We start from the raw sequence: 71,866 nt of genomic DNA, 5'->3' as shown, positions 1-71,866 counted from the left end.
GGGGCAGCTCTGGGTAACAAATTATCCAAAGCTGAGAGGGACATATATATTGGAGTTAGGGATGTTCTCCTTTCACAGTGGAAGACTTTTACTAAGGAAAGTTGGAAGTCATTTTTTTCATTGGCTGTTTACGGAGTTCCCAGACATTTCTGTGTATTCTGTTCATTTTATAGCATTCTGGGACTGAGTTAGGGAAAGTCTCTATTTTTAGAAAACTCAGGGAGTGATAAGAGTCGCAACATTTTACCCAATTTTTCATATGATTTATGGAGTTTTCTCAAGGCTTCAAAGTTCTTATATTCAATCCAGTCTTTGCATTCCACCCCCCCTCATTCCTGAACCATCTGACACCAATAAGGATGAGAGACGGAAACTGCTGTAAAGCACAGACAAGCCACCTGCTGTCTGACATCTCCCCTCCTTCTTTACCCCCTGCCCAGGTCACACCGGCCTGGATTCTACCCTAACCCATTCTCCAGTACCTCTCCTCACTGGATCCCCCTCAGATAGCTCACAAAATGGAGTCCCTCCTCTGGAAGGGGTTGTCAATATCAAACTCCCTCCCACCCCCAGCTCTCTCACCAAATCCTCCCCCTGTGTTGGATCCCACCCCTGCGTCAGGTACCACCCCTGCATTGGGATATCCAGCGCGTCCTTGCCTAATCCCGCTGCCCTATCCCCTCCAACTCAGCCCCTTGCGGATCCCACACTGTCGGAGCCGGAAGTGTGAGGGGCGGTAACCGGAAAGCCGCCATCTTGGCTACCAAAGGCCCACAACACTGGGCCTGGCCAGTCACCCCAAGGCCCCGCTCCTCTGCCAGAGACCAAGTTCCCTCTTCTGGAGAGGAGAGGGAAGGTTCATCCCACCTTCAGCATGAGCCTGAGGATTCTTGGACAAGAATGTGGAAGCTGGTGGCTGAAGAGGGGGACTGGGAATTGGTAGCTAAAATACAAGCAGCACCGGTGCAGTACCAGAGGGGGGCTAACACCTGATGGGAAGCTGTAGCACACGGGGAGATGAAAGATCTTTGTAAAGCAGCGAAAGACCATGGGAGGTGCTCACCGTACTTTAATAATTTGTTAAATGCCATCTTCACTGCACATGTTATGGTGCCTCACAATCTGCTCCATTTTATGCACATCCTACTTTCTCCCACTGAAATTCTTCGGTTGGAAAAAATGGGGAAAATCTAGTAAAACAATTAATAGACTATACTAGGGAAGACAGGTGGGCACACATAACATTATTCCATCTAGCCAGTAAGGAAGATTTCACTTAGACTCATTCAATAGACCTTCTCTGAGCTCTGTTAGAAGAGATAAAAGTGCTGCAAAGACAGCTCTCATGCAGACACCCAATGGAGAAACACCTACTCTAGATTTCACAGACACTCTGCAGGGACCTGGGCAATACTTTCTAAAATTTATTGACCACCTTACACAAGCAATAGAGAAACAAGTTGAAAATCCAAAAGCCAGGAAGGTACTCCTTACTAAACTTGCTGAAAGAAATGCTAATAAAACCTGTAAAGACATTTTACCTTCTCTACCACTCAACCCAAAGCCTACCATTGCACAAATGGTCGAGGCATGCACACTTAGGGCATCCCTACACTGTCACACCAGCCAAACTAAGGCTACCAGTCAGGGTGTAGTAGAGGTGCTAGTAGCCTCCCAAGTTATTCCCTGACATATACATAAAAAAAGGACCTGGCTTTAAGAGAAGGGAGATGGGGCATTTTCAACAGAATTGTAAAAATAAAGCCTATTACCGGGGACCTTCTAGCCGTCACAGGCACTGTCCTCACTGTCCCCCCTCGTCCACATGCTTTCCAACACCAGCAAAACCGCTGGCCTGCGGGAAACCCCACACAGACACAGAAAGGCCCCGCGGGATGACACCAAACGCGAGGCCGTTCCGCCCCACTCTCCCCAACACTGTGGAGAACCAGCACAGCGACCTTCTCAGATCCAGCGGGACAGCTCGATCACTGCAGAAAACTTGACAGGAGACAGCTCTGCCCTGGAACCCAAAGGCAGCTGGTAAGCGCCTTTTCAATTCCAATCCACAATATTTATGTTCACCATATTCCAACAGGAAAATACAGGCCTGAAGAACAGGCCAGAGACATTTTGATTTAAAGCAACACCAGGGAAGGGATGGAGACACTCACTATACTACCTGACGTACTCGCCTTGACGTCTTTGCAGGAGATAACTCTCCAGGCTCTATGCTTAGACTTTCCCCTTTTTATTGCAAAAGGAACAGTTATAGCCAGAGCCAACCTCCTACGGGACATGATCAACACACCAGTTGATCCAATGGTGATGTGGGCACATAAAACATGCAGAAATAGACCCGTTCTAAAGTGTGCTTGGTCATTTAAAGCGAGAAAGAGATGTCTTTCAGGATTATTAGATACAGGAGTTGACATCACCATAATTTCCTGCTCTGATTCCCTAAAAGAATGGCCCCTGGTCCTAGCTGCTGGGGTAAATATTAGCTAGCAGGGGAGCCACTACCAGCTTCTGGAGTCAAGGTACACTCTGCATGGAAGGTCCTGAGGGCACAGTTGCTACAGTAAGATCATTCGTCACCCAGGCACCAATAACACTTTGGGAAAGAGACCTCTTGTCCCAATGAGGGACAAGGCTAGAGATCCTATCAACTCCTCAGGATTTCTAGATGGGGCCACTGAGCACCGCGCCACCCTTCAGTCAACCTGGAAGATCAATGACCCCATATGGGTGGATCAGTGGCCCCTCCCCGGCAGAAAGTTAAAGGCCCTGAAGTCCCTCGTTCAGGAGCAGCTGTCTGTGGGCCACATCTACCATCTACTAGCCCCTGCAATCCGCCTGTCCCTGACATACAAAAGCCTGGCAAAGAAAAGAGGCAGCTACTGCAGGACCTCAGGAAAATCAACGAGGTCATTGAGGACATGGGTGCCCTTCTGACCGGCCTGCCCTCAGCCTCCATGATACCGCGAGTTTTGTAGATGGTTGTTATACATCTAAATGACTGCTTTTTTGACATCCCCTTGCACCCCAATGAAAGTCTCTTGTTCGCCTTTTCCATCCGTAAATTGACAAGCACCTTTTACAGAGGTACCAGTGAAACGTATTGCCTCAAAGAATGAAGAAGAACCCAACTACTTGTCAATGCCTGGGAGACTAAATTCTATTGCCCAGCTGGAAAAGACAGCCTAATGCTATAATTTTTCATTACATGGACGATATATTAGTTTGTGCAGAAGCTCAATTCATTCTGGATGTTGCAGTACAAGATGTCATCACTGCGATACAGGAGAAAGGTTTTAAGATTGCAGCAGATTAAGTTCAAAGGACAGTCCCTTGGAAGTGTCTCGGCCTAAAACCTGCAGAGAGAACCATCACACCACAAACACTGCACATCAAGGACAACCCAAAGACTCTGCCAGAACTCCACCAGCTCTGTGGAAGCATCAGTTGGGTACGTTCACTGCTGGGATCCACCCCAAAAGATCTCACGCCACTGTTCCTGCTGATTCTTAAAGGCAGTGAAGGACTCGATTCCCGTGATCACTGACACCAGAGGAAGAAGCAGCTGTACAAAAGGTATCCTGGATGATTCAAACTAAACAGGCACACAGATACCACCCTAATTTTCCTTTCTCCCTGGCAATCCTTGGTGTAAGTCCAAAATTCCATGCATTATTGTTTCAGTGGGATTCAACTTTCTCAGATCCCCACATAGAAATTGAATGCGTTTTCAGAGCACACCAACCTACTAAAACGATAACAACCCAACAGAGAGTTACTGCAGAACTATTGCAGGAAATGTAGAGAGCGTCTGTGCTCCCTTGCAGGAATAGACCTTGTGAATATTTACTTACTTCTCACGCAAGAGCACCTCAATTGCCTACTTCAAACATCTGAACCACTGCAATATGCCTTAGATCATTTTTACACATATTACGATCAGCCACCAATTCTACCATCAAAACATTCCTGTGCTGCTCAGGATGTTCAAAATTACCGGAGACCCAGCAAGATCCATTGTAGCCACCTGCCCAAATTGTCAGGAACATGGCCTTGCTTCCCTCAGAGCAGGAGTCAGTCCATAAGAACAAAAGAGTCTCCACATCTAGATATCAGACATCACACACTAAGCCCCTTCTGGCAGACTAAAGTACATCCACGTCTCAATCGACACCTTTTACAGTGCAGTTTTTGCCTCTGCCCATGCTGTTGAAAAATCAGAAGATGCTATAAAACATTACTTTTTAGTTTTTTCCACCTTAGCAGTTCTACAGGAAATTAAAACTGATAATGCTCTTGCTTATACCTCGCACTGATTCCAACAAGCTTCTCACCACTGGGGTATAAAACATGTCACAGGCATGCCATACTCCACCACACGACAGTCCTTAGCCGAAAGAGCCCACTGAGCCATCAAAAGGATCCTTGATCAGCTAAGCTGGGGAGTCCAGATATTATCTTCCATTGAGAGACTGGCCAAGGCCTTTTATGTATTCAACTTTTTGAACAACCCATTTATGGAGACAACTTCCCCAGTCATCAGGAATTTTACTAATTCAACTGCAGCCCAATTAAAAGACCAGCAACCTGTGTTGAGCAAAGACCCCGAATCTAAACAAATTATGTGTCCTTTTCCATTAATTACTTGGAGAAGCGAAGATGCCCTTGTCTCTACAGCAACACTCCTAGGATCGATCCCAGCAAAATACATGAAAACTCTTTTTTGGGAACGGTGAGGCAAACACCAGAGCCACCACCAGAAGAACAGAATGGAAGCCTAAGAGGGACAGCAGCAGCCTGGAAAAGAATAAGGAGAAGGACAGAAGAAGATCTCCTAAGCAGCGCTGACCACACACACCAAGACCATAATAGCTCAGACACCACTAACCAGGATCTATGTCTTAACATTTGTAAAAATTGTATTTTAGCATTGATACATGATTCTTCTAATAAGCTGTGTTCACACCCTTGGCTTACAGAAGAGAAAGTTTAGTGGGACCACAACTTAAATTTCATCCTCTACTCACTTTATCTGTTAAATTTTTGGCCACCAACGCCTCCAGATACTAAATAAGCTAAAGTCAGAGGATGCTGCCGTTGGTTGCTGCTGCAGCAGGAATCTGGATGCTCCTCACTGAGCCGCATGCCTTCAGCTAAGCACTTCCACAGACAAGCCACAATTTCTTGTCCATGGCCATGCCTGTCAGGCATTTGAAGGCATGTGCTTTTTCTACCTGTTCTCACATAGGGAGTCAGTATACCAGGGCATCCAGCTCCTAAAAGATCAAGGAAACAAGATCCAGATAGAAGGCAACAATGACTGGTTCACTGGACTTTCCAAACACAGGGGTTTTGAGGCTAGCTTTCATCTTTAGTTCAGACTGTTGTGTGGGCTTTGTTTTTTTGTATTCATCGTGTTGGTTATATTATCCTTTTTTGCTAAATGCTTGCAAAACTCTATGGCAGAAGCCTTCTTTCTAGATAACAAAAAGGGGGGGATGTGAGGGCCCAGGGGCCTACCATTGGAACTGTAATACCTCAGGGCAAAGTGACCAAGGTAAAAGAGAGACACCGCTCTGAATGCAATGGTGTCGCCCATGGGCATTTGCAGGCTCATGTTGATGCAGCACGTTTTGTCCGTATCACCCAGTTCAACTGCTGCATATTCCTTATATGTACTCCCTCGGAATGTTCCAACTCTCTTGTATCCATTTGGTCCTGACTTACTGTAATGATCCTGCACTGTTCACCCCCATATTGTGTGCGCAGCCCCATTTTGGTCTCCCTCCCTGGACCCTCTTAATGGCAATCCACAGTGGTTAGAGTTCCACAAAAAATCCCACACTCACCTTGTTAACAAGCAGTTTAAGCAAGCGTGCTCCCAGCTCTGTTAGTGCAGGTCCCTCACACAGGCTGGCTGTGGACAGGCTGCAGCACAAGAACTGAGTGCACGAGGGAATGTGGCCTCTAATGAAAGGCATGAGTCCCACAGCCCACGCAACCCAAACCAATGCTTGCATGTCTCTACTTTTTCTGTCTTCGCTCAGTTCTCAAGCCACTTTCCCCATTTTCTCCGATTGGGTACATGGCTTCTCTCTCTCCTGCCTGCAAGTTAAGCTACATGCATAACCCCGCAGGAACAGCCTGACCCACAGGGAAGTGGCAGAGGACTCTTTGTCAGGATATGCAGTGAGAGGACACGGAGGAATGGGATCAAACTGAAGGAAGTGGATCAGATTTGATGATGGGAAGAAGTTCTTTACTCTCAGGGTGCTTGTCCCTGACACAGGGACCAGTGTAGAGAGGCTGTGGATGCCCCATCCGCAGCAACATCCAAGGCCAGGTGGGACAGGGGCCGCAGCAACCTGAGACATTGCTCAGCTTGGAACCAGATCATCTTTAGTGTCCCTTCCAAGCCAAATCATTCAAGGATTTGATCATTCTGCCATCCCCATCTTCCACTGCACAGCACCCCTGAAACTTCAGTGACATCACAGCTCACAGAGGGTTCCAGGTGGAACGTCCAGGACCCAGAAACGAGCACAGCAGACACTCCACTGGCTGCCAAGGGTCAGTTGCCACTCACTCTGCGCTCTGACCATCAGCGCTGAGCTGCTTCTGCTGCCTGGGCTTTTCCTGCCACCTGATCTGGAGCACCAATCCCAGCAGGATGTGCTCTGTGGTGCCAAAGGAGGTACAGTGCCATGCCAGGCAGGGGGCACCTGGCTTGGGCAGGCTGCAGCCATGTGGGAATGGATGGTGTGGGACAGGAAGCCCACTGGGAGATTGTGCTGCCCCTTGCAGACTGACAGAGACACCGTGGAGGCTATGGATGTGGAACAGGGGCTGGATGATGAAGAAATGATGGAGGTGGACTCCTCCTCTACTTCCATGTCCTCCACTGTTTAGGACATGGAAGTAGACGAGGAGGAGACCACCGAGCAGATGGAAGTAGATGAGGAGGATGACACCGAGGACATGGAAGTTGACGAGAAGGATGAGGAGGAGCCCATGGTCCTTGGATGAAGATGCAGCCCCACAGGTAAGACAGGCAGATGCTTCCCACGCCCTGCCCACACACACACTGGGTCCCCTGACGCCAGGCTGGGGCTGGGCTGGATGGCCCCGCTCAGGGACACGGTGCCCGCAGGGGGCCTGGATTGTGCTGCCACAAGCACCAGCCCCGGCCTGCCCTGCGCTTGCCTGGGGCCACGCCAGCCCTGCCAGCCCCGGCCCAGCCCCTGAGGCCCAGCTCCCAGCCCTGCTGGGCCCAGTGCTGCCGGCTGAGTCTAGCTCTGCTGCTTCCTTTCTTCCAGGGCTCATGTACATCATGGCACAGATGCCACACGTTTGTAAATACGTTTGCAAGTTTTGAAGATTTCTGTAAATATGTTTTCTACGTTGCAAGTTTTCTGTAAATATGTTTTGAAGATTGTTAGCCCCTCGGATCTCATGTAAATATGTTCTCTACATTGTTGTTGTTACAGTTATAACGATTGTCATAAGGAAAAATGTTCTGTAAATCCTAGATTTGCCGATCTTCGGCAAATATATACTGTTTCTTTTTAAAACCTGACTTCTCTTGGCCATTCCTTTGGGCAAAGGCAGCCTTTGCACACTTGTGGGTTCCACGTGTTCTGCGTTCCCGGGGCTGGATGTCCCTGGGGGTGCTGGTACGGCCACCCCAGGGCTGGGGATCCCTGGGCACAGGGGCTCCCACTGACACCACTCCTGGCACTGGGCACTGCTGCTCTTCCTGGCCTGGGGCACAGCACTGTCCCCAAGAGCTCAGCTCTCACCAGCTCTCACACAGGGCGCTCTCACAGCACTGGCCCCTGCAGCCATGCCACCAAAGCAGGCAGCAAACCTTCAGCCACCCTTCCTGCTGCAGCCACAGGCACTCCTGGGCCCAGAGCCACCAGCAGGCCACAGCCCTGCAAAATCCACCTGCATGCTCTCAAGGCCACCACAGGCTTGGCAACTGGGCCATCTGCATCTCGGCTGCTGCAGGGGCTGATCTTTAAGCCTTGCAGCCTCCAAAGGCCCTGAGCTCTGCTTCCCAGCCTGCTCTGCACTGCCCTGAGCCCGCATTGTTCCAGAGACAAAAGCCAGGCCAGGGCATCCTCACCCTGCCCACATTCCTGCTGCTGCCAGCGGCCACTGGCCCCTGGGCCCCACTCGGCTGACAGCTGCAGGGACAGGGCAGCCTGTGCTGGCCAGGGGCCACGGGGCTTTGGGCCCTGGGGTGGCTGCTGCTGCTGCTGCTGGGGGCCATGGGCCCAACAGGGCCCCAAGCTCAGCCCCTGCCCGGGCAGGTGCCCCCAAAGCCCCACACTCCCCCAGCATCCCCATCACACCTGCCAGGGGAAATCCCATGGGCTTCAGGAAAGAAATTCCCCGTAGTGACTAAACCAAAGGGGTCCAAGGGGAAAGTCAGCACCAGCTGATGTTTACAGCTCCTTGACAAAGGTGGCTGCAGGGCAGGTGAGATCTCCATCGCCTCTGGCAGGGCCTGCTCTGCACGTGATGCTGTGGGGCTGCTCCCAATGGGACACAGCACCGGGCTCAGGCCAGCCCTCAGCCCCTCACAGCTGATCCCAAGGAACAGGCTCACAAAGCATTTCCAGACCACTGCCTGCAGATATTTCAAAGGACTAAATGTCATTCTAGGAAGTCACCTTGCACATTTAGTTTTGGTGTCGTGGCATGAGAAGCCATGAAGTTGCCTCTGATTGTGCACTCAAGTCACTTCCACTGCCATCCCAAAGGGATCACAAAGGACAGGCATCAGCTTTCAGCACTGCTGAGCTCCTAACCCAGCAATGAAATCTCAGGAAGAGGCAGGAATTATGTGCTCCAGAGATTCTGGACTCCAATAAATGGCATAAATTCCACAGGCTATCTAACCCAATGACCTGCATGTTTCTTTTTCCTCTTTCTCTCATCTCTCATGTTACTGTCCCCAAAACCTACCATTGCACAAATGGCCGAAGCATCAACCATTAGGATATCCTTACAGCATGATGCCAGCCTAGCTAAGGCAACATTAGTTTGAGCAGAAGCTCAAATAATTTTGCATGTTGCAGTACAAGATGTCATCACCGCTGTACGGGAGAAAGGTTTTTAGATTGCAGCAGATAAATTCCAAAAGACAGACTCCTGGAAGTAGTTCGGCCTAAAAAGCGCAGAGAGAACCATCACACACCAAACACAGCAAATCAAGGACAACCCAAATACTTTGCCAGAACTCCACAGGCTGTGTGGAAACTGTTTTGGTGTCGTGGCCTGAGAAGCCATGAAGTGCTCTGAAAGTGCACTCAGGGCACTTCCACTGCCATCCCAAATGGAACACAAAGGACAGGCCTCTGCTTTCAGCACTGCTGAGCTCCTCACCCAGCAATGAAGTCTATGGAAGATGCAGGAATTGAGTGTACCAGGGAACCTGGCCTCTAATAAAAGGCATGAATCCCACAGCCCACCCAACCCAAAGCCTTGTATATCTGTACCTTTTTCTTCTTCTCTCTTCTCTTGTGTCACCTTCCCCATATTCTCTGTCCGGGAGTTTGGCTTCTCTCTCTCCTGTCTGCAGGTTCAGCCGCACGTGTGACGCTGCAGGAACAGCCTGACCTGCAAGCAAAGGTAAAGTTATTTCAGAGCACTGCACTGCTCCAGCTTGGGGAGGAACTGGGAACTGGAGACACGTGCTCTTCCTTGGGAGCAGCTCCTCCCCATCCCATACAGTGAGGAGTGGGATATCTACCACTGACCTCCTCCCATGCAGCAGCACCCCTGAAGTGCTGCTTTTCCCTCCCAGAATTGCCACCCTGAGCCACCCAAGGTGTCCCTCCGCTGCCAGGCTGGCTCTGATCCACAGTGGAGGTGGAACCCTGAGCCCAGCAGACACTGATTCCTTCCCTTCTAGCCCAGGTCCTAGCAGAGCACTAAAACTCCACACCAGGAGTGGATTTGGAGGCTACATGGAGAAAGGGGAATTGTGTCTGATTGGGGCAGACAGAATAAAATGCAGCTGCCAAAGGGAAATCAAAGCATCTCACAGAGTACAGCCAGGTACGCTGCACATAAAGGCTGTGCTGGTGTAGAAATACTGTATTAAAAGGAATTTATGATCACTACTATCTGCCAACAAAAATACACAGAATACATTAAGCTTCAGTTTTAAATGCAGAAAAGATACGAAATTCAGAGTGGTTTTCTCCACAAACACATCTCAATGGCCAGCCCCAGCACTGGGGTCAAGGGGAGGCAATATTTGGTTGCAACCTCTTGATGGCATTTCTTCTTCTCCTAATGCAGGAATTCTGCCTGCCCAGGACAGTGAGTCTGCAGGTGAACAGCCACAGAGCTGCTCACAGATGGACAGACAGACCAAAGCTTCTCATCTTCACCCTTCTGAGGAGGATTTCTTATTCAGACTTTCCTTTCTCTCTTCCTTTTACCTAAAAAGATACCTGGGATAGAGTAACAGCTTGCAAGAGAGAGGGAGCATCTCTTACGAAAGGGAAGTGAAGGCAAGAGTAATTATTTTGTAGAATAAATGCATGTACTCACAGACAAAAAGCTCTGGTCTTGGGAACAACTGGATTGATCCCTCGCTGTTCAAGACCAAAGAGACATTTCCCTGATCAAAGGACCTTGTCCCTCCTGTGTAAGACTGGGATGTTTGTCACAATTCAGACAGAAACATTTCAAAGCCTGTAGTCATCCAATAGGTATAAATACTTTTAGAAAATGCAAGAAAATCCATCTTGGAGGATTTCCTATTAAAACAAGGTTTGTATTTCTGGTAGACTCTCTTTCTCTCCATCAGTCCTGTCCACTGGAAGCTGCATTGGTTGCATATGTGAGAGGACAGGTGTGGTTATCTCCCCATTTTAGGGGAGAATAGGCTACATGTTCCTCCTCCCCACTTGGAATGCTTTCCATGGACAGATCCCAACCTTCTCCTGCTCCTTAAATTTGTGATACACAGGACCTTTAATCTCTGTCTATCTATGGGAGCATCCTCCCATGCTGAGAAATCGGGCTCTGCAGGAATTTGGTGCCCTCACCAATGTGTGCCCCTTGCTGGCGGTGGAGTGCGGGTCAGAAAGGAGTTTGTAGGATCTCCATGAAAAGGCCAACACCACATCTCCTGTCCCTGGCTCGGGCAACACCAGGACAGGGCTCTGCCAACAAGGAAAACACAGCCAATGCTGACCTGCTCTAGTGGGAGACGTCCCTGCCCACGGCAGGGAGGTGGAACAAGGTGAGCTGTGAGGTCCCTTCCAGGCCAGGTTCTGAAGGATGAAACGCCATCGCGGGCTGAACGGGAGGCGGGAGGATGATCCCCTCCTCCGCAGACACAGCCAGGGCCCGGCTGGCTGCCCCCAAAGCCCAAAGCGTTCCTGACCATGCCACCAGCGCTGGGCAGGCCAGGTCACAGCCCCAGCAGTGGCTGTGGCAGCTCTGGGCTGTCACACAGCCGGGAATGGCCCCTGACAGGGAGCACAGCACAGCTCCAACTGCATCCAGCCACAGCCGCCTGCCAGGGAGTATTGGAATGTGGATGGAATCCCATTGAGGGAATCACCCAAAGGGAAAGCACAGGAGCAGGCTCCAGAAGGGTGGGGGACTGGGGGGCCCAGCCCTCTATTCTCAGTGTGAGAAATGCTACTCACTTCCAAAAAATTTAAAAGGTTTATTAAAACCCTATCAAAAATAAAACAGAAGACTGAATAGAGACAATATGACAGTGCTGGGAGCAGAGGATTTTCCCCACCATGTGCTCACCCACACCAGGGAGGTTTCATCTTTTAACCCTTTAGCCCCCACAAAGTTCTGTCCATCGACTCCTCCTTCCCTGCCCAGGGGTGGAAATCCCTTCGTGACACCTTGAGTGGGGCTCAGGTGCTGCCACAGGAACGAGTGACCCTCCCAAATGTCCGAAACCCAGGGCATCCCTGATAACAACACAAGGGGGTAAAACACAACTATTAAACTTCTGTTAACATTTCCCTTTTAAATGTGAGAGTCAACCATGGCATTACTCATCTGTCTAATCAGCAAGCAGAAAACAAAACCAAACCCCGGCCTGGTGCTCATGAGCTGCACCCCCAGCACAGCCAAATCCCCGAGGCTGCATCAGCCCAGGCACAAACCCTTCCTGCTCCTCCTTTGCACACTAAATGGGATTCAACCAGGAGCATCCAAACCCCAGAGCAAAACTCACAGCCCTGATGTGTTTAAGCAGCTCTTGGTGCTCCAGAGATTTCCCCTCCCCACCCAGCACAGCAGCCCAGGTTCATAGCACAACAGGACACATGTGCTGCTTTAATAAATAAACCATGAAAAACATCTCTGTTTTCAACAAAAAGATTGACACTGACACATAAAAATGTTACAGCTGCTCAAGGAAGGTCTTCTGTCTTATTTAGTTTGGCGTATTTTGAAGTCAAAAGTGTGTTTGAGGGTAGGTTGACTTGAATAATGTGATTAAAATTGCTGATTTAGACGAGTAAGTTGGAAATCTTGAATTTTAATCATGTTTCAGTATGTAGCTTCTAGACATTTCCCTTAAAAATAGTTGATTCTCTTTGATTCCTATAATTTGATACTATTCAACAACTGGGAGCACACACTGGAGCAATACATGTGTAAGCAATTACACAGCTTCACATGCTGCTAAAACAGAACCATTCTGTTAATAGCTTTTTCCCAAGAGAAATTAATTTCTTACTTATTGTTTGCATTAAGTTGCATTTGAGAAATGAAACTCAATTGAAAAAATACAAAACCACGTTTTCATTTAAGCCATTTCGTAACATTTTTTCTCCTTGACACCTCAGACAAATAAAATATGTGTATCCACAGGTAGGCACTGCATAGATGTGTTACTGAATAGTCCCTCTTCCCTGAGAGCTGCAAATCCTACAGCTGCCAGACCTCATCCCTTGCTCCTCATAAAGGGAAAGAAGAGTTTCCATTCTAGTTAATTTCCCAGCTCTAAATCAACTACCCAGTGAGTAGAAATAGCTGTGAAATCCCCTCCACAAACCTGCCAGAAGGGTTCCAGCTGTGGAGGGGGAAGCAGCAAATTCCTGCTCCCACAATTGGGTTGGAACCCTTACCAATTAAAAAATATCCCACTCTTGGGATTTTTTCAACCACAACTAAAATAAATTAAAATCAATTAAAAATAAGATCACAGAATCACAGAATGACTTGGGTGGAAATGAACCTTAAAGCTCATCCAGTGCTATCCCCTGCCATGGCAGGGACACCTCCCACTGTCCCAATGTCCAGCCTGGCCTTGGGCACTGCCAGGGATCCAGGGGCAGCCCCAGCTGGTCTGGGCACCCTGCCAGGGCTTGCCCACCCTCACAGGGAACAATTCCTCCCTAATATCCAGTCTGAACCTGCTCTCAGTTGGAATAGGTGTTATTGCATTGCCTTGGGATGATGGATCAGGAGAAAGCCCCAGGGTGTGAGCAGAGCTCCCAGTGCCTCTGCTGGGGACGTGCCACCCACCTGCCCCTCAGTCACTCAGCTGCCACACAGCCAAAAAGACAGTGTCCAACAGGAAAAGTACTCCCAAAGGATAAAACCCTTGTCACTGCACAAATGACAAGGCCTTTATTGGGAATAAATGACAAAGCAGAGCGACAGCGTTTATTTTCCAAGCAGGAGACACTGATCCTGTGGCGACGCTGCAGGGATGGTGTTATTCCTGTTCCTGATTTAATCCCTTTATCAGCTGCAGAAGCACCAGGACAGGCTTTGGTCTCCCATGCCAGCTCTGACACACACTGCTGTCCCCACAAGCTGTCCCCACCCCTGGGTGCAGCCCAAAGCACCTGGAGGTCCCTCTGAGCACTGGCACTCCTCCATTTGGATGCACTCTGTCCATAAAGATGCCTAAAGAGACGCCGAGGAAGACTTTAATTTATAGCCCCATTCTTTTAATCTCGGTCAGCCAGATTTTTTCAGACATCTCTTTATATCTCCTTATAATATATTGGCTGGAGCAGCAGCACCAGGCAGCAGCTCCCTCACAGGGGCTCTGCTGACATTTATAAACCAAAGTGATTTCTCTCATGTGCTTTATGTTATCAGCTAAACCTGTCCACTTAAATTATTGCCTTGTAGCCAAATCACAACTATCTGTTACTCTGCTCTGTGCACGTTTCCCAGGCTCTATACCAATATCAAGCTTTGCAGAGGCTAAAAACAAGATGATAAATTAATAAACAAATGGAAAACAGGACATGCTTCCACCAGGCTCACAACTGAGGGAGGATCAGACACGTTGTGCACCGCATTAGTAAAAGCAGAGGGCTGCTGTGTGGAATATGCAGCACGCAGTGATAACCAAAGAACCCCATCTCTCTTCTTCTAGAGCAACCAAATGACCAGCTGTGTTTCCTCACTAAAGGAGAAAGGTCTCATCCTGGGCTCCTTTCCAGCACATCATTCCACATTCCACAGGTGGGTTTGTGTTCCAGCATGGGGACAGGGCTGAGCCCCAGCTCACTGCACAGCTACAGGCTGGGAAGTTGTACATCACACACTCACCTGCAAACCTCTCACCAAGGTTGTGCAGTAACTCACTGCACTCCTGAGAGTGGCTTCCCACCCCACCCCACCCCATCCCATCCCACCCCACCCCACCCCATCCCACCCCATCCCATCCCATCCCATCCCATCCCATCCCATCCCATCCCATCCCATCCCATCCCATCCCATCCCATCCCATCCCATCCCATCCCATCCCATCCCATCCCATCCCACCCCATCCCATCCCATCCCATCCCATCCCATCGCATCCCATCCCCACCCCTTGGACAAAGCTGCCAGCCACTGACTGCCCATCAAGAGGAGCCCAAGAGGGACAGGAGACTCTCCCCCTGCAGCACCACCCTGTCCCCCTTGGCACAGGAATGTCCCCTGGGAAGGCTGGAGCAAGCAGAACAAAGGTGATCCAGCTCACTGAGGCAGATTCCTGGCTTGTCCCCAAGTGAGCATCCTTGTTTGCCATTGTAAGAGAATTCAAAAATCTATCAAGGGTTTGAAAACAAACCCCAGTTATGAGTCAGTAAGTGGCTCTGCAGCTCTCAAAAATTACCTCTGTGTGTGAGCAAGCCTCAGATAACATCTACCTTCCTTTACTCTTTGTTTCTCTCCACGCAGGGAGTGAGGGAAAAGGGACTTTCTTTCTAGTACAGGCAACAAAGGAATTTGGAATCAATATGTGAATGTTCCAGCAAAACACACCAGCAGTGCTGGAGTACTGAAATAATCACACTGCCAGAGCATCCATAATAAGTTATCTGATGGCACCACACCTTCCCCCTTAATAAAATAATGATTAAAAACTACCAGGAGACAAATCCCAGTGAGCAGCAGAGCTCCCCACAGCTGCATCCCCAGCTCCAGGAGCCACCAGTGCCAGGGCTGGGGACCCGGCTGAGGCTGGGGCATCCCGTGCTGGTGGCACACGGGGACACTGTGCCTGACTCCAGCTGTGCCTGGGTGGATGGGATGTCCCACACCAGCGTGCTCAGAGGAAGACAGAGAAGCCAGACCCAGTCTGGGGGCTCAGCTCACACCCTGACCCCAGACTCTGGTTAGAGCTGCTGAGCAAGGAAGCAGCAAAGCCTGCCTCTGCTTTTCTTTCCCTTCTTTCCTACAAAGGCAAGTCTACCACTCTCCAGATTGTTTGTTACTTCAAAACAGAACATTTTTACACATGCAAAAGGAAGACATGTAACAGACACAGGTAAGAATGAGATGGATTACTGATGGGAAGAAGAGGCCCAGAACTTGAATCTCATTTCTTTCTGTCCCTTCTTCACTCAGCCTTTTGCATTAGTTCACTGTCTGGCTTTTACTGCTCCTCCCAATTAAGTGCCACTGGAAAATGTCATTAATATGCTCTGTGTCACCTCCTCCTGATAGCTGGTGGGGAGGTTTCACAGCACCAGGCCTGGAAGCTCCCCCAGCAGCTGCCCCCGCACCCCCAGCATTCCCCACCTCAGGCAGGGAGGAAGCTCAGACACCTGTGTGCACATCCCAAGTACAAACTCCTGTGACAAACTCCTCTTCCTGGGGAAGAAATGCTTTACAAATGCACTCCCTGGGCAGCTCCTCCTCCCACGGTACTGCCGGGGAGCCAGAGCTGCCTGCTGAGTGCAGCATCTCCTCAGAGCAGCACCAGCCTGGGCACTGCCTCTCCACTGCTCAGGTAACCAGGGACAGCAGGGGCTCTGCAGGGGATGGGATGCAGCAGGAACCCCTGGGGTGATGCACCATGCCCAGTGCCACGGTGCCACCTCTCCCAGGCGCTGCCCAGCTCGGGCTGGAGGAGCTGGGCTGCCTCTGCCTGCGAGTGACCAGCCCTGGTGCTGCCAGCCTGGTTTCAGCACTGTTCTGTCTGATCATTGCCCAGAGGGCTGACAAGGACAGAGATGTCCTTCTCTTCCTGGGGTTGCAGAGGAAACCCTCAGAGAGGAGTTTTGTCCTTACAGCATGAGCAAACAATTGGCACTGCTGCTTCCTCCTGCCTCACAGGGCACCCAGATGGAGCAACACAGGGGTTTGGATGGTGGATGCTGCTGCCTATTTCCCAATAAGCATCTCCTTGGAAAAGCTGCTTGGGTGAACATTCAGGGAGAGCAGCCAAGTCCACACACCAGACCTCACCATGGCCAGTTCAGCCACGAGAGGCAGAAGGGCCTTTTGTATGACAAATTCCAGCAAAGGTTTATTCCAGCACGCCAAAGGGGAATCAGAGACAAAAGAGCTGGCCATGTGGTGTGCACAGGGTTAATTAGGGGTCAGTGGCCAATGGTCCAAAGGCACTGGGGTGGCATAAAGGGCAGGGCAAAGGGCACTGCCCTGCAGGGGAGACGCAGAGCCAGCCACCAGGGATACCACAGCCAATGAGGGAACAGGGAAAGGAGAAACTACCAGAGTTTGGGGCATATGGGGAAAGGAACTGGGGTGGTTCATAGTGTTGTTTAAGGCTCCATGGGGAAATTTTCCCTTTCAGCCTAGGTGGAGACTCTATAGCATATTCTTCCAGGGCACAGCCCTGGGGATTGCCCTGAGGGATTCAAAGGATTCCACACCCAGACACACAGGGAGCAGGCAGGGCCTGATCCCCCAGCCACAGACCTTGCAGAGGCTCCTCCAGAAAGGCCTGAATGGGATGAATTGTTGAGAGATTGAATGAAGAGTTCAAAGCACCTCAACAAAACCAAGGAAGTCTCATGTAAGAACTTCAGTTGGCTAGTTTATCTGACAAACCTTTCTGTGACATTCCAAGCTATGTTAATAAACATCCTGGAAATCAACCTGTCAGAATGGTGATGTCTAAGTATGACATCTTCTCCAGCATCTGATTTTGTTCTGTGCTGCACTGGAGCAGGGACACAAGCCATCTGAAATGCTTTCAAGCTTGCCAAGGGTGAATCTGTCCCCTGTCCAACATCCAGCACAGCTGCTAGCAGCAAAGGCATTCCTGGGAAAGCCCCAAAGCCACCCTGTTCCGGTACATCCCAACAGCAGGTGTGCTCCTGCCCAGGCTCCTCACAGGTCCCAAAGCAGCAGCTCTGCTTTCTGCTTGAACCCCACTTGGACAGGGACAGGGAAGAATTGTGGAACGGTTTGGTTGGAAGGGACCTTAAAGATCATCCAGTTCCAGCCCTCCTGCCACAGTGATGCCACCCCAAAAGGGCTGATCCCGTTGCAGTTTCTCATTTAGCAAGAGACAAGTGCCCCACTGGTGCTTGCTGTGCTGCTGCTCTCCCGCGGCTGATGCCACAGAGCTCACTGGTGGACTCAGGGTGTTAAGGGCTCCTCACACCAGGATTACAGGGAGACACACCCCCACAGTAACCTTGGGAGAACTTTCTTGCACCCAGGGATTTTTAATGCCAACCTTGCTGCAGTAACCACATCTTTAAGCACCATCCATCAGCCTTCAGCTCAAACACTTGTTTGGCTGAAAAGGGTTTTAGAGCCACTCTTTTGTCACAGTGCTGAGAGGTCTTCTCTGTAATTTGTTCCCCTCAGCAAATAGAATGAAAACGTTTTTAAAATGATGGGATTTATGTTCTCCCAGCTGATCAGTGGGTGCTGAGTGCTCTGAACGCTGCTGTTCAAACAGAGGCACCCTGTGGGGGAGGCTGGGCTGGGCTCTCTCCTCACACCGCCTGCCCAATCCACTTGGCTTCTCCTGCAGCTCCTGCAGCAAGGGGGAAGGAGGGGCAGGCGAGCCCCTGGGACAGGCAGGGCCGTGGGGACAGGCAGGGCCTGGCTGGCAGTGCCAGAGCAGGTCCCTGTGACTGCCACCCACCCTCGATGGCAGCCAAGGTGACGATGATGATGGTGGTGGCACACCAGGGGGCCCAGCCTCATGCCCATAGCTGAGCCTGCTGAACACACACCAAACCTCATCCCTCCCGTGCAGGGGAGCCACAAGGACAGGAGGGGTGTCTGTCACACACAGGGCACAGTGTGGCCCTCCCATGAGGTGCCTGGGCCCCCTGGGAAGTCTGGAAGTGATGGAATTGAAGGTGGAAGCCAGCGAGGAGCCTCGGGAGGAGGGATCTCAGGGAAGGAGGGGTGACAGGAGGGCTCCAGGAAGAAATACAGGGCCTCTGCTGCTGCTGCTGCTGCTGCTCCTGCTGCTCCTGCTGCTCCTGCTCCTGCTGCTCCTGCTGCTCCTTCCCGTGGCAAAGAGCTCATCCAACAAGTGCTCCATTCTCCACCTCCCTCCTGGGAGGGCTGCTCTGCCTTCAGTGCAACAGCAGCAAACATACCAGGAAAAAAATAACCACAGGGCAGGAAGAAGAAGGGGTGTCCTTTTGTAGAGTGGGCACAACCTGTTTTCACTTTGCCAGCAAAGCCTTCTCCCCAGTTTCACGGCAGGCACTGCAGTGAGTTACCACAGCCCTGGGTGCAGCAGGAGCCATGTGCTGAGGATTTAATACAAGGCACTTGATTTATTTTTTCTTCTGATACTGGGCTTGAAGTCTGTGAACTGCAGCAGTTTAGAGAGTTTAATCCCACAAAGGTCCAAGCAGAAGAAACAGAGAGACCAAAGGTATCCAGCCACACTGATATTTCATCTCTCAAATAGCACACCAGGCTGCAGAGACACTGCAGTGACCTTTGTCTCACCATGTCCCCAAGTCAACATCCATGAGAAGCTTACTTACAAATGCCAGTTTTAATCCCTTTCCAACTCCCTACAATATTTATCCCCAAGCCAATGCTACAATCCAGCAGTGGTGCCCCCCAAGCCGGAGCATCCCCGGGGCCGAGGGCTCCGCAGGGCTTGGCCAGCACTGCCCGGGCCAGCCTGGAGGTGCTGCTCCCACCCCTGGCTGCCAGACCAGCAGGATGGATGGGCAGAGCTGCCTGCCAGCCCTGCTGCCAAGGCAGAGTGAGAACAAATTTGGACAATAAAAGCTGGAATAAGGAGATGGCTTGGAGAGCGCGCTGGAGTAACGCTTTGTGAAGCTTCAATTTAAACTTGTTTCTACAAGCTAACGCAGCTGTAAGGGACGTTAGCCTAATTTCTGTCAAGAGAACTTGCCAACACTGCAGTATTTAAGATAGACACTAAAGATGTGTTTTATCTCACAGATCACTGGGAAAGGAAGGAGCTGTGCCACACTTGGTTCACAGGAAAATAAATTGACGTTCTCCCTGGGCCTAATTGGTGGATGCTGTTTTATAACACCACATGCATGAGCAGCCTCCCATTTTATCATTGTGCAGCTGAGATTGGTGCCAAATCCACTAGAAAGTGGGGTTAGATACAGGAACCCACAGGGACATGCTTCAAATGGGCACCCAAGGACACAGAGCTGGGCATTTTCCAACCACAGAGTATCTGAAACATTGGGCAATGTCCTGAAGGGTCAGGTCCTTCTACTGATGGTGCTCACCAGCTGAGCCATAGTTGGTGGGGGGGCTTTCAGGGCCAAGGGGAGAAAACTGGGGATAGAAGAAAAGAACTGTCTTGGCTTCCTCAGGACCAGCAGCAGGAACTCACCTGGCCTGGTTTTTAGAGATGCTCTATTGTGAGTCAATAGAAAGCAAAGGAAAGAGAGGCTGTACCCTGAAGCTTTAGGAGAAAAGTGTTGCAAGCTCCTGCTCCCATCATACCCCACTCTGAGGAACTAAAACATTCCCAGGAGTCCAAGTGTATTAAGGCTGGCATGGCTCCACAAGTCCCACGTGCCAGCCTTGGAGCTGGGTTTGAGACATGCCCAAGATAATGCTGGTGCCATGGCTCAAAGGCTTGTCCCAGACTTGCAGCTTCTGCAGTGGAAAGTTGAAAATGCCTTTTTATTTGCAGTTGTTACACAGAAATAACAGCCATGTAACCTTGTCCCAGCCTTGGAAAAGAAATCAGCTTGCAGAGGAAGCCTGAGGGAGCACGACCCTGAGCTGCAGGCTCGAGGGCAGGAGGGTGGCTCTGCTCTGCCACGGATTCTGCACTTGCAGGAGAACTAAATCACTACAGCAGCCTGAAATGTCCCTCGGGAAGGAAATCCTCTCAAAGATAAATCAATAACTCAGTGTAATTTTAGCATGCAGCCAGGAGAATTTACATTGCCAGGAAGGCTGAGAGCTCTGCAACAGAGACAGAGGCACATCATCATCAAACAGCCCTGCAGCAGACCCTGCACAGAGCTCGGGCTCTGGGTGCTCACTGCCAAGCCACAAGGCTGGGCTCTGCATTTTGGGACCCCACAGACCCAAATCACAGGGACAGCAGCAGGGATGTGGTCCAGCCAAACTCCCTTGGGACAAACCCACCTTTCCCTTTTCTCCTCTGCAGCAGCAAGGCTGCAATCATGGCAGTGCTGGCAAACACTCCAGATCCTGCAGGGTGAGACACACAAAGCTCAGCTAAACCAGGCTCAGGAGCAGAGGGGGAGTGCTCCAGCCACAGCCCCCATCCCTGGCCAGGGGTTCCCACCAGCCAAGCCACCCACGAAACAGCACAACAAGGATGTGCCGCAGCCCCCGGTGATTAATGAGACTGCAATTTACGTAATTATATTAATGCTAAGTACACTCGGAGCAGTAAGTTCAAGGGAACTGATGACACTGTAGAAGAGCACAGTTCAACACTGAGCAGTAACTCCAGCAAAAAGGGGGGAGAAGAAAAAGCCCCTAATTATTCAGTAGCTCTTCTCCCAGATTCTCAGGGTCAGCTTGGAGGAGAAGGTGGCCTGAATTATATTTTCATTTCCAGAACATCAACAGAATTGCTAAGTGAGTTCCAGCGGCAGTGTCAGAGCCTGCCCATTGTTATGCATGCCAGCCCTGTCCCCTCCCAAGCTCTGCTGTGTCCCTGCCAGCGCTGCCACCACCGAGCCCTGCCACCCCAGGGACACAGGACCAGCTCCTGTGCCAGTGCCTGTCCTGGTCCCCAGCACGGACAGACAAACTGCAACAACCAATTCCTCAGAAGGCAGGTGTAGCCTCCATGTGTGAAGGTGCAGGAGCCTGTCCAGGATAAGCCTGAGGAGCAAACAGCCCAGTCCAGCCAGCAGAGGTTTGTGCACAGCCAGCCCTCTCCAGAGTGCCTGTTGGCACAGCCACAGCCCCTGGCAGATGTGGAGCCTGTGCCAGGGCATGCAGAGGTGGGAAGGACTGTGCCCACACACACACAGAGCTCTTCCCTGTACACCCACCTGGAGCCACGGAAGCATTTTGGAGCACCCGTGCTGGCCACAGTCCTGTCACTCCTCACAGGTTCCTCTGGTGCCAACAAGCTCTCACACAGATTGTGCCATCAGTGCTGATGTGCTCCAAGAGCCTCAGTCTGCAAATCCAGCTTTACAGCAGTTACCAATGCACACTGGGCTTCTGCATTGCTTCATTGAGACTTGGACTTTTACAGGGGCCTGGAGTGCCAGGACACAGGGAATGGCTTCCAGTGCCAGAGGGCAGGGATGGATGGGATATTGGGAATCAGGAATTGTTCCCTGTGAGGTGGGCAGGCCCTGGCACAGGGTGCCCAGAGCAGCTGGGACTGCCCCTGGATCCCTGGCAGTGCCCATGGCCAGGCTGGACACTGGGGCTGGAGCAGCCTGGGACAGTGGGAGGTGTCTCTGCCATGGCAGGGGATTGGAGTTGGATGAGCTTCAAGGTTCCCTTCCAACCCAAACCGTTCTGGGATCCAATGACTCTGCACCTCTGAAATGATGAGATCTGCCTGCAGAGCTGCCCCAAGGGCCAAGGTCAGTGCTGGAAGCTAAAGGTGCATTATGACCACCCCACACAAATCCAGGACAATGACTTGTTTTGCTCCTACAACACAGAACATGAAGCTGCCTGAAAAGCCAGGGCAGAAGAACTCTGCAAAGACTACACAAAAGAGGAGACCCCACAAGCCTCATGTGACCCCTGTGTCTGATTGAAAACCAAACCCAAATTAAATGAGGGGTCACAAGTTTGGTGTCCCAGGATTGTACTCAGAGCTCTCCTGGTGCCTTCCACGCTCAGCAGCCACATCCAGCAACAGGGAACATGCAGAAGGCAACTCAGTGATGATTAGGAAGACACATATAAAGTTATCCATCACAGAGCAACCTGTGTGCACCTACATGTCCTGCAGTACAATCAGAAATCAATAGCAAGATGCAGAAACCCTCAACCACTCAGTAAAATATAAAGAACAATTGTAATATTGATTTTAAAAGCACCACTTTAAAGACAGTTGAGAAGAAGCCTGAGAAAGCAAAGCAAAATGCCTGAATTGAAACCTTTTTTTTCTTTTCCCTCAGAAAGACATTAATAATGGATTTTCAATGCAAGAAGAAAATCTGAAACCCACATCAGATTCTCCTGGTAATAACAGCTTTCTGCAAAGCCCAGCTATTAATGTAACAGGGACATCCATCAATCAAGCACACAGAAAGTACTTTGTGAGCTAAAAAAAGAGCATGTAAACATCTGCTTTTGGCAACTTAAATTTTGCCCTTAAGCACAAGGAACATAATAAATTAACAGGAGGTTGGGCTTGAGCTTGTTTTCCTCCATCCTGGACCTAAATGCTGAGGATAAGGATGAAGGTACACAAACATGCTGCTGCAGGGATATGTCATGACAAAAAGTGGGTGAAAGGAGCATAATTTCATTTGTGTTTTCATTTGAGAACGCTGGTGCAAGAGGACACCAAGCAGGGGTGTAGCATCTCCCTGTGTGCAGTTCAGGGAGCTCCTGTGAACCCTTTTCCCCCTCCAGCATCCTCAGCACATCCAAGACTGCTGGAGTGGTCCCACAGTGGAGTGACAATGTGCCAGTGTGATCCAAGGTGCCCATGGCTCCCCCCTCGCCCAGCTGCTTCCCTGCTCCCCGTGGAGCTGTGGTGATTTTGGCAGCTCCTCAGTCCCTCAGTGTTCTCTTCAACCATCACATCACACCTGGGGTCCATCCACACAGCCAAGCACTGCCTGGGGGGTCCCAGCAATTCCAGAAAAGCTGGATTGGCACCAGGGGAATGGCTGCAGAAAGCAGCTGGGGTGTCCCCATGCCTCCAGTGTCTCCCCCCTTGTAAAACACAGCAGGTCAGAGCAAGTGCTGGAGATAATGAACACAATTTATGGATTCCAGCACAGAAGGATGCAGGCATGGCTGCAACTAAGTCTTAATAAATTCTGAAGAGTGGCACCATAAAATGGCATTATGGAAGGCTGTATTTATTGTCTCCCCATGCTTCTCTCTCCAAGGTGCCACACTACACTTAATAACAGTTTTCTCCCCAGCTGCCAGTGCTGCAAACCCTGACAGGCTAATGGTCGGGCCAGCCCTCCCCAAACACACACATCTCACCCAGTACACAGCTTCCACGACAGGAACAGGCAAAAAGGATTAAACCAGTGCTGCCCAGCTGCTGCCCAGCCTGTCCCCTCCGTGCTGGCTCTGCAGGGCTCCCTGCCACGCAGCAGGACAGGAGTTCTGTCCCTGGAAGTGATGATGAGGAGGAGCAGCTGCTGTAGGGTGGTACCTGCATGCCCAGTGTCCTGCTGGGACAGGAGCATCCCTGCCCTGCTCTGCTGGGAACACCAAGGCCCTGCCAGCAGAGCAGTCCCACCTGATACTGCTGCCTGCTGTCACAGCAAGCTCTGGGCAAGGCACCAGCACAGCCCTGGGGGGAACCATGGGGAACCAGGGATCCTCATGGAGAACCAGAGATCCTCATGGAGGACCAGGGAGAACCAGAGATCCTCAAGGAGAACCATGGAGAACCAGAGGACCCCTGGTTCTTGGTGCCAAAAGGACAGGAAACCTCACCATTCAGCATTCCCAGCTCCACTATCACTGCAGTGTGCACTTCCATGGTTCCATATTTAGCTTTTGGGCCACGCATACAGTTTTTCTGGAGCATAATCTCCACTGAGCTTCTTGTTCTCCCTGCTGGTGTAGTGTTCAAGCCTGCAAGAAAATCACTTTGAGCTTCAGGCAGAGCCTTGGGTGTGGATGGAGACTTGACAAGTATAAAGATGCTGCTGTTCCATCCCTGCCTGCATCGCCTGCACTGCTGAAGGCACAAAAAAAATCATGTGAACCATCTTTAGTTCTCTTCAGAATACAAAAAGGTAACAAAAATGCCCAAACTCACATCTATCAGTTTATCAAGTACAGCAAGCCGTACAAACAGGAGTGCAGGTGTGTTTGGCACTCACAGTGGATGGAGCTGAGTGTGAACATCTCTTCACCCAGTGTCCCCCCTCTGGCCTCCGTGTCCCTCCTCTCTTGCCAGCTGCCAGCGACCACTCTCCTCAGCAGCCTGGCTCTGCTCCTCCTCCAGGACAAGTCCTTTCCCCTTCAGAAAGCAAACCAAAGGTTTGGAGAGCATCTGAAAAGATCAGTGTGGGGAAGGATGGTGAAACAGGAGTCAAGTGAAAGCCCCTTGGCTTCTCTTCCAGCAAAGGCTCTGCCCTCATGGACCCCCTTCCCTGCAGCCTCTGGCTCCCTCCAGCCCTCTGGACCCACAGCTCCCCAGCAGCTCAGACATTTCCTGCTGCCTCTTTTCAGAGGAGCCCTTTCTGTGCTTGCTCCGCTCAGACTGCAGCTATATTAGTGGGGGAGCAGTCAGCACCACCACCAGGGCTTGCAGCCCTCTGTGAAGCCCCCGTGAGATTTTCTGTCTCAAAAAAGGCACTGCCAGACAGTCCCTGATAGCTGAGCCTGGAAACACCTCTGGGATCAACCCCTGCTCCAGCAGTGTCCCCTCCAGCCCTAGGGCTGTGCTCAGGAGGGTCTGGGATGTCCCAGGACTCCATCACCTCTCTTGTGGAGCTGGCCTGCTCCAGTCACCCTCCAGTAACCAGATTTTTCTGTGTTTAAGCAGTGTTTTCTGTATGTTCTGCCGTGGAGGTGTCTTGGAATGGCAGCACAGCCAGTGGGACAGCAGCCACTCCTCCACCATTTCCTCAGACAGCCTATAAATACCTGCACTCCACCTGTAAAACTCATCACCGTGTGCAACCCCTTTACAGCTCCAGCTAATCCAGATACAGCCAGGGGTAACAAATTTTTGTGTATTATCTGGTGAAGAACAGACAGATAACTGTAATTAGTAGCACCCTGGTTAGGTGAAATGATAGTGTAATTAATGAAGATCAGGTGGGCTTTGTTTCAGATAAGGAAAGCAGCAGATTCCATCAAAATGTAAATGCAGCTCAAAATCCAGCCTCAGTGATCACTTAGAGGTGCTTTTAGAAACACCACCAGTCTGAGATGCAGAGGTTTCGCTTGGGCTGAATTACACATCCTAAAAATAAACCCTGGTCCACGGCTAACATGTAAATTGTTGATTAGATCTATTTATTCACACCCCGCAGTGATGGAGGAGACTTGCAGCTCCCTGCTCCTCCTCTGGCTTTGAAGGATCACAGGCACATTCCTGTTATTGCTGCTTGCAAGGACTCTGCAACCCCGGGAGCTCCCCAGCAGCAGAACAGCACCAATTCCAAGTGACAGGCTGCACACATTAATTCTGTATTCACATAACACCCTATTGCAAGTGAATGACCCAAGCAAAACTTCCTGCAGTATGAAGGATCAGGCAGAAAAATCAGGAGAGAGGAGACTGAGTCCTTTGAATCAGAAATGCTGTCCCTCATTAGAATTTCCAACACCACCACCCTTACTCCTTCCAAAATGTAAACACATAATAAAAAATTAAACATTATTCTGGTGTGGAAGAGTTCTTCCAATAAATAGGAATTAGTTCTAGAAAACATCAGAACAGACCCGAGGACATTACATTTCCTTCCCCAGCTTTTGCTGGTAAAGCAGGGCTGGAAAAACAGAGCCATATTTATTTTTTAGCTAGGAAGCTTCCTCGGGATGCCAAAGGAAGCAGCTTCATTAAAGCAGAGCCATTTGTCTCAGTGTGCATTCAAGTAAGAACAAATGCAAAACCAGCTTCTAGACCTCAAGGAGCATCAAATAGCTTTTTAATTTATGTCCCAAATTCCCTGCAGATTCTGAAATGAGCAGAGGGCAGGGTTCTGAGAAAATGCCTCGCTCAGTCAAGACAGCTGGATGGATATTCTGAGTTTTCCTCAGAGGAGAAAGTGCTTTTGCACCAGAATGCAGCAGGCACAGCACGTGGCTCTGGAAGGATCTGTGGAAAAAGCAGACCTGTTGCTTGTGTGACCCTATAAATAAATGTATGGAAAACTGAATAACTTGGGAAAGAAAAAGGAGAAAAAAAAAAAGAAACCGGAGCCCCATCTGAGCAAGAGGACAATTTGCAGGCAAGAGCTGTGAAGGAGCAAGTGAAATATTCCTCACAGGACCCATCTGACTGTGCTGACTGCCTGAAAACCCTCTGACCTTGTCCTTGCCCACCCAGAATCAGTTTTGTGGAAGTTTCAGTAAGTCAGGCCTTAACCCATGGGGGAAACTGCAGGAAGGGAGGGCCTGAGCAAGACCATGGAAAGCACTCCCTAATTATGGAAAAAGATAATGCTGCAAAACTATAGTTAAGGGATATACATGATCCAGACTGAACGACAAGGACAAACCAGGGATTAGCCCCTAGAGCCAAGTTCTTTTGTAACAACTGCCACACACATACCAAGGCCCAAATCCAGCATCTCCAGGAGCATATGGCCACAAGTATCCTGGTGTGATAAATAGGTATGATTCGTGCTGATAAAAATTGAAACAGCAAACAATATTGATACAGTAATTAATATTTGAGAATAATAAAATAGTTAATAGTTAAAAGTTGTAATGCCAAAGAAGAGAGGGAAAGGAGGGGCTCCACCCACCCCCCCTTCTCAGCATATGTTTTCAAGGACCACAGGAAAGAAGCTGAAGATACAGTTGCTAAAAATGACCAAAGAACCTGGTTTGGTCCCAGAAAATGCTAATTATAAGGGATTTATTGCCTTGATATGTAGATGCAGTGATATGTTAGTCTTGGCTTACATTGTACTGGTTTGGTGCACATGTGTAACCCAAAGGTGAATTAAAGGACAATGAAGAAGACTACAGGGCCTTCATCAGTGACGATCCCCAAAGACTTGTGCGACCACCAAACCGAGTGGTGGCGCATGCTCGGTAAAGGTAGAAATAAAGGCGGAGACAGAAAAGTGACGAACCGAAAATAGGAGGAGATGGCATTGACACATGGCATAAAAGGGGTGACTTCCACTTGGCAAGCTTGTACGTGAAGTGGCAAGGGTCATTGAACCCTGCACTCCGTACCCCGCGGTATCTCTTGCTTATGCGTTATTATTTGAACCAAATTGTCCCTTATTTTAATCTAATTATATTGTATCCAATTTTATATTTTTCATTTTGACTATTCAATTAAAATTGTTACTACTTTTAATATTGTTTGGCAGGGTCTGGGTACAGAGACAACAATGCCAAAGGGACAGATGTGGAAGGAGTTGGAAAGATGGTGCATCCCCTCAGGGCTGGGGCTGCCTCCTTCACCACCAGCAAATGACAGCAAACACAGGAGAGTGGGCTGAACACACAATGTCTGCAAGATATCTATAGGTCAGGGTTTAATTTATGAAATTACAGAATAAAACTGACAAATTTAGGAAAAAAAAATCTCTTCAGAAATGCCTGACCCCCAGAGCTGCCAGCCTCTCCCAGAGTGTGTGGTCAGTCACATCCTACAGCAAACATTGCAGTGCCTGCAGTGCCTGTCCCACACAAGATCACATATTTGAAGCCTGAGGCAGTTGCTGTGATTATGTTTGATCAAACCTTCAGAACTGTTTCAGTGACCCTGGGACACAAGTCCCATGTTTTGAAAGCATATTCCCCCAGGAATTTCCCATTTCCCAAGGAAAAGGTTGGAACTATGGGCCTGCTGTGGCTTACTGGCTTTGGAAGGAGGAGGGATGCTAGTCAAACTGGAAATTCAAGATAACCAAGGCTGGAGGCACTGCCAACACATTTCAGAGGAGGGAAAACATTTTTCTTCCAAAGCACTGTTACAAGCTTGAAATAAATGTGCAGACTGTTAAAGACAGAGATAAAAATAGGCCTGTTATTAAATACCTCTTCCTTATTAATGAGGTTCATCCTTCTAAACAGCCACGTGAAGGTTATTGGAGCTATTGCAGAAAATCCAGCCTACTTGCACATAAAAACCAGAGCAAGATATTCCTCATCACCCAGCACACATTTAGGCACCTCTCAGCAGCTCACAGGCTCACAGCATCCCCAGCTTGGCAGGGAGGAGATAAAAGCAAGGAATGAGAGATGTCTTCCCTGGGAAACAGTCTCTCTTCTTTCAAAGCACTTTTCTTCCACCAAACAATGTACATTAAACCACGGGAATGGCTCCCACTGCTGATGTCTGCTGCTATTACACCACCAGCAGCCTGAGCACCATTAAAGTGAAGTTTGAAATTATTCTGAAAGCTGCAGCTTAACCTCCTCCTGTTGCACTAAAACCACTGCTTGACTCTCAGCACCTCATCCCCTGGTTTATGGCCACCTGGAATACCCTGCAGGGCTCAGAACTCCACAAACCACTAGCAGGAGTCATGGCTTGGCTCATGACAACACAGCACTGCACCCTTGTTTTGGCAGTGCCCACAGCCTAGCCCATGGCTCTGTGTTACAGAAGCTCAGATTTTATTCTGGCTGCTCAGAAGCACAGTTAGTTTTTGGCAGAAGGAGCATCACTGCCAAAGTCTTTTGTAGCCAGTTTGAAACCAGGAACATCATGGCCAGTAAGGGACAGGACTGACCTGACACACCAAAAACCCACCCCAAGCCCACTCTGCTCCTAAACCTGAGCAAGCATTCTAGGGCTCTTTCTCACCACATCAGTGCTGCCAGGACACTGCCACTTCTGGAAATGACAGAAGAGAAGTTTTACCTGCATTTGGGGAGCAAAAGATGGCTCCCAATTCATGGAATTTGGGGTCCCAATTCTGTACAGAAATGCTGAAACCAAGCTACAGGACAGGACACACTTGTGCTGTCTCCCTGACCAGAGCTGTCATCCTTCAAACACATCCTCCTGCTGGAGCAGGGGGCTGGGAACCCCTGTCTGCTCACTGTCCCAGCATCTCCTGAGCCCCAATCCTGTCCTTTCACCAACAGCTGGAGGGAAACACCACTGTCCCTCTTACCCAGACCAGGACCAGGGCATGGAGGGTGTGCTTGGTGAGCCCCATCTGCCTGGCACTGCCCCACACGCCAGGCAGGAGCAGCACCTGGAGCTTCAGCCCTGGCACTTCTGCCAAGGACTTGGAATTAGGCACAAGTGTTAGGGACACTGTGCCACCTGTGATGGGAGGATGAGGGGCAAAGGGAAGCTCACAATGGTAGAAAGCTGAGAGAGGAGCCCATGAAGACAGCTGACATTAAAAAGAACAGCCATGAGATACATTTAGGAGATGAAAAGCCTCAGCTATGCAGAGGGATCTGGCCAGGCTGGAGCCATGGGCCCAGGACAATGGGATGAGTTTCACCAAGGCCAAGGGCCACGTCCTGCCCTAGGCTCACAACCACCCCAAAGCCCTGGCTGTGCCCTGCCCCTGATCCCCACAGCCTGTCGTGGATCCTTCATCCCTGCATTGCCAGGGACTTTCTGGGACATGAGAGCTGTGCTCTGGCTATGGAGGGAGGCACAGGTGCCACCACTGGAGTGGGAACCAGAACTCACCAGGTTTGTGTCCTTTGGAGGTCCGGAACTGGTGGGACTCAGAGGCACAGGAAGTTTCTCTTCATGGCCAACAGTCCATGGTTGAACAGAATACAATTCAATAACAATCATGCTCTTCCCTGAGCTATGTGCAATGTCCCAGCAGTGTCTGACATGTCCACCATCCACAATGATTTCCATAATAAAATTAATTTTAGAAAAATATGGTTCTGTGATAGATATAAACACAGTGAAGTTCTTGTCTCAGGATGCCCATCAAGGATTGGGGGCCAAACAGCCTGAACAATTCCTGATTTGCAAAGCTTTCAGTGGTGGATGGAGAATGGGGTCAGTCTGCTTTTGGTGTTGAGGAAATGCTGAAACCAGCCTGACTCATTTCATCTCCTCCTGTCCTGGCTGATCTCTCCTCTTTCCCCTTCCACCAATTGGCTTTTCTCTTCCACCAGCCCTCCAGTGAAGAGCCTGGCTCTGTGTTCTCCATCCCCTCCTTGCTGGCACTGCCAGGCTGGGATGAGGAGCCCCTCAGCCTTCCCTGCTCCAGGCTGGACAAGCCCAGCTCCCTCAGCCTCTGCTCACAGCCCAAGGGCTCCAGCCCCACCTTGGAGGCCCTTCCCAGACCCTGCTCCAACTGCCAGACATCTTTCCTGCCCTGAGGACCCAAACCAGGCCCCAGTGACCTGGATAATCCATGTCCTTGATGTCCTGGTCACACATCCCTGGCCCCTTGTCCCTGTGTCAGGTTTTGGGGTTGATCTTGTGGAACATCCTTGGGGGAGGCTCTGGCTCCAGGTGGGCCGGGGGGATCCCAGGGGACAGGGACCCTGCTGGGCATGAACAGCATTGGACTTGTTGGGAGAAACTGTGAGGGGGAACTGGGGCAGAGTGACCAACCCAGTGACCTCATACAGCCCCCCTGTGATGTCAGACAGCCTCCCTCTGACATCACAGCCTTCTCTGTGATGTCACAGCCTGTTCTCTACTGTCACACAGCTGGTCTCTGATGTCACAGAAAACTCTCTGATGTCATAGTCTGCTCTGTGATGTCAGACCTCTGCCCTGTAATATCACAGCTGGTTCTGTGATGTCACAGAGACAGTCTATGATGCCAGAGTTGCTCAGTGACCTCACATCACCCACTCTGTGATGTCATAGCCCACTCTGTGACCTCATGTTACCAGCTGATCAATTGTCTCCACCAGGTGAGCTGACACTTGGAGCTTGTTCTCCAAAACCCCAGGCCTATGGAAACCACACAATGCCCATTGTGTGAGAAGGGGAACTGAAATTCACCAGCCTCACTGTCCTGCCAGCTCAGCCAGACCCACTGGAACATTGGGGTCCACGACCACCAGGGGCCATCAGAGAGACCCCCAGGACAGGAGAATGCATGGGTAAAGGGGAGGGGAAATATGTTAATGATTCTGGGGAAATGATTATCCTATATGTGTTTAGTCAAGGACAATCAATGAATGTGTATGCAAAATACAGAATATAAACAGAAACCTTCCAGCACTCAGCATGCACAGGTTTGGGAGGAGCTGTCCCCCGTGCATCCAGCCAAAAAAAGAATGCTGCTTCTTAATGCTACATTTGGTTTATGGAGTTTATTTATTTTGCCAAATTTTTGGTAACAATCTCACTGCCAAGGAAAGCTCTGTCTGCTGCTGTTCACAAACAGAGAAGGGCATGGGGCAGATGTGGTGGTCGGAGGGTGCCTGGGGCACAGTGACCATAAAATACTGGAGTTTCCAATATTCTGTGAAAGAAGGAGGGGCAGCAACAAAACTTCATCACTGGAATTATTCTGGGCAGACCTTGGCCTGTTTGGAATGCAGATTTGGAGAGTACTGAATCAGGTACTGATTTTTTAAGGGAAACAGTCCTTAAAAACAAAGGTGTCCTGGAAGGGTGGACACATCTCAAGAAAGTAATCTTAAGGGGGAAGGAGCAACCTGTCCCTCTGTGCCAAAGTTGAACCAGAGAGGAAAATGACTGTCCTGGCTGATCATGAGCATTTTGTGGGAACTCAGAAAAAACAGGTCAGACAACTCAGGAAGTGTTTAAGGAGGCTGTTGGGTCATGCAGAAAGTAAAGTAGAAAATGAAAGCTCAATTAGAGCTTCACCTGGCCACTTCTGCAAAAAGTAGTAAAGGAAAGCTTTTATAAACAAACTAGTAGCAAAAGAAGGAATAAGGATAACCCCTACTCAATACTGGATGCAAAGGGAATACAGTAACTAAAGAGAAGGAAAAGGCTGAGCTGCTTAACACCTTGTGTATCTCAATTTTCAATAATAAGTGAAGTTTTCCTCAGGACAAGTGTTCTCCTGAGCTGGTGGATGGGCACAGGGATCAGAACAGCCCCCTGTAATCCAGGAGGAAGCAGTTAGAGACCTGCTAAGCCACTCAGATGCTCACAGGTGTCTCTAGGAGCAGATGGGATCCATCCCAGGGGGATGAGGGAGCTGTGGATGAGCTCCCCAAGCCACTCTCCATCATTTACCATCAGTGCTGGCTCAGCAGGGAGGTCCCAGAGCACTGGAGGTGCCAGTGTGAGCCCATCGCCAAGCAGGGCTGGAAGGAGGAGCTGGGGAACTCCAGGCCTGTCAGCCTGCCCTGGGTGCCCAGCAAGGTTATGGAACAGATCACCCTGAGTGCCATCACAGGGCACCCACAGGATGGCCAAGAGGTCAGAGCCAGCCAGCGTGGATTTCAATGTCTGCACTGATGATCTGCATGAGGGGACTGAGTCCATCATCAGCAAATTTTCAGATGACACCAAGGTGGGTGTGAGTGTGGATGTGCTGGAGGGAAGGAGGGCTCTGTAGAGGGACCTGGACAGGCTGGATCCAGGGCCCAAACCCAACAAGGTGAAGTTTAACAACACCAAGTGCCGGGTCCTGTACTTTGCCCACAACAACCCCTGCAGTGCTACAGGCTGGGGACAGACTGGCTGGACAGTGGCCAGGCAGAAAGGGACCTGCAGGGACTGATGGACAGAAGGCTGGACATGAGCCAGCAGTGTGCCCAGGTGGCCAAGAAGGCCAATGGCTCCTGGCCTGGCTCAGGAATGGTGTGGCCAGCAGGAGCAGGGCAGTGATTCTTGCCCTGCTCTCGACACTGGTGAGGCCACACTTCGAGTTCTGTGTCCAGTTCTGGGCCCCCCAATTTAGGAAGGACCATGGAGGGGCTGGAGCGTGTCCAGAGAAGGGCAACAAGGCTGGGGAGAGGTCTGGAACAAAGAAGCTGTGAGGAGTGGCTGAGGGAGCTGGGGTTGTTTATCCTGGAGAAGAGGAGGCTCAGAGAGACAAGGCAGTGTAAGGGCACAGGTTGGGCTTCATGATCTCCAGTGTCTTTTCCAACCTTGCTGATTCTGGGATTCTCTGGAACCACCCTTGCAGCAGTTGCAGGATGAGCCCTGGGCCTCCTCTTCAGAAGCTCCAGCAGCCCAGGTCCCTCAGCTTCTCCTGCCAGCCCCAAAGCCCATCCTGTCAGTCCTGCAGAGCCTCTGCAGCTCCTCCTCACTGCCCAGAACAGGGAGCCCCAGAGGCAGCCCAGATGTGCCCCCCTGGCCTGGGGTGTCTCTGGCAAGGGAGCAGCACCAGGCACTGCAGGAGCCTGCAGGCAATTCCTGCAGCACGTGTAGGATGATCCTGCTCCCCAGTGGACATTCCCATGGTGCCAAGTCAGGAACTGCAATGGGGAGTGGGGCCAGAGAGGAAAGAGCAAACAGAGATGGGCTGTTTGCAGGGAAAGGAACAGAGGTGGGCAATGGGAAGAAATTTGCAGCAGGAAGTGTAAAGAAAGCAAAGGCGAAGCCCAGAAAATGCTGAGGGCAATTTGGGGATGGCTGCCAGGAAGCCCTGGCTCTGAGCAACAGCGTCTGCAGTGGGTCAGGAAACTCCCAGCTGATGGGAACAAACTTTCAGGCTGAGTGCAGAGGCCAGGACAAATCTGAGTGGTTTCCCTGGTGTCCCCCAGCCCTTTCTGGCCCCAGGGGCTGATGGCATTTGTGCTCCCTTAGGTTCATGTCCCCACAGCAACAGCATGGGGGTGCTCCCCCTGCTCTGTGCAATGCAAACAGGGGCTGCTGACCAGGGCTGCTGTGTCTGTGCCTTCAAGGATGGAGCACCTGTGTGAGCTGGGGGAGAGGCCAGGGCTGCAGAGGGGTGATGTTGTTGGCAGCTCCATGAGGATGCTCTGGGATGCTGCCCTGGGCTGTGCAGCGCACTGGGGATGGATCAGCCCCTGCTCTGCTGCTCCTTCCCGTCTGCCCCAGGGCCCTTGCAGAGCCCCAGCCATGCTGTTTGCCACCAGCATGCCCACGGCCAGCCTGGGCTGCTCACAGGGGTTTTCTTTGCTGAGCATCAGCCTGGGCATGTTCCTGAGAGAGCCATGCAAGGAGCCTGGAGTCCCCAGGCTCTGGCCTGAGGCGTCAGCGCTGCCCCAGCAGTGCCCATGGCCTGTCCCTGCTGCAGCCCCGGCACTGCCACCCCCAGGGCTGTGCCCAGCCCCGAGAGCACTCAGGCCCTGCAGCAACACCAGGGCCACCAGGGCAGAGGGGCAGGGCCACGGCAGCAGCACTGACAACACGAAGTGCTGCTGCTGCTGCTGTGCCAGCACTGATCTGCCCCCAGCTCTGCACACAGACATTGCTGCTGCAGCTCCAGAGAAGGCAACAAAAGGGTATTTTTGCAGAAAACTTTGCTGGGAGTACCTTTAGTTCCTTTAAACCCACCAAGGGAATAGCTCCTCATTGACACAGTCTGTAGCCACAGGGAAGGTGGAGAGAAACAAAATGAGAAATAGCACAAACGATGACATTTCTCTGTGGACAATATGAAAAAAATAAAACAACAGTAAAATACCACCAAAATGACTCCAACAAGGAGTATCAAAGATGGCTTTTATTACAAGTGAGTTGCACAAATTGGCCAGCAGTTTAATGTTTGTGAAACCACCCAGTCATCAGTCTCCACACTGCAGCCTTGAGCTCCTGGTTCCTCAGGCTGTAGATGAGGGGGTTCAGGGCTGAAGGAACCACTGAGTACAGAACTGACAGGGCCAGATCCAGGGATGGGGAGGACATGGAGGGAGGCTTCAGGTAAGCACATACTGCAGTGCTGATGAACAGGGAGAGCACGGCCAGGTGAGGGAGGCAGGTGGAAAAGGCTTTGTGCTGTCCCTGCTCAGAGGGCATCCTCAGCACAGCCCTGATGATCTGCACATAGGAGAAAACCATGAACACAAAACAACCAAAACCTAAACTACCAGTAACTACAAGAAGCCCAAATTCCCTGAGGTTAGAATTTGAGCAGGAGAGCTTGAGGATCTGTGGGATTTCACAGAAGAAGTGGCCCAGGGCATTGCCATGGCAGAGGGGCAGAGAAAATGTATTGGCTGTGTGCATGAGAGCAGTGAGAAAGCCACTGGCCCAGGCAGCTGCTGCCATGTGGGCACAAGCTCTGCTGCCCAGGAGGGTCCCGTAGTGCAGGGGTTTACAGATGGACACGTAGCGGTCATAGCACATGATGGTCAGCAGATAAAACTCTGATGCAAGGAAGAAGATGAGAATAAATAACTGTGCAGCACATCCAGTGTAGGAGATGCTCCTGGTGTCCCAGAGGGAATTGTGCATGGCTTTGGGGACAGTGGTGAAGATGGTCCCCAGGTCAGTGAGGGCCAGGTTGAGCAGGAAGAAGAACATGGGTGTGTGCAGGTGGTGGCCACAGGTTACGGCGCTGATGATGAGGCCGTTGCCCAGGAGTGCAGCCAGGGTGATGCCCAGCAAGAGGCAGAAGTGCAGCATCTGCAGCTGCCGCGTGTCTGCCAATGCCAGCAGGAGGAAGTGGCTGATGGAGCTGCTGTTGGACATTTGCTGGGGCTGCACATGGAGAACTGTAAGAAAGTAATAATGGAATAGTTGGGTTTGAAGAGGACTTTTAATATCCCAGCACAGCCTGGGGGCACTTTCCCCCCACTGCCTGCCCAGGGCTCTGCTGCCTGGAGCTGTCCCTGCCAGCAGCTGCTTCCCTGTGCCCAGGGCTGGGCCCTGCCAGTGCTTCCAGAGCCCAGCCCAGCCCTGGGGGCTCAGCTCTGCCTTGCAGACACCTTTCAGCTCTGCTTCTGTAGGCTCTGATGGAAAAACTAGAGAAACGCTGAGGAGGCTGGAAAAGCGACACTGATACTGCCTCTAAGGGGCCCTGTGCTGATTTCTATCACTGCCCTGTTTGTTCAGATCAGAGAGAAAATTTTTAAATTTTTCTTGACCTTAACTGAGAGATGAAAATCTACATGCAATTTTCCATCCAGGCAACCCAGAAGAGTAGATTAAAAAGCAGGATTTTCCCTTCTGTGCAGCCCCTGCCTGCCTGTGCTCCCTGTAAAATCTGCTTGGAAATGTTCTGCAGTTAAATGCCATGCTGGGAGCAGTCCTGAACAATGCAGAATCCTCTCCACACAAGCAGAACACTTCCAAGCCTTACCAGCTCTCTCCTCTCACCCAGATCTCATCCCCCAGTGCTGGGAGCAGCAGCCAGAGCTGGCTGAGAGCTATCCCTGGCAGGCAGCAGATTCCCTGCCCCAGCACAGCGCCCTGAGCTGCAGAATCCTGCTCTGCACGATAGCCCTGGGCTCCCCTTGCTGCTCTGCACAAGAGACAATCACAGAATGTACTCACAGGGTCTGTAGGCATTGGGATGTCTCAGCTTTAGGAGATGGCTCCAGGAGCTGCAGCTGCATTGTCCTGCAGCCAGAGGTTCCTGTGCCAAGGGCTGGCAGTGATTCTTCCCCAGGCACTTCTCAGCACCTTCCCAGCCCTGACTGATTGAAGCTCTCTGTGCCTCTCTGCTGTGCCCGGGGTGGCTGCAGGCAGTGCCCCAGCCCTGCTGGGCTGGCAGAAGAGCTGCTCATCAAGAGAAATGTGCTTTTGAAGCTCTGCTTGGTTACCAGGAGCTGCCTCTGGGCCAGGAGCGCAGCCCAGCTCAGCAGCAGAGACACTGCACCAGGACTTTAATGAGCCTCTCGGGGCTTTCTGCTCAGGCCCTGAACATCAGTCCCTGAGAGGGAGCTGAAGAAACCTCTCCAGAACTTCAAGTCAGAATCCAACTCCAAAGTTTCTTGGATTTTTAATGGGTCCCACTGAGGGACACCACTGAGAGAGTGTCCCCAGGCCCCAGGCAGAGCAGAGAACTGGAGGCAGTGATGACAGGTGAGGACAAAGAGAAGCCAAGTCTTGGTGCCCTGGGGCACAGCAGCAGGGTCTGTGCCACCAAGGGCTGGGAGGAGACACCTTGTCCTGGGGCCCTGGGGCCTCCTGGCACAGCCCTAGCCAGGCTGGGCACTGTCAGCCCCTTGTCCTGCCCTAAGCATCACCCCGTAGCCCACATCCCAGTGACCTCAAGGATCTGCCGGAAAGAGTCCCTGGGGAGCCTTGGTCAGGAATGGCCCTGGGGGCTCCTGAATGCTTCCTGCAGGGATTGCAGATTTTTCAAAGGACTTTGGGTTTTGCTTTTGGCTTGGAGTCACTTTGTGCAATCACGGCCTCAAATTATCTGCTTTAATTAGTCCCTGGAGAGGCTTTGTCAGTAACAACACTCAGTGGGGCTCATTGCTACTTCAAGGTACTTCAGTTATTTTAGGGTACTTGGGGTTTCCCTTTTGATACATACTCTGTGAGAGGTTTGTGCAATCATGGCCCCAATTATCTGTTTTAATGAGCCCCTGGAGAGCTTTGTATGACACTCAGTGGGGCTCATTATTGCCTTTAGATGATCAAGGTTTTTAAGGTACTTTATGGATTTAAGAATACTTTTAGGTACCTTTAATGTGTTTCCTTCCCACACTGAGTCTCTGAGAGGTTTTTGTGCCATCCTGGCCTCCAGTTCTCTCCTCCAAGGAGTCCATGAGGATCCTGTGTTGGGTATCTTCCCCCTTTCTATTTTACAAAAAAGATAGAACTGAAAGAATTTTGTAAGACTTTCTAGGATCATTGAAACAAACATGGGACAATTAACAATACAACAACAATCACAAAGAGAATTAATAGTCCTGTTTTAGCTAGACATCATCCAACCCTTTAGTCTCTAGGACTGGAAGTGTTTATTGAACCAGTCTTTGCTTTCCATATGAAGCTTCTTGAAGCTTTCTTCCCTCAGGACCTGAGTGCTCTTGTGGATTTACTCACTGCGGCTGGAGAGGTTCATGCAACACATGCCCTCAGAGTCTACACACCCATACCCATGTACCCAGAGTAAAAACTCTATTGCATTTCTGCAAGGTGGCATGTCTGATGGTCTTTATGTCTCAGAGCAGGCCCTCCCTCAATGAGAGAGAGGTAGCATTCGTTTGCTTATTTAACAGTGTTTTCAGAGAAAAGAAGAAACCTCACAACTTTATAAAAGTTGTAAAGCCCGGTATGCTTTTATTACGATGCGCGCCGGACGCAAGCCTTCCCAAAAAAGCATGCGTACCCCTGAAGACCTCAGGTCTCCTTTTATCCCCCTTTCAAATGCATATGCATACAGTTTCACAATAGGTTCATACATATTCATTCCGCGTGACATTTAGCACCAGTTATTCTTTATTAAAGGAATTTCTAGGTCGGGGGCAAATTGACCTTGTGGTCATTTCTGTTTTTCTTTCTCTGTCTCCTTGTTGTCTCTGGAATGCGGCTTTTCCTTCAGCTTTGGCTTCACAGACTTTTCACCTCTCTTAGACACTTCACCTAATTCAGAATGGATCTCTGTCTCATTCCCCCCTTTCCTATGAAATAAGTAAATTCTTTTACTTAATAAAAACCTTCACGACAATAAGTGTCTTTTAATGCTTCACCATGTACGTTTGACAAAGAGGTTAGTACAGCTATTCATTGTAGCATTCTACAGTTCCAAATTAACAATATAATAGATAATCTTAAGCTTATCTCAACTAATATTAGTAAAACTACAATGGGGTGGCACAACTTATTAAAGATTCCATTTGCAGTTGGTGACCACTCAAAGATCACATCTCACCAGTGATGATCCATATTTTGTTTTATTCTTTGTAGAACCCTGTTTATCTCCTTTGTATCGTGTTGGACAGTAATTAAGGTTTTCTTTCCACTTTCTTGGATTTCCTTCAAGATCTCCAATAGGTCTTGGTGCTTAATTAATTGTTTTACTAATGTAAGGTTCATCTCAATAGGGGTAGGTGGTAGTCTGTGATACATCATGCAGTTAGCTTTAATCAGCTGGTGGGATGTCACTGGGGCTAAGTACGAAAAATCACACCCGATAATCTTAATAAAATTACAAATACAGAAATTAGAATGATTTCTACTAGACAGAATAACATAATTTCTATCAATTTTTACAGCAGCACAGGCAGTCTTCAGACACACGCACCCTTTTCCAGTATATACAAGCGCAGTTTTCTGGTAAGTGACTGGATGAATTTCAAAGTGACAAGTACTTTGTTCAGTGTCCAAACACACATCTTGAGCATTAATAGTATTGCTTTCACAAATGAATCCCTTCTGTTCTCTAGTAATGCAGGATTCTAAGTTTACTGTCTGCCACTTTCCATTCATCTTTCGTGCCCACACTCTATGTTCTGAAGGATAGAGTATTGTTTTTTCATGGTTTCATCCTAGGGCAATGATGGGATGGATAACATAAACAGTGGCATTACGTATGGTAAGCACAAAGGCAGTTGCCACATTAGAAACAGGATCATAGGTGAAATTCACCATAGTCCACCAGGATTGAAACTTCCTTTCAAAATCAATTGCATTATCCCACACGTTCTTCCGAATTTCAGCTGGAAAATTACTTTCACTCCCTTCTCGTATGATCAGAGCTGCTGTTGTCTGCACCTATAACTGCGCTTGTATACAACTGAAAGCTCAAGACACAATATCTTGAACTGTACTAAGTGCTTCTACAATTAGCTTGTGGTCTTGGTCTCCGGCTGTTTCTCACTTTGAAAGTACTTTTGAAATCTGCCACTGGCTAGTTCCTAATGCCAATAGAGATGACTGTAAGGGTTGCTTCAATTTTGTTAGGCTACCTGCTGCAGCAGCCAGTTTATTCATCAGTATTTCTGAATCAATTCCATTTGAAACTCCTAATCTTCTCCCTAATATGCCAGTTAGATCTTTTCTTGTTCTGCTCTTGAGGTATGCCTGTTTTTGTAACCATGTTGTCCAGCCCTCAAAGGAAGTTTTTAGGAAGGAGGAGCAGGCTGGTTGGATTTTTGAGATGTTCATTTGCATTATCAATTCCACACATTTGAGAGACCATTCTGGATTGAATAATAGTTGTTGCTCACCCACATTCCTTACTACATAGGGGCCTATTCCATACACCTCAGGTTTAAGTTTGGGTTGAGTCTGAACCATTTGAGTCTTGGTGTGGGCTGTAAGGGGTCCTGCTGTGGTAAAAGGTGTAGTGTCTACTTCGAATTTAAATGAAAGCCTGATATCATCTTGTGCCCAAAGGCAAGTTATTTCTACAGGCTGTATTAAGGTGAAATTACACCAGCAGTCTGATTCATTTAGGCTATCACAGATTTCTTGGTGTTCATATACGCCAGGAGAGGTTGAGACACTAATTTCATTTGGTCTCTCATAAGCCGTCCCATTTATCATCCAGCACCCTACCTTGATTTCTTCTCCGCTGATCCCTTGAAGTGTCCACAGTTTCTGTTCTTGCCATTCCTGCTCTTCATATACTTGATCTCCATGAATTCCTACAGTGGATAGGTTTAAATCCTTTATCTCAGAAGTTTTTCCCATGGATCCAGTATACTGATTAAACGCCTGGGACCAAGGCCATTCAGCATTGCTCTGAATAGAGGTACTTTCAAGTTGTAAAACTTCAGTTATGATTACACACAAAACCGTTCTACAAATTAAAGTATGAACTACTCCCGACCGCAATATATTCATTTTGCCCGAGTAAGTTTTAATCTTAGTTCATTGTTTCTTGGTGTCACTCCTCAAGGGGTTTCTGGGCCTTCTTCACCCGAGAGTGATGAATCTAGGCATTCTGCTCCTTGATTTTGATTGCAGTGAAGGTGGTGAGAAGCACTTGGAACGGTCCCTCCCACTGTGGTTCCAAGGTCTTTTCTGTGAGAGACTTAACATATACATAATCTCCAGGTTGTATGTTATGTACTGGCCCATCTAATTCCCGGCTCCGAGTTCTAGCCACATGTTTCTCAATTTCTCTGAGCTGTTTGTTTAAGGCCACCATGTAGGTGGCTAGTGTTACCTCTCCAATGTGGGTGGACACTCCCTTTTGTATTCCATATGGTCTTCTATAGAGTATTTCAAAAGGGCTCAACTTTTCTTTAGCTCGAGGTTTCGTTCGAATTCGCAATAGCGCTAGTGGAAGAGCTTGGGGCCAGGGTAGATAAGCTTCTTGCCACAGTCTTATGATTTGCTGTTTAATCAAATGATTCATTTTCTCCACCTGGCCGCTTGATTGGGGGCAGTATGGGGTGTGCAGTTCCCAGTCTATGCCCAGGTGGCTACTAATCTGTTGCACTATCTTGGAAATGAAATGTGATCCTCTATCTGAGGATATTGTGGCTGAAACTCCAAAGCGCGGTATTATTTCTTGTAATAATACTCTGGTCACTTCTCTAGCTTTGACAGTTCTGGTGGGGAATGCTTTTGGCCACCCTGAAAGTGTATCTGTCAATACCAGCAAATACCGATACCCCCTTTTCCTTGGGAGTTTTGAAAAGTCAATTTGCCACTGTTGTCCAGGCCCATGACCTCTCCCAATCTGACCGAGTTTCGGTCTGGGGGTATTTTTGGGGTTAGTCTGGAGGCAAAGATCACACTGTCGGGTCACCTGAGTAATAGTGGCATATAAATTCTTAGCAACAATTCTTTCAATCAGGTATGTGTATAGGGCATTTATTCCCCTGTGCGTTTTCTGGTGTTCTTCCCTTACTAGTGACCACAATAAATGGGAAGGGATTACCAGTTTCTTTTCAATGGTAGCCCACCCTTCTTGGTTATACGCCCCTTTTTGATCTTCAATTAATTTCCTATCTCTCTTGTTATATTCTGGCTTACCTTCAAGGGAAATTTGTCCATCTGGAATAAGGACTCCTTCAGTAGCTACCTCACCTTTTGCTGCTTCTTTTGCCTCTCTATCCGCCAGCTCATTTCCTTCTTCCAATTCTGAGCCAACTCTTTGGTGCGTCTTAATGTGCATAATTGCTACCTTTTCAGGCAGGTGTACTGCTTCCAGCAGCTGGATTATCTCTTGTGCATGTTTGATGTTCTTTCCCTGTGAGGTCAGCAGTCCCCTCTCCTTTCAGATGGCCCCATGTGCATGTACATCTCCAAATGCATACCTCGAGTCTGTGTAGATGTTTATTCTCCTCCCTTTTGCCCTTTCCAGGGCACGGGTCAGGGCAATTATCTCAGCCTTCTGCGCGGAGGTCCCTGTTGGTAAGGGTCCAGACTCTATTACCTCTCTGCAGGTGGTCACTGCATACCCAGCATATCGCTTCTCATTGGCAACATAGCTGCTCCCGTCAGTGAACCAGATCTCTGCATCGTCCAGAGGAGTGTCCTTTTTTTCTAGGCGGCTGGAGTAGGTAGCTTCAATGGTCTACAGGCAATCATGGTGTACTGCTTCTCCTTGATTTCCACTGAGAAAGGAAGCTGGGTTGACAATATTAGTCACCACGATCTCTACATCATCTTGCTCTACTATGATGGCCTGGTATTTCAGAAACCTCTGTGGTGAAAACCAGTGGCCACCCTTTACTTCCAGTACTGCAGATACTGTATGGGACACCAGCACAGTCAATTTTTGTCCCAGGGTAAACTTGCGTGCTTCTTGAATGTTCAGCACAACTGCTGCTACAGCTCTGAGGCAACTTGGCCATCCTTTGGCTGTTGCATCTAGCGGCTTAGAGAGGTAAGCAACTGCCCTCCAGTATGGACCCAAGTCCCGAGTCAGTATTCCCAGGGCAATTCCCTGTTTCTCATGGGAAAATAGGAAGAATGGTTTACTCACATCTGGAAGTCCCAAAGCTGGAGTTGACATGAGAGCATCCTTTAGCTGGGGAAAGGCCCGTGTTGCTTCTTTTGTCCACTGGAGATCTCTGCTTCCATCGGCAATAATAGCATAGAGGTGTCTGACAAGTAGTCCATAATTATAAACCCACAGCCGGCACCATCCTGCCATGCCTAAGAAGGTTCGGAGCTCGTTTATTGTCTGGGGTTTTGGGGTTTGGCATATGGCTTCCTTGCGAGCCTGCCCTAAAGTCCATTGCCCAGCACTCACCCCGTACCCCAGGTAGATAACTTTCTGTTTCACTACCTGTGCCTTTTTCTTTGATACTCTGTATCCTTGGACTCCTAGGAAATTCAAATGCTTACCGTCCAGGTAACACATGCTTCCCTCGTCCGAGTGGCCACTAGAAGGTCATCCACATACTGCAAAAGCCTCTCTCCTTCCTGTGGAGCTTCCCGGGACTCCAGATCCTTTGCAAGTTGCTCCCTGAACAAAGTAGGGGAATTTTTCCAGCCTTGGGGTAGTCTGGTCCATGTGAGCTGAGTTTTGCGCCCACTTTTAGGGCTTTCCCATTCGAATGCAAAGATTTTTTGGCTGGCTTCATGGATGGGGAGGCAAAAGAAGGCATCCTTTAAATCTAAAACAGTAAACCAGGTTAGCTCAGGTGTTAGGCAAGTTAATAAAGTGTATGGATTGGCTACCACTGGATACAGATCTTCTGTTATTTTATTGACAGCCCTCAAATCCCGTACTATCCAGTATGACCCATCAGATTTCTGAACAGGTAAAATGGGAGTATTGAAATCAGATTGGCATTCTTTCAGTAATCCTAACCGCAGAAAATTTTCTATTATTGGGCTGATTCCTTCCCTATCCTCTTTCTTTAGGGGGTACTGCTTGATTCTTACTGGTTGCATTCCCTCCCTGAGTTTGATTACTATGGGGGGAGACATTTTTCGCCCTCCCTGGCACACCAGAGGCCCACACCCCAGCAAATACCTGACCTAGTATTTCTTCATCAATTTCTTCCTTAATGCCAATAGCTGTCAGAGTTAAACTTAATACCTCTATGTACTTTTGATCATTCACCTCCAGAGTAATTTCCCCATTTTTGAATGTAATGGTTGCTTGTAATTGTTCCAATAAATCTCTCCCTAGAAGTGCCCTTGGTGAATTAGGCATGTACAAGAATTTATGAATACCCCATTGTTTTCCCAATTTATACCTCAAAGGTTTACAAAAATATGCCCTTTCAGACTGGCCAGTTGCCCCCTGCACTACTACATAATCATTTTCCACAGGTACTAAAGCTTTATTTAAGACTGAATATGTAGCTCCTGTGTCAACCAAGAATTCCACCCTTTTCCCTTTATCCCCCAGCCTCATTGTTATAACCAGTGGATCCGCTGGGGCAGAATCCCCCGGTCCTCCTCAGTTGTTTTGTACGTGTGCAGCCATCTGTTGGTCACTCCTTCTTTGTTCTGGGCATTGGCCTTTCCAGTGACCAATTCTTTTGCAGATTGCACATTGGTTCCTGCCCAGCTGAGGTGGTCCTTGTCTCGGCGGTCCCTGGTTGTATTTCCTCTACCTTTCCTCCTGTACCACTGCCACCAACCTTTTCATTCCTTGTTTATATCCTTCCTCCCGGTTACTAAATACTCTCCAGCCTTCCTCTAACAAGGCTTCGAGATTTCTCCCATCTGGTCCCCGAATTTTCTGAAGTTTATGCCTGATATCTCCAGCAGACTGCCCCAAAAATGAATTAACTAGTTGATTTGTCCCTATCTCAGACTCCAGATCTAATGATGTATGACGACGCATAGTATCCCTTAAACACTCTAGAAATTCAGATGGAGTCTCAGAAGGCCCCTGCTTAAGGGAATATAAGGCAGACCAGTTTATGGTTTTTGGAATAGCTCTTTCTACCCCTGTTGCTATCCACTCTTGATACTCTGCTAATTTCTTTACCTCTGCCAACACATTAGGATACCATTCTGGGTCTTGGAGGGGAAAATGTTCTTTTACATCCAGCTGTGTGGTCTTACAGTAATCCTCTGCTAAATTCCCTGCTGTCTTTAAGATCAGCTGTTTCTCTGTTTCAGTGAAAGCATCTAGTAGTAGCTGGATGTCAGCCCAGTCTGGATTGTGTTGTTTGATAACATATTGTAGGCATTTGGCAGTGAGTATCGGGTCAACACGATAATTCTTCGCGATCCTTTCCCATGCTTCTAAATCAAGGGTGGTAAATGGCACTTTAATCATTAATTTGGCCCCTTCTGGTTCCACTGCCTGTCGCAGAGGGGCCTGTAGCACTACTTGCCTCCTAGTTCTAGATGCAACTGGACTCCCACGGGTGGAGTGGGTTCTAGTAGATGTGCCTTCCCCACCTGAGTCCTCCTCCTTTTTGGGGAAGTTCCCTTCCTCCACATCCTCAGTTTCAGCCTCAACCTCCCTAACCTCCCCCCTCGGGGAGGAGCTGGAGGAGCTTTCACCCACTCAAATGTGTCCCGTTCTTGCTCCTCAGAACGATAGACCTTATCTGATCTCATACACCGTTGTCCTATACTGCATGCTGAACAACAGCATTTGATTTGCCCTCTCTTTGCCTTGTTATCTTTTTCAAGGGCCAAGACTAGTGGGTCTGAGGGTGATTTAATCCCACAGTCCTTTTGCCACTCTTGGTGATTTCTTAAAACAAAAAACATATCAGCATACAAGAGCTCATCCCATTTACCTTCCCGTCTTAAAAACAACATTAACTGCAGTAAAGTATTATAGTCTAAGGTTCCAGTGGGTGGCCACCTTGCTCCGTCCTCTAACCTGTATAAGGGCCACCAGCGTGTGCAATACTGGATTAGATCCTTTTTATTCTCAGAGCCCCCCCGGCTAGTGACTTCCTTCCAGTGGGCCAAGATGCACCCTAAGGGGCTAGCCCGTGGAACTTCCTTTCTCTGGTTAGTTCCCATTATTTCCTTCTTGCCCTATCTCGCTTCCACCCAAACCTCTTTTCACAGGACTTCACAGTAGCTTCCCAGTCCTCCTCCCACACACTCCAAGTGGCAGGTATCAGATGTGATTTCCCACACACAAGTTTTAAGATCTTAGACTCTGAATCAGCTTGATCAGAAACCTCTAATCTACACTTGGGGCACGCGCCCTGTCGCTTGTTAGAACAGCAATACCAGCGTTTCCCACAAACCGTGCACTGTAATAATACCCATGCAGCATGCCAGCCTCTTGATGCACCAAAGGCTACTCAAAATTTCCCGCAAAGATAAGCTATTCCATTTATTACAGGGAGCTCTAAATCCTCTACGGCAAGCTGTTCCCAGTCCAGACTTACAAGAGTGCCAGCTGAAGTCTGGTAGAGCCCCTCTAAATGAACTCGTTTGTCTCCCCTATCTATCCAATAATCCACCGGATTCACAAACTCCCAAGGGTCGAGTCCAAACCACTGAGGCAGAGGAACCCCTCGGGTTCGTCTAGCCACGGTGAAAGCATGCACAACCTACACCACAATTTACCACCTTTACTCAATAAACGTCCTCACCCACGCTTTTCCACTGTTTATTTTATCTGTTGGGCGCTCCCCGCCCCCACAGCCTACCCCGGCCGGTGCTTACTTAGCCTCTCCAGCGGCGGGTAGGAACTCCCCCCCCTGCACAATAGAGCACTATGGATCTACTCGCTTTTATATACCATACACTATATACACTTGCACGATTACAAATAGAGCACGCTGATCACACAATGCAACATACAGCAACACAGTGTCCGGAAACTGCTCACACACACAAACAAAGAAAACACACGCGGGTTCAGCTCTGCCCTATCAGAACAATGAACCCAAATATACGCATACACGGGTTCACCCAGCTCACCCCCAGAGCCACTAGCGGTTCCGCTCTATCAGAATGATGAACCCCGTCTCTAATACAGCTGCTCTATCAGCTGAACCCAGATGTCTCTGGGTGTTTTACTCCCTTGCTCTCCTTTCCCCCACCCCGGGGGCCCCTCAGTACATACCGTATCTTCCTCCACAGGCCAGCAGGTCCTTGTCTGTCCCAGCAGGAGGCAAGTCGAGATGAGCGGAGCCTCCTCCAGGAAAATCCTGGGGCGCGCCTAGGAGTCCGTTGGTTTCCCCCCTGCCCCTGCGGGGACAGAGAGGGAGACGGAAGGTATCTCTCTCTCCTGGCTGGCTCACCAAGAATGTTTTGCGGAGAAAAGAAGAAACCTCACAACTTTATAAAAGTTGTAAAGCCCGGTATGCTTTTATTACGACGCGCGCCGGATGCAAGCCTCCCCAAAAGGCATGCGTACCCCTGAAGACCTCAGGTCTCCTTTTATCCCCCTTCCAAATGCATATGCATACAGTTTCACAATAAGTTCATACATATTCATTCCGTGTGACATTTATCGCTAGTTCTTTTTTATCAAAGGAATTCTTAGGTCGGGGGCAAATTGGCCTTGTGGTTATTTCTGTTTTTCTTTCTCTGTCTCCTTGTTGTCTCTGGAATGCGGCTTTTCCTTCAGCTTTGGCTTCACAGACTTTTCACCTCTCCTAGACACTTCACCTAATTCAGAATGGATCTCTACTCTGTCTCATTCAGTTGCCCTGAACATTCTCGTAGTCATTGCCAGGCACTCCCAGTTACCTCAGTGGGGTTCAGCTGCCCCCAGTTTTATGCCAGTCACTGCCAGGACATCCCAGTTGTCACTAGCATGCATCCTGTCATTCCTAGTTGCTCCCAGTATGTGCGCAGTTGTCTCCCAGCACGGGCCTGGTAGCTCCCAGTAACACCCAGTCAGGGTCTACTGACACTCACTATAATCCCAGTATGATCCCAGTCACTCCCAGTATGATCCCAGTGACCCCCAGTGTGATCCCAGTTGCTCCCTGTCAATGCCAGCAGGACCCCAGTAGCCTCCAGTATGATCCCTGTGACTCCCAGCCTCTTCCTGTTACCTCCAGCATGCTCCCAGTCACTCCCACTTCCTCCCAGTTGCTTTCAGCATGATTCCAGTTGCTCACAGCCACTCCCAGTGAATCCCAGTATGATTCCAGTCACCCTCAGTGTGATCCCAGTCAATGCCAGCATGGACTCAGCTGCTCCCACTGTGATCCCAGTATGATCCCAGTTGCTGCCAGAATTGTTCCAGTTGTTCCCAGTTCCTGCCAGCATGATCCCAGTTGTCCCTAGAATAGCCCCAGTCCCTCTCAGCATGGTCCCACTCACTCCCAGTTGCTGCCTGTGTGGTCCCAGTCCCCCCAGTATGGTCACGGACACTCCCAGTATGTCCCAGTGTGCCCAGAAAGGTTCTGGTTCCCTCAGAATGGTCCTAGTCTTTCCCGGTGATTTCCAGTTGCCTCCAGCATGATTCCAGTAATCCCTCTTCCACCCAGTGTGATTCCAGTTGCCTCCAGTATCGTCCCAGTCACTCCTACTCACTCCCATTAGCCTCCAGCATGCTCCCAGTTGTTTCCAGTCACCCCAGTAAGGTCAAAGGCATTCCCAGTATATCCCACTTGCCCTCAGCATGTCCCAATCCTCAGCCCTTCCCAATCACTCCCAGTGGTCCCAGTAAGGTTCCAGTTACCCCAGTACAGCCCAGTCCCTCCCAGGGATGCCACTCCTGGGATCCCCCAGCCCTCTCTGCATTTCCCCCTCCCGGATCTCCCGAGAGGAGCCCCAAGGGCTGGCAGCGGCCAGGCAGGGTCCCCAGCAAGGCCCAGTTGGGATGTGCAGCCCCCAGTTTGCCCAGTTTGCCTCTCCTTTGGCCCGGGCCAGGTTCTCCCCACCTGCAGTGGCTGGGAGCAGCTGAGAGCCCCGCGCTGCCCATCCCGACCTGTCCTGGCTCCATCCCCGCTCCTGCCGTGGGCTGCGAGGGCTGCGGGAACGGGCACCGAGGGTGTGGCTGCTGCTGGGGGAGGAGGAGGAGGGAGGGAAGGGCAGGGATGAAGGAGGAGGAGGAGGTGGGGTTAGGAGGGAGGAGGAGGAGAAGGGATGGAAGGGGAGGGATGGAAGAGGAGAAGGAGGTGGAGAAAACACAGAGGAGCGGGAGGGGGGATGGAAGAGGAGGAGCGGGAGGAAGAGGAGGGACAAAGGTGGGTGAAGGCTGAGCTGAGGGAACCACGGGGTCGCTCAGAACCCGGCCTGAATTCACAGCCCCCACCTGTGGGATCATCGCCCCCCATTCGCGCAGGTGGGGGGAGCTCGGCCCAGATATCCCGGGGGGTCCCTGGGTTGGGTTTTTGGGGGGATGTTTGGAGAATGGAGCAGTCCAAGGCTGAGTGGAAAAGGCCCCTCGGGGGGACATCGGGGGGTGCCGGTGGCGGTGCTGGCAGAGGCAGCCTGGAGGAGCAGAGCCCTGTGTGCCCCAGGAGCCCAAAGTGGGGAGCCCAGAGAGGGGGAGCGCCGCCATGGGCGGGAGCCTCAAGAGCCTGGAGAGGGGCAGGGGGGACTCCTTGGAGCCGCTGCAGCCCAGAGCAGAGAACGAGGGGAGAAGGGAGCCCGGGAGCCCAAACAGCCCCAGCATCCCCAAATGGGGAGAGCCAAGAGGGGGGAGCTTTTGGGATTGCTGGGACTGCCAGCAGCCTGGGCTGGGCGGGCACCAAGGAGAAGGGGGACCCCCAATCCCAGTGTGACCCCAGCAGCTGAGACAGGGGGGTACCTCTGAACACCAAAGGGTAGGGACCAGGGACGGGGAACTCCTGGGAGGCTTTTTCAGGGCAGAATCCTGGTGTTTGGGAGGTTTTATGCAGCCCACCTCTCCGGTGACTTGTAGAGATGGACTCGGGCAGAGGGACCTTCAAACTCATTGTGTCTTGGGGAAGAAGAAACAGGAAAGCCTTATAAATATGATTGTCTGGCAAAAGATTTTGAGAATATAGAAACTATAAGCAAGATTGAGATGAAAGCAAGCTTTTACATACCTTAGTTACTGAACAACTGGAAAACAATGGTGTGGCCTAACTGAAGGTAATCCGCTTTTGATGATACAATTCCCTCTGCTTGCAGACAGGTCCAGGGGTCAGAGTAGACCCTAGTAGCTCAGCAGAAGGTGTCCAAAGAGTAGTTTTTAGGGTTTAAATTGTAACACAGTATGGTGATGTCATGATTTTTATAGGCTGTATGTAAATGCTCTAGGATTTGTATCTTGTACTAGATTGGTTAGTGAGAAATAGAATATTCAACTCAGAAGAAGATTTATTGTATTGCAACAGGAACCTCACTCTCTTACGCTCTTCCCCTCTTACTCTCTTACCCTCTCGTCCTCTCTACCCCTCTCTTCTCTTGGTCCTGCTCTGAGCTGTGGCTGGCAGCTCCAAGCAGAGCCCTGAACCCAGGCCCTTTGCAATAAACCTCAAGTTCTAGTTCCATGACCTGGCTTCAGAGATCTTTCATCTCTGTCCGTCCTGACTGTCCTACCCCCCGACACTCCTACAAACGTGCTCATCCCTTGTTTTCCCCAATCCACAATTTCCCATTGTAAGGAAGGCTGTGAGGAAGAGGAAGATGCCCCAGGACACTGAGGCATGTGAGGAGGAAGTCAGTGCCCCTTTCCCCTCTCCCAGCCCAGCAATGCCCCGGCTGCAGCACAGCCCTGGGGGGATCTCCTTGCCCTTACCTGTGGCACGGAAGCAAATCCCATCTTGTCCTTGTCCTTCCTCCCCCAGAGCAGGAGCTGAGCATGGAGAGCAGGGAGGACAAATGCCCACGGCAGAACCTGGTGGAAGAGGCCGTTTTGAGCGGCTCCACAGCGCAGGAAGACAACGGCGAGGAAAAGGCCCGGAGATGCCGCACGAGGAGGAGCTGCAAACGCAGCTGGTGGGGATCTGAGGGGGAAAGAGCCAGCCTGGGCCAGGAAGGCAGCTGGAGATGGAGCCAGAGCTCGGAGCTGGTGCTCCATGAGCAGCTCCATGATGGGGAGAAGCCCCACATGTGCATGGAGTGTGGAAAGAGCTTCAGCCTGAGGTCCAACCTGATCAGACACCAAAGGACCCAAACTGGGGAGAGGCCCTACGAGTGTGGGGAGTGTGGGAAGAGCTTCAGCCTGAGCTCTCACCTGATCCACCACCAAAAGCTCCACACTGGGGAGAGGCCCTACGAGTGTTCCAAGTGTGAGAAGGGGTTTCGGATCAAGTCAGATCTCCTCCAGCACTATCGGATTCACAGAGAGGAGAGGCCCTTCCAATGTCCCAACTGCGGGAAGGGATTCAAGTACAACTCTGCCCTCGTTACCCACCAGTGCATCCACACAGGGGAGAGGTCCTACGAGTGTCCCCAGTGTGGGAAGAGCTTCTCCAGCAGCTCTAACTTGACTCAACACCAACGGAGGCACCGGTAAGGGAAGGCCAGCAAGTGCCCTGAGTGTGGGAAGAGCTTCATGCGCTGCTCCAGCTCCATTCCCCACTGGAGAAGGCACTTTGGGCACAGCCCTGGTCACTCACATTCCCTGTGATCCATGTTGGGAACACACCTGGATCCTTCTCCTTCTGGTTTGGCTTAAATTTTTTTTTCTCTTCTCCATGTCTTTGCACTGCAAAATCCAAGAGGGATCAATCTGTCACCTCCAAACCACTCAAATCCCACTGAAAATAACTGAATTTTAACCCAATAGGGCTCAATCCCACCTCAAATTGCTTGTTCCTGCCTCACAAAAACTCAGTCCCATGCCAAACTCGCTCCCTTCCACAGCCACCAGGGTGAGTTGGGGTTGGGAGGTGGTTGGTAGAAGTGGGATCCCAATGTGGAGCAGTGGGATGGGGATTGTGTGAGGTGGCTGGGTGGGATGTATTTGACAGCAAATAAAACTTTCATAGTTACTGATTTCTGTTCCATTAATTTTCAGGCAGTTCTGTTTGCAGAGTGCTGCCTTCTCAGCTGATTCAATTCCTATAAAAATCTTATTTTTTAAATAATCTAACCAAAACAATCCAAAAACCAATATCCAAATAAAACCACGCATCCAAAATTAGAATTTTGAAATAAAAATTTAATTTTTTAGAGTACTTAAGGATGTTAATAAAGTTTAATTGTTTGGTTCAAATGTGTGAGAAATTATAGTGTTGTTTGGTTTTGTGTTTAGTATATTTTTAATATGAATTTTTTTACTAAGGTGTGTTAGATTATATGTTAGTGTTTTAGATATTTTTTATCTAAAGTATATTAGTTATGGAGTTAAAACTTTCAAAAGGTATTTCTTGGTATATAATTTGTTTATTTGTATTTATTGGTAATATTATAGTAATAGTTGTTGGTTTGGGTTGAATCATTGTTGGAATATTGTAAAGAAGACTTGAGATTTTTATATTGCATTTTTATTATAATTTATTTCATTTCAATTTTAATTTTTTTGATGTTGTAGTGCATTTTGTTAGTTTGTTTGATTGCTCCCCCATTTTCTGTATTATCCCCCTATTTTATATAATGGTTCTGCCCTCACCAGCTTTCCCGCCTTAGCCCTGCCACTCATTTTGTTACTATAGTTACTCCCACCATTGGTTTTGTCAATCCCCTAAGTTATGTAATTCCCCCCTCCCCCTCATTCCCTTATATGTATATTTGCTCTCTTCCCTGGGCCCAGTCAATCACCCCCCACTCCTCCCAGGTTACCAGAATCTTCTCCTCTGTGGGGGTTATGATTGGCTGTGGTCCTGGGGCCCCTCCCTTACTTTATATTGATTGGGTTTTCCCTAATGCCCGTTATGTCGTGTTCACTCCCTAGTTCTCCCTTATTGGTTCATTGTAAACCCCTCCCTTATACACCTCCTCCCTTTATAACCTTGTTTCACCCCCCAATTCTTGGTCGCTCCCTGCTTGACATCTTGGGTTTCTCCAATAAACCTGACTTCGTCCCCATCAAGTGTCCAGCTCCTTATTCCTGTCGTGGTGGCAGCGACACCAGTCCGCGGCGAGCACAGCCCGAGGCCAGCAGACGCCAAGGGGTGCTCGCATTGGATTGCAGCTGGGTGTTGGCCGCCCTCTGCTAGCCAGACATCTGACCCTTAAGGCCGGACACCTCGTCGCATTTTGTTTATAATTTTATTGCATTTTTTGAGAGGATAGGAAAGAAGTTCAAGGGCAGGAACATTTTTTCCTGGCTGGGAACTGGAATTCCAGACCTTGGTCATGTGTGCAGGTCCACACAGTCACGGATCAAATATGGACTGGGATCAAATATGGATTGGGATCCTTTGCATTGGAGCTGCAGAGACTGGGACCATATGGATCAGGACCACACAGACTGGGATCAACTGGACTGGGATCAAATGTGGACTGGGACCATATGGAATGGGACCATACAGATCAGGACAATACAGACTGGGATAAACTGGGTTGAGATTATATGGAATGGGATTGCACAGACTAGGATTGCACAGACTGGGATCACACAGACTGGGAAAAAGCTTTGGATACCTTTGGCTGCCATCAAAGTCTGAAGGTGGCCACATTAGGTTGGCCTGATCCTTTTTGGGGGTCCCATCCCCCTCTTTTCCCCGCTCTCTCGTCCCTTTCCCATCGTTCCCCCAAATCCCCTCCCCTGTGCTTGGTTTTGGGGGTTCCAGGCCCCTCCTGCTCCCTTTGAGGGTCCCAACCCCCCTTTGGTTTAATTTGGGGCCCTGTACCCTTCTCCCCCAGCCCCCCGCTCCCCCTGCGGCCGGGGGGGCTCCCAGCACCGCCAGTGCCACCAGTGCGGCCCCGGCTGCCCCCGCACGCCCCATCCCCATCCCCGGGGTCACCTCCCGCCCCAAATTCCGCTCCTGGCAACTGATGAGTCAGCAGCAGCAAACACTCTGATTGGCTGGAAATGGCCCCTGGAGCAGCGGGACAGGAACCTCTGCAGCCTGAGCTGCCCTTGTTCCTCTCTGCCCCTGCCCGGAACGGCAGCAGGGCCCTGCATGTCCCCGGGCTCAGGTTTTGCGCCGCTCCAGCTCCACGGAGACGCGGGTCAAGTGAAAAACCCAAACTGTTTATAAAGGGAAAGCGAAGGTAAGGGGTGAGCTGGGAGGCAGAAAAGGGGATGGGCAGGTCCTGAGGGTTTCAGGGAGGGAGCTGCCAACAGGGGGATGGCAGGAGCTGCTGGAGCTTCCCACAGGCTCAGCTGTGAGCAGCCAGAACTGTGCCTGGAGCTCCAGCTGGTCCATCCTGCTCTGCAGGTGCTCCCATCTTCAATGGGCACTGGAAATTGCCGATGGATGCTGGTACATCTGATCCAGCAGACGAACAAAGTCCTGCACATCTTCTTTCAAAGGTCATCTGAAGCACTTTGCTCATGCATGATGGGCTCTCATCTTCCTTCAGTGCTTGAAGAGCTGGAACAGAGAGGAACAGAGCCATGGTCAGAGGCCAGATTGAGGGAATCCAAGGAAAGCCTCCTGCCAGGACCATCCCAGCTGGCTCTTGCCATGGCCAGGAGGGAGTGGGAGACAAGGGCCTTGGCCGGAAGGTGCTGGCCATGGATCGCCCACATGTCCCTGGCAGCTCTCCGGGCTGTGCCCTGGCTGCCCCTGGTCCGCACAGGGAGCAGAGCCCTCTGCAGCCAGGGCATGGATTGTAGCTGCGGGGCCGGGATGTGCAGCTGCCCCCGGCGGTGCTCGCTGTCACGTGGCCGCCCTGACTCCCCCTCAGTGAGGACCTGGAGCTCCTCCTTCTGCCCCATCATGAGCATTCCGGCCACCCCTGCCAAGACAGAGCTTGTGGCGGCACCAGGCAGCACAGCTGCCCGACACGGGCGCTGCCAGCCCTGCGGCCACACGCCCTCCTGGCAGGCAGGGCTCCTGCCGGGCCTCTGCCGCACACTGCCGCCCCAGGGCATGGCTCCGGGAGGGTGGTGGCAGCGCCCAGGGCGGGCGGGGCTGCAGCGGCCCGGGCGCGGCTCTCACTGTAGCCGGGGCAGCAGCCGGGCTGGGGGCAGGGAGGGGTGCAGGGCTGCTGGCTCACCGATGAACCTGACGGCCGCCTCTCGCAGGGGCCTCTGTGGGCTCTGCAGGTGCGGCAGGGCCCAGCGCAGGTGCTCGGCCACTCGGCTCTCGTCCTGCAGCAGCTGTGGGGAGCACCAACAGGCAAGGCTCGGCGCGGGCTCTGCCCCTCGGCCGGGCGCTCCCTGCACGCAGCACTGGCTGAGCCGGCCCGCACGGGCCAGGGCAGGGAGCAGCGGGGGGGGGTGCAGGCTGGCAGGCCTGGCTGCGGCGCTGGGCAGGGGCACAGCTGCCAGGCCCCCACACCGAGCTCCAGGGGCAGGGCTCGGGCTCCCGGGCTGTCCTTACCAGGCTCTCAGCGAACTTCATCCGTCGCTTCTCCGTCAGCAGTTCCTCGAGGTCCCTCCTCCTCAGGAAGCGTGCTGCACAAAGCAGGGCTTGGAAAGAGGCCTGGAGAGCAGCAGAGAGCCGCAGGTGGCACCAGAGCCCAGGGCACGGGACCTGTGTCCCTGTGCCATGGCCAAGGGAGGCTGGAGCCCGTGAGGTGCCAGGGCAGGAAGTGGCCGAGCCCCCTGCCAGGGATGGGGCAGCGTCCATAAAACCTCACCTTGGCCACCTGCAGGTTCTCATCGTGGCAGCGCAAGAATAGAGGGAGCAGGCTCTGGTTCACGATTGTCATGAGAAGCTCTTCCCCCTCTTCCACTACCAGCTCCATCACCTTGCAGAAGAGCTGAATGGAAAGCAGCTGCACATGGCTGTTGTCCTGGAAGGAAAGAAAAAATCCTAAGCACCAACTACTCTGGGCCCATTGGAGCAAAGACCCAGAACTGCACAGAGCACAAAGTTTCCAGGTAGCATTTAGTTCCCTTGCCTGGGGGCACAGAGCCTTACGTTCTCAAAGTGTGGCAGGAGGGGCTCAGCCAGCTTCAGGGTGGTGAAGGGTAGCAGGAGGTCTTTGTCCTGGAGCATATGCGTGAGCACACAGAGGCTCATCTGGAGCACCTCGGTGTCTGGATCGGCCAGCTGCTCCACCAGGTGTTGATACAGGCCGCGTATTCCTCCGGCCTGTGTGCAAGACCAGGCTGTGCTGTGAAAATGTGACTGGCTGCAGCACCAACAGCTGCTTGGGGCACTGGGGCAGCTGAAGCAGGAGGCAGGAGAGCTGGAAGCAGCTGCCTCTGCTGCCAAAGCCCAGCCAAGCCCAGAAGTCTGCATTGCCCAGCCACATGCTGCCAGCATGCCTTCAGCCACTGCCCCCTTCTCACCAGCGAGGGCTCCTGGCTGAGCACCACGAGGCCTCTGAGCGCCAGGCGCAGCCTGTCCCTGCACTGGCTCGGCAGGTGCCAGGATACCACCAGCAGGGCACTGGGACCGTGTTTGCTCAGGTCCAGGCACTCCAGGAGCTGAAATGCACAGGAGGGCAGTGCCAGGGGCGCCGGCCGGCAGGAGCCCGGAGCCGCACAGGGCCAGGCCCAGGCAGCAGCACAGGGCGTGGGCGGCGGCCCAGGCGGCTGCAGCTACGAGAGGCCCGAGAGCTGGGAGGCAGCTCAGCCAGGCAGCGCTGGCCATCAGGCTCACCTCCACAAGGAACGCCAGGGCAGGCAGATGCCAGCGGCGCTGCTTCCCGACGAGAAAGCTGAGCAAGTGTGAGGCCATGAAGGGACACAAGGGGCTCAAGCCACAGCACATCTCCCTGCCAGGGGAAAAAGGCACCAAGACCCCGAGCCTCCCAGGGTGGGCAAACCTCTCCCAGCAATGACTCACAGAGGTCTGATCTTTCCCCAGCACTCTGCAAGGGCACATGGGCCCCTTGGGAGGTGGCTGCTGCTGGGCATCCTCCTCTCCCAGCCTTTCCCAGTCTGCTCGGCCCTCCCTCGGTGACAAGGCCCTCTCGCTTACAGCCCCAGGGACTGTGTGGGGTACTCTGGGCAGGGGGCACAAATGCTGGGAGTGGTGGCAGGAGTAGGGGATCTCACCTGGCCAGCAGACCCGCTGCATAGTGCTGGGTGTCAGCACAGAGCAGGCTGTCCCAGAGCTGCTTGTGCTCTGAAGCCAGCAGATTCTTGCCAAAGCCCAGTCGAGAGAGCAGAGCCTTCATGGTCTGCGCTGCAAACCTGTGTGCCGAGCAAACGCCAGGTCACTCTGGGAGCGCTGGCCCTGGCCATGAGGGCATGGGAAGGACAGGGCGACTTGCACTTGTAAGGCTCACTGGGAAGGCCATGCTCCTCCCGGCATGCTCTCCAGAAGCTCCGGGTCTCAACATCCCCTGGCATCTGCTCTGTGGCGGTGACAATTTGCAAGAACAGAGCCACAAACAGTTGGGGAGAGTGAAGCAGAATGGCACAGTGCCACTCGCACATGTGGGCAATCCTCCACAGCACCAGAGTTGCCTGCAAGAGACAAAGCAGCCCGAGGCAGTGCTCAGTGCCAGGGTGTCCATGAGGCAGGGCCCGAGGGGAGATGCAGGGGGATCACGCGACCTGCTGCCCCTAAGCCTGCCCCTAGGCCAGCTTTCAGCCCAGGCTGGGGAGAGCAGGGAGAGCTGCTGGAGAGGTGACCGAGAGGACGAGCAAACGCCAGCTCTAGAAACTCACAGCCAGGGCAAAGACGGCCTTGTTGTCCCCGCAGGAGAAGCTGCCGTAGGGCGGCTGCTCCTCCATGGCAGAGAGCAGCGCTGGAAGCACCTCCTGGGCGGCCACTCTGGACGTGCCCATGGCTCTCCACATCACCGTGGTGGCTCTGTGGGACCAGAGCTGTGCATCAGCACTGTTGTGGTGTGCTGTGATGTCCCATTTTGGCCTTCCAGGTCACTTTCCCAGGTGTGCCTATACGTCTATCCCTTCCCCCTTGCCCCCATGCTGAGTGAGTCCTGTCAATCAGGCTAAACGTTCCAGCAAGGCGTCGTGTGGTTGGTCAAGTTTAAAGGATGCCCCTATGCCCAGAGGTCATTGGCCTGTCTGGGTGTCATCTTCCCCTGAGACCCTGCCCCTCTCACCTGGTTGGTGGCTCACCTGTACCTCCCCTCCCCCTGTCCCTGAGCTTAAAAAGGTGATCAGACCATGCGGTCATTGTTCTGTTGGAGCAGTTCCTCACGTTCAGACCTCTGTAACCATGGAATAAACCTCTGGACATTAAACCCTCCAGCAGAATCCATCTCCTTTTTCTCTTCACCATCGCCTGAAGCTATCCCTCCTGAGGTAACGGGGTCCCTTACAAGCCTGGACTTGTTCAGTGCCCAGCTGCAACCACCAGCAAGCCAAGGTATCTCTGCGGTGAAACACCGCAGTTGCTGCCTTTGGCCCAGCAGCGAGGGTCAGACTGGCCCAGGCACAATCTAACTGGTAATATTGGGAGCCTCTTTTTTCCAATAAGCACCGTGCCCCGTGCAGCTGTGTGGGGCTGGGGGACAGAGCCCCGGTGCCCTGAGGGGCAGGGGGAGGCCATGGCAGAGCCTCAAGAAACAGAGGGGCCTGAGGCTCCCGCAGCTCTCTGCCTGTCTGGCAGAGCCCGCTGGACAGGCTGTATAGGGCGAGGGGCCCTAGGGGCTGGTGAACACCGAGCTCTCGAGGCAGTTGTGCTCTGTACCTGTCACACGTTGGGGCACAGCGCAGGAGGCTCATCACCACTTGAGCAGGGTGTTCCTCTGTCAGGCTCAGAATCTCCATGTGCAGCCCGCCGTCCAAGGTGACACAGGACGCCAGTCTCCAGAGAATGTCCCTGACTGTGGCTTGCACCTGGAGGAGGCGGCATGGGGAAGACTTGGAGTGCTGTCCAAGGGAGCAACTTGCCCAGCTTCCCCCAAGAAGTGATTGCCTTCCCACCCCACTATGATGACCTCAAAGGCTAAGGGGGTCCAGCAGACTTAGATTGAGGGGTCACATGATCCTGGGAGGCCTTCAGCCCCGGCCCCAGGCTGCTTACCTGCTTTGGGGAAGCAGCAACCTTCTGGAAAACCTCCATAGTGGGCGCTGGAGTCCCGGTCAGTGTGGGTATGGCCTGAGTGTCTGGCATGCCCTGAGCCTGGGTGTGGGTGGTGGCCGTGCCCTCAGTCAGGGCCATGCCAGCCTCCGCCCTGCCCTGGGCCGTGTCCTGCTCAGAGGCTGCTGCGAGCTCCAAGGATGCTGAGCTGGCAGCAGGCTCTGCCTGCAACTGGCCAGGCCTGGAGTCGGGCTGGGCCGTGCCCTTGGTGCCGGCGCTGCTGGTCTTTGTGTGGCCAAGGCGCAGGAGCCTCCGCAGTGTCTGCAGTAGAAGGAAGGGTGGGAAGAGAGGGACGTTCCATGGCCTGCTCCAAGCATGGGACTCGGCTGAGCAGTGCCAACAGGCCTAGCCCAGGGGGGATGGCCACAGGTACCTGCACTGCTCTGCGGAAGAGGCCACGGCTGGATTCCTGCTCTTGAGTCCGGTCCTTGGCTGCATCTGGCAAAGAGCGAGCGCAGCCAGAGCTAAGGGGCTGCGGGAGAGGCCGGAGAACACAGCCCAGCCCTGCGCTCCCCAGGCAGGGAGAGCCCCGGGATGCTCCAGGGGGATGGAGCACGGCCACTGCGGGGTGTCTGCCCTGCCCCTGTCCTGTCCGTGGGCATTTCCCCAGAGGATGGCATGGCATGGCATGGCATGGCATGGCATGGCATGGCATGGCATGGCGCCAAGTTGGCTGCAGGCTCCAGCCCTGCAGCCCAGCTCTACCACTCACCCTCCTGTGGTGGACTGAATGGCACCGCCTCTTCCGTGTCCTGTGCTGGGGCAGCTCCAGGGCCTTCTTCCTCCTCGTCCTCCACGCAGACCAGCTTGGGCGCTCTCGGGGCTCTCTGCTCCATGGCTGTGCCTGGAGCGCGCCCCAGCAGCGATCCCAGCCGGTGCCGCTCCTGCAGGGCCTCCTGCGCCGTCCCTGCGGGCGGGACGCGGCTGTCAGAGCTCGGCCCGGGGCCAGCAACGGCCCCCGAGCGCCCCTCACCCACCCCGGGCCGGCCATGCCCCGGCGTTCGCTCCTCGGAACGCGGCACGGGAGGCTCGGGGCCGGCGGCCGCGCTGCCGAGCGGCGGAGCTCGGGCCGGGGAAGCCGCAGCGGAGGCGGCGGGAGCGGCCGCGCCGCGTGTGTCCTCCGCTGGCTCCGGGAGGAGCCGGGGCCGGGGCCGGGGGCGGGCCGGGGACATGGCCCCGCCCGGCAAGGGGAGAGGGAGGCGGGGAGAGGAGAGGGATGCCGGGCAAGGGACCCCGAGAGAAGGGTGCCCGACAGTGGGAAAGGGAGAGAGAGAGAAAGAAAGAGTGAAAGAGAAAGAGTGCTGTAGAATATCTCTTTTTGCTGCTGCTGTCGCCGCTGCTGCCGCCGCTGCTGCTGTCGCCGCTGCAACTGAGGCACCGGGGCCGTTCGTCCCCGTGTCCGTTCCCCGCTCGCCCCACGAGCCCCACGTTCGAGCCCCGCGCGCCCCGGGGACAGCCCCTCCGTCTGCCCAAACACGGGAACTTTGCAGCCTTGAGCCCGGATGCAGAGCCCTGACTCCTGCACCAGTGTGAGGGGATTGTGAACAGCAATCCCCTCGCTTGCTGCTGTGCATTGTCCTTGCTGAGGGTCAAACACTGTCTGGCCACCTTCCCTTGGGGTAGGATTCCTACATGACCCAAGCACTGCACTTACATCTCCAGTGTTGCTTTCCTGTAAAAACAGGAGAAGGAAAACTGTGTGTGGCTCATGGTATTTTAGAGTGTCTAAAAATCACTAAGTCACCGATCTTAGAGGTGCTGTGCATCTGGAATTACTGGGATGGAGAAGTAGTGCAACATGGAAAAGGGGAGCATAGAAATAAATAGAGGAAAACATCTTGGATTGTTTCTTTCATTTTCATTTCACTTCTGGAAAGCTGTTTCAGATTTCCAGGAATCTTCTCCTGTCTGCTCTTCCCAAGAATCTCTCATGGAGAACAAGGTCAAGCTTCTGTCACAAGATTTGCCACCAGGAAATTATGCCACTGGTGAAATTTTCATGATGACTGTTTGTGCTGGTATAGGGCAAATTTTGGGAGGAAATCTCCAAAAGGGGTCCATCTAGAGAGCAAGTTCAAGTGTCCCCTACCCCTACTAGTTCAGGAAAAGACTTCCCTCAAGAAAAGTGAAAAAAAAAAAAAACAGTTTATATAACAAGTAAAGTATTCACAAGCATGAAAAATGAATAATATTAAATAAAACCTCTGACAGTGCTGAAGAGATGGAAAATTCAGAAAGTCCTTTTTGTGGGTTGTAGTTGGCTCACTCCGTCTCTTCTAAGTCCCTCTGGCGCTGGAATGCAGCGTCCCAGAGCTCGGTGGGCCACAGGTGTGAGCTGCCGGTGTTTGTCTGGGTTTTCAGTCCAGAGCAGGTTTAAACAGTTCCAAGAAAAAGGAAAGTCACAGTCCAAGGAACTTCTTTTCCTAAGCTAGCTAAAACCAAATTGCTAGACCTGGGCTGTGAAGGCATCAGGAAATTTCCAAATCTGGGCACTGGCGGTCCCAGCAAACACCAGAGCTGGATGGTGCTGGAGCCAGAACCTGCAGATTTCCAAATTTTGGCTTTCTGTGCCAGCAAATCACTGGACTTGGGCTGTGCCAGCACCAGGAAGTTTACAGATCTGGGCGCTGGCGCTGCCAGCAAACACCAGATCTGGGTGGTGTCATTGGCAGAGACAGAAATCTGCCAGATTCTGCTGGCACTGAGAAATTTCCAAATCTGGGTTCTGGTGCAGGAAATACAAGATGTGGGTGGTGCCAGACCCAGTAGCAGGAAGCTGCCACAGGTTTTGGATTTCTGTGCCAGCAAATTGCCTCACTTGGGCTGTGCCAAATTAGGGAAATTTCCAGATCTGGGCACTGACAGTGCCAGCAAACAGCCCACTCCAGGCTCCAGGCTCCAGGAAGGACTGGATCTGGATGCCTTCCTCTTTTCTTTCCTTCTTTCCTTCCATCTTTCGTGTGATCCTGCTGCCAACAAATTCCAGATTAGGCGGTGCTGGCAAGGGGAATTTGCCAAGTTTTAGCTTTCTTTGCCTGCAAATTCTGGATATGGGTGGTGCCAGAAGAGGGAAATTGCCAGATGTGGGCGCTGGCAGTGCCAGCACACGCCAGATCTTGGTGTGGAATGTGCCAGCATTGGGAAATTGCCAGATGCTTATTTTCTGTGCCAGCAAATTGCTGGAATTATGCTGTGCAGGCATCTTAAAAACTCCAGATCTGGGTACTGGGGGTGTCAGCAAACATGAGATCGGGTTGCTGTAGGTACCAGGTCTTTTCTTGGTTTTGGCTTTCTTTGCCAGCAAGTTGCTGCACTTGGGCTGTGCCAGAATAAGGAAATATCAAGATCTGGGAACTGGCAGTGCCAGCAAAAACCACATTTCAGGAAGGACTGGATCTGGACACGTTCCCTCCCTGCATCCCTCCCTCAACAAGGTGCCAGAGGGGCTGGACAGCGGCCAGGCAGAAAGGAACCAGCAGGGACTGAGGGACAACAGGCTGGACATGAGCCAGCAGTGTGCCCAGGTGGCTAAGAAGGCCAATGGCTCCTGGCCTGGATCAGGAATGGTGTGGCCAGCAGGAGCAGGGCAGGGATTCTTCCCCTGTGCTCAGCACTGCTTGGGCAGCACCTTGAGTGCTGTTTCCAGTTCTGGGCCCCCTTATTTAGGAAGCACATGGAAGGGCTGGAGCGTGTCCAGAGAAGGGCAACAAGGCTGGTGAGGGGTCTGGAACAACACAAGTCCTGTGAGGAGTGGCTGAGGGACCTGCAGTTGTTTATCCTGGAGGAGGCTCAGGGGAGACAAGGTGATGTCAGGGCACAGGTTGGACTTGATGATCTCCATGGCCTCTTCCACCCTTGCTGATTCTGGGATTCTCTGAAGCCACCCTTGAAGCAGTTGCAGGAGGAGCCCTGGGCCTCCTCTTCAGCAGCTCCAGCAGCCCAGGTCCCTCAGCTTCTCCTGCCAGCCCCAAAGCCCATCCTGTCAGTCCTGCAGAGCCTCTGCAGCTCCTCCTCACTGCCCAGAACAGGGAGCCCCAGAGGCAGACACAGCAGCCCAGATGTGCCCCCCTGGCCTGGGGTGCCTCTGGCAAGGGAGCAGCACCAGGCACTGCAGGAGCCTGCAGACAATTGATCTGAAGGCCAAACCTCCTTAGCTCCTTCTGAAAGAGCAGGAACAGTTCCTCATCCAGTGTGGTGGAATGCTGGGCACCACAGCTCCAGGCGAGGACTGGACACAAGTTTGCTCCCACTGAGTGCTGTGATGGGTTCTGCAGGAGCTCTGGGCTCCTGTGCTTGCCAGGCACAATGAGGAGAGAAGGAGCCAAGTGCACTGATGTGGAAATGGATATCTAGAAAGCTTTTAGGGCATAATAGAAGGCCTACAAAGTATGAATCTGTATATAAATCTTGAGACAAGAAATGCTAACTTAAAAGGGCCATGGAATAGGACAGATATTGTTGAGAGAGAAATGGAGCTGGAAAAAAGTTTCAAAAGATGGCTTTGCAAATAAGATTTTAGAAAAACAGAGCTATGAAAGATGCATTGGGACCCACAAGGGGTAGTTTTAAATAATTGGCTTTAAGGCATCTACAACATGGCATGGCAAAAAGCTGATAGACCAAGAAATACTGTAATTAGGAAATAGTTGGCTTCTAATTGTGATGGCGTGAATTATAACATATGTATTGTCTCACCCTTCTCATGAGACTGAAAATGGAATAAAAGTTTTTAAAACACCTCTCAGTTGCCCCATCTCTAGGTCAAGAAAAGAGTATTATCCAACCCACTGACACACCATTGCCTCGAGCATAGCCCAGCCTGGACCAAACACAGTGAAAGGTTTCCCCTTTGGCCCATGTCTCGAAACATCAGGTATGCTGTTTGACAGCTCAGGTTGGTTTGGTGTCAAGGAGTTCCCTCAGAAATACTGGGTTTGTCTTCCTCTGTGCCTTCCCCTCAGCAGCCTTGGGGATGCTCCTGTGTGAAGCCATCTGTCTCACACAGTTTCAGACAACTTCAAACAGGATATTGTGCAATAAATTGTCTCCTCTAAAGTGTTCCAACAATCCCTTTCCAGCAATAGGAAATTATTACTAATAGATGAAAGTGGAAAACCCCCAACAGTTTATTAACAAACAGAATCCCCCCATGACTCGCGTTACAAGAAGGCGCCGGGGTCTCTCTCGGAAGAACAGGAGCTGTCACACAGCAGTTCCAGCAGCTGATGGAAGCTCGGGGGCTCGTCCGGCGTCGGCTTTCTCCCATGGCAGAGCTCCATGGAGCGGGCAGGGCAGTGAAGCAGCAGGGCTGGAGCCCCTCGCTGCCTTTCCTCCCCGGCGTGGCTCAGCTCACAGACTCTCGGGCTGGGAGCGGGGCCGCTCCGCTCCTGCCGGCACTGTGTCCCTGGGCTTGGACAAACAGTTTCCTGCCAGGAGAGCCCTGCACACTGCTCCACAGACCTTTCATACAGGCCCAAACCAACTCCAAACACTCTGTCAGCTGCAGCTTTGCACAAAGGGCTGCAACAATCCAGGACAGCTGCAAGTGAGTGTCGGAAGGCTCTTGTCTTGTTCCTGACAGCAGAATTCTTGATGATCTTGTGCAATTTTATTCAGGTGTAACATGAGAGCTGAGATTTTTTTGTTAAAATATTTCATGATGAGTAACAAGTCTTGGGAGCATGAGGTACAGGACTGACATGCGAAAGCATGAGCATATCCTCCAAAGTGGCCAGTTTAATTTTCCATTTTATTACTCTTGTATTTACTCCACACTAATAAGGAAAACCAAGCTCTGCTTGGAGGCAAAACAGGCATGGGATACACTACAGTCCCTCGCAGGCTCAGCAGGGCTGGCAGTGACAAAGCAGGCCGTCTGCTTCATTGTGAACCACTACAGAGCTACATCCCAATCTGGTTTAAGTAGCGTGGTATTATTAAGAGCTCCTTTTCTGCATGAGACAATAAAAGGAGATCCCAAATGATCTTCATGCAAGCATGCAGTAAAGAACTGCTCCTGCTATCCTAATGAAGTGTTTGCTTTGGCAATTACACTCTTCCCATTCATCTTTTGATGCTGACACTTCAGGTTTTCCCCCACACCCCTGCAAGGCTGGCAGTCGCTGTTTCCCAGTTCCTGTTCTTCCCTAGAGATGGTGCAGTGGCTGCTTTGAAACAAAAAGCCCTGGGATCTGGACAGCTTGAAGGAGCATGAAATGCTAATTAAGTGCTCATATTGGTAACACCCAGGTCTGCACTGCCCAGTCCTCTGCAGCAGCAGCAGGACCATGCATCATTCCTGTTGGTGGATGTTCATGTTTCTGGTGTACAAAAGCAATGACTTTGAGAAGGGACAAAAATGCCCCTCTTCAAACAGTGGGAGTGCAAGGAGATGTGAAGTTTCACAGCCTTTTCTAGGATATTTCAGAAAGATCTAAGAGAATACTGTGGCATGGAGTAGGTCCCTAATTTTGTCTCCAGAGAAGTCCCCAAAGGGCACATTCACGCTGCTGCTGATGCCAACCCCATAAGCTCATGGACCAGTTTTCCCTGCAATGTGCCACCCTGCCTGGGCTTTACTAGGCCAGGACTAGACCCAGAGCTAAGCAGGGACAAACACATGCAGCCAGGTGACATTGTGTGACATCAGAGGCTGGCAACCATGAGGACTTTGCTGTCAGAAGGTTACAGTTTGCTCTGGGCCCAGAAGTTTTTCCCTAAGGCAAAGCAAATTGAAATGTGAAGTTTCAAAGCTTCAAATGACTATGAAAGGAAACTGCAGAATAATTTCTGGAAGGGCAGCATTGTCAATGATCATGCCGCCCACAAACAGCTGGAGCTGAATCCAGAATTGCTTCTTCCAGCTGTGCAGCAATTCATTCCACTGGCAAGCACTGGTCCATGGGAACAAATGATCCCCTAGCTCTGGGCTGAATGGCACCCAGGCTGCAGTGCAGATTGGAGGAACCCTTGTCACTTGTTATTGGCCTCCCAGTGCACTCATCCTTCTGCAAACAAGGGGCAAACAACACAGCTGGGCTGCTGTCCTGGGTAAATATACATACAGGTGGCTTTGCCAAAGCAGTGCATCATTTCCCAGTGAAATACACAACCTCTTCTTACCTATGGAATTGTGATTGAAGACACCTGTGAGCCAGATCTGTGGGAGATTGCAAAGGAGCAAAGCTTTGGGATTTGGGCACACTTCTCTTGGTTTCTTTGCTCAGGCCTTTGGTGAGCACAGAACACACCTAGGTAGAAAACTATTGACTAGACAGGATCTTTTGGATCCATTGTCCCCCAAACAGGTCAACAGGTGACTCTGTTGTAATGCTAAGTAACAAAGAGCAGCACAAATGACACAAAGAAAACATGGCCAAAGAGGAAGAGGAGAGGCCCAATGAGGAAAGGATGTAGTGAGACACTGGCACATTGAGTGAGCTACAGTCCCATAATCTCTAGGCTAGCAGGTCCTGGTCTCACATTCTCCTCCTGGTTTATTTAAATGTTATTAATTTTTTACTTTTTTTTCATCATCAAAATAAAAAATATACAATTAAAAATATGTCATCAAAACTTAAAGACAGAATCAAAAGACATTAATTCAAAACTACATTTAAAGATCAGAACATATGTACATCTGTAACTATCAAGCCTAACACGTCAATCCTATTCTTCAAACACTCTCCATACAGGCAGCAGCTTCTTCCTGAGCTTGGAGGAAAGAGAGCTCTTCTGGATGGAAGACAAGGACTTTGTGGGTGAGGGAACATCGGAAGTGTCCGGAGAAAACTTCTTGGTAAGACGGTAACCAGTCAGATCTGCAAAACTGAGACATAAAGTTTAACAGAGGCCACAATGCAAACCTAAAGCAGCTGAAGCTCCATATTTCATGGGACATATTTTCCGCAAACTTCTAAACAGTTGCACAGCTAAACATGCTCCTGCTGGCAGGCACTTGAGGCAGGCCAGGGCACAACCCTGAGCCACTTGCCCAGAGCTGGCACAGGCACAGCCTGGCCTCTGGGCTGCCCTGGGACATCAGGGAGCCCAGAGCCCTGTGCTCTCCAGGAATGGCTCAGCTGCACATGCACCCTCCTGCTCCTCTGCCTGCCCCACAGCTCAGCAGCCCCACAGCTCCAGGGGCACTGGCAGCAGCACAGCTCATTGCAGGGGCACGTGCAGGGCACAGCTGTTCCCTGGCAATGTGCACAGCCTCTCTGGGCTGCCACAAGACCCTTCCTGCCAACAGAGAATAGCTCACATCCAATCTCACCTCTATGCGAGGCTGAGCCATGCTTAAAGGGAAGAAGTGAGTTAAGTGAACTCCCACCTTTATCATCAACACATCTAATGGGTGTGGCACACAAGGGGAATAATTTTTAATTCTTGAGAAATTTTATTTGGTTTTATTTCTTATGGAATTAGCCTGCATTTAATTCCTCTGAGCAGTATTGAGTTAGCAAGTCTGAAGGAAAAGATAGAAGGCTCCAATGATAAGAGGGGAAAAAAGATTCTTTCTTAAGGCTGGGCTGTTAATCCACAGAAAAAAACCCACACAGCTGTGACTGTTATTTCTGAAAACCACAAAGACCTCTCAGCAAGCAGGCAGGCCTTATTGGTGCTTCTATAGCACCGTAATCCCACCTTCAGGGTTGGACTCGATCAGCGAACAGAGGAAGAATGGGAAATTTATCTGTAGTGAGGCCCAATGCTCACTAAGATGGCAAAGAAAGCAAGAGGACTTCCATCTCATGACCATGTCCAATCTGTGGTCAGCTGTGGCCACAGTCCCTGTTTTGGCTGACCGTATGAGGGATTTGGCTACTGTCAAAATGGAGAAAACTGAGTAAACTAATGACAGAATGTTGTGATGACATGGGTGTCCTTGCAGGATCACCTGTAGCTGTTAGCCACCTACTCTGACACAGAGCCAGCACTGACCACCATGCACCAGTTTTCTCTGAAATCTGGGGGGATTTTTTTTCCATTTGGCTCCAGCCTTTCAGCTCCTTCCTATCCTCACCTTTTCCTTCAGGGGTCTTTCCTTTTCCAGTAAAATCCATGTTTGAACCCGTGCTTCTGCTGGCAGAAGTGTCTGGGTTTGAGTTTGGGAACACTCTCAGAGCAGTCAGCGCCGGGAGCTCGGTCCCAGCCTTTGAACAAGGCCAGGTTACTTCAATCGCCGGCGCTCGGCACAGAGAAGCAGAGCGAAACACGTCTGCTGCCACTGGGGCCCTGTCCAGCACAACCTGCACCAACCCAGCGTGGGGCTGCCCCTTTGTGACACACTCACCATGGTTCTCTCGTTTCCATGGCTGCAAAACCCCAGCCCAACTCCATCCCCTTCCATTCCCTTCCCAAGGGCAGCTGGCCCTAAGCTCAGCTGGGCCAGGCCTGAGCGTTTCACACTGTCTAGGAAGGAGACCCTTTCCAAAGCTACTTTTCAAGGCCTTTATTTCTGTAATTCCCACTGAGTTCTGAGTTGCAGCTTGTTGTGTGGGATTTTATTTAATTCTCTTCACATCAAACCAAGTACTGGGACACAAACAATGGCACCAGGCGGTGGAAGTAAAAGAAGCTTTGCATTACCCAGAAGATGACCCCCTAATTCAGCTGGCTGATAGCTGTAGGGAACAAATTGATCATCCAAATGTTCCACTTTTGCTCTGCTTCATTGTTCCAAGGGTTTATTCCCTGCTTTCTTTATTGCAGAGACACCCAAACCCAACATAACATGCTCTGCCTCAAAACATTTCTGATCTTGGCAGTTCCTTGTTGGGATCGGTGGGAGAAATGCGGCACGCAATATGAGTGATCAGCAAATCTCAAACTTTCTTGATAGGTACACATCTTTATGTCGGTGTTAATGAGGCTCATACATATTGCAAAGGCGAGCTCACTATTGGTTAGTTACTTATCAGCCAACTACGCCTACTTCTGCATTCTGGTGGATATTTTATTGAAACTATTCTTCATATTTCTGCCTAAGATCTTCTTCCCTATCCTGTTGTTGCACCAAGGGCACAATGTCCTTGCCTGTTATTGGACACTGACTGCTGACTCCTATACTTGTCCCCTCTAGCTTAACCAGCAGCATTATGTCGATGTGACATTTTTCAGCTAACCAACTGTCCACAAAGCTCTCCACACTTCCCCCATTTTTCTGTTGGACAAGCATAGTCTGATTAAATGCAGCAGATATCATCCTTTGCACCATGTTCTGTAAGCACATGCAAAAACACGGCAAACTTAACACTACTAACAGAGCTATAATGCCCACTATAATGCTAACTTTACAACAAAACGTAACTATGACCCCAGGCCTAACGATGAGAGCCATCCATCAATACCGAAACCTGATTCTACCTGTAAGTTTCCAGTTAACCTTCGCAATTCAGCGAGCTGGGCATGGATGGACTGCGAATGGTCAGAAAGATTCATGCAACACGTGCCCTCAAATTCTTCACAGCCATGGCCTTGTGCAAGTAAAAGAAAGTCAATCGCAGCTCTATTTTGAAGCATTGCATGACAAATAGAATCAACATCAAGCAAAAGGCTAGAAAGTGCAAAGAGGTGGCATTGGTTTGCTTTGCAAGCCAGCATCCCAACTTATTTAGGGCACCACGGGCACCTGCAGCTGCCACCCCTAGAGTCAGAAAGGATGCTGCAATTATGGCCCCTGGGGACCAAAATTTTACATCTCCTTACAGTCAGCAGTAAATGCATGCATCATTCTCTTATGTCGATAACGGTGGCGGCTCATGTTTAATATCATGGACATATTGGGTGTAAGCAGAGACAGCCATCCTATTGTACATGTCCCCCCGTACAGCATTGATGGGACACCAGGCCAAGCATGGTCCTCACATATTAAGAAGTAACCTGCTGGCACTTGAAATGACTTGAATAGGGTCATTTGATGAGATTGACACTTTCCCTGTGGTATAATTGCACCAAGCTGTTGCATTACGATACACAGCCATGTTACAATAATGGAATGGTTCTTGGCTGAAAGCTGGCTTCTATGGTTAAAATTAATGCATGCGTCTGCCATCGCTGAACCTAACAGCTCCAATTCTTGGGGTTCCTGTTGTGCTATGGGGAAGTGAGAAACCCATTGGTCCCAATTATCTACACTTGTCCTGGGATTGTCAGTTTTGCAGGTGGGTACACCTGAGGGACATGGCCAGGGATCTGCTGGTAGCCCAATCAAGCAAGTTGTAAATGGATTACCAGGAGAAGATAATGACAGGCAAATAGCCTCCTGGTTAGTTAAGTTTGCCAGGGTGACCCAAATATTAGTCTTAGGTTAAGGTGGGGCCCATGCATGATGAGCTTTAACTTTTCCGGCAGCACCTGCACTGTCTGCTAAGAGGGTGAGGATTAGCAAGGTAACAGCATAAAAGTGCCACATCACCCTGGTCTCCCCAGGCGCTGCTTTGAACCACCCAGACATTTGGGAGATAAAAATGTTTCTCACAAGTCGTTAAGAATGTCTCTTCTTTCCTTTCCCCTTCTTTCTCCTTGATCTGCCCAGATTTAACCTCTTTAGGTCTCTCAGACAATTGTCCCACGCTTGGTTGGGATCTTGATCTGCAGAAATTGGACCTATTATACTTGTTTGTGAAAGGGGAATACCCCTACCACACTTAGTCTGTAAAATATGCGACTTGGACTGTCTCAAAGCATGTTTAACTAAATGCTGGGTTTCCCACCTAAACCATGCAATAATTTTCTTTTCTGGTGATTCATACAACTGTAACCCTTGGTAGCCAGGCAATCCTGTAAAGGCCTGAAGTTCTGCTTGCCAGGAGCCCAACTGCCAATAAAATTCACAGTTCCTGCACCACAAGTCAGGTAATTGAGTCTGATGTATCCACTTAGTTTGCTGACAGCTCCCACAGAAAAACAATACCCATGCAGCACACTGTCTATTTTGACAATCAATACAAGCTAGGTTCCTAGGCCCTCTAAATTGAAATGTAGAAAGCGCTGGAAGCAGGCTTAGTATATAATCTAAGGATTTGCACCGATCAATCGCTCGGTAGATAGCCAAAATACACTGTCCTTTCAGCTTAAGAAGTATTGGTCGAAGGATGATCAACAGCTTCGTCTCTACTCGCTGACGGTCTTCTGTGCTCAGTTGATGGAGTTCTGGTGGTTCTATCTAACACAGCTGCTCGGGTCCATTTAGCAGGTACCCATAAGGATCCTGTAGGGGTAGAAACACAAAGATATCCTCGGCCCCAATATAACAGGACCTTGCCATTGTCCTGTTTTGGGATCTCTGTATTTTACCCATACGTCTTGCTTTGTGGGCTCACCGGTCACCCCAAACTGATTAACTGTGGACCGTAACTGCGACAACAGTTTCCAATCTAGTGCAGTAATTGCTGCCTGTAATACACCCCCATCCAGAGGAGTATACACCACGGGGCAAGCCACTTCCATAGCTGCTGCCATAGCCTCACAATCCCCCGAATCCATGATCTCTTTTGCTACCGCTGCCCATGCCTTCCTCCGCTCTTGTGCAATGGCCCCTGCAAGGTCACTCTGCCCCAGGGATGGGCTCATTGCTAGGAGGGGGAGATGGAGGGTCTGGCCAGGGCACAGGAGGTGCGGATGATGCTGTTACAGCACACATGGGGGGTGAGTTGCTGCTTGAAGCAGGAGCCGATGTTGGTGGCAAGATGACTGTCGATGTGGCAGGAGGTAACGGGCAATCCGACCAATC

This window comes from Melospiza melodia, unplaced genomic scaffold (assembly GCF_035770615.1).
Source record: "Melospiza melodia melodia isolate bMelMel2 unplaced genomic scaffold, bMelMel2.pri scaffold_45, whole genome shotgun sequence".
Classification (NCBI taxonomy): Eukaryota; Metazoa; Chordata; class Aves; order Passeriformes; family Passerellidae; genus Melospiza; species Melospiza melodia.
This window is presented reverse-complemented; position numbering follows the sequence as displayed.